The sequence below is a fragment of the Hyla sarda genome, chromosome 7 (assembly GCF_029499605.1).
Source record: "Hyla sarda isolate aHylSar1 chromosome 7, aHylSar1.hap1, whole genome shotgun sequence".
In the NCBI taxonomy this organism is placed as follows: Eukaryota; Metazoa; Chordata; class Amphibia; order Anura; family Hylidae; genus Hyla; species Hyla sarda.
This window is the reverse complement of record NC_079195.1, coordinates 106329220-106401308: the sequence shown is the minus strand read 5'-3', so window position 1 is coordinate 106401308 and position 72089 is coordinate 106329220. Positions and strand designations below refer to the sequence as shown.

The 72089-nt window shown below is 45.9% G+C and overlaps 1 protein-coding gene and 1 pseudogene across 3 annotated transcripts; both read right to left on the bottom strand.

Moving 5' to 3' along the window:
• Nucleotides 1–14891: 14891 nt before the first annotated feature.
• Nucleotides 14892–71064, bottom strand: HELLS (helicase, lymphoid specific). Of its 3 annotated transcripts, XM_056530325.1 has the most exons (23): nt 70550–70593; nt 70258–70304; nt 66526–66644; nt 61088–61210; nt 59978–60034; nt 50510–50546; nt 50067–50122; nt 49914–49955; nt 49608–49832; nt 48272–48454; nt 46706–46849; nt 46441–46637; nt 43862–43958; nt 42994–43155; nt 37645–37787; nt 37418–37556; nt 36363–36446; nt 36060–36179; nt 29787–29903; nt 29191–29350; nt 25343–25439; nt 23393–23469; nt 14892–15317 (listed from the first exon to the last, which is right to left on the bottom strand). In XM_056530325.1, exons 1-23 carry the CDS (start codon nt 70558–70560, stop codon nt 15235–15237), a joined length of 2520 nt encoding a protein of 839 aa, XP_056386300.1. In that variant the 5' UTR covers nt 70561–70593; the 3' UTR covers nt 14892–15234. The 3 variants fall into 3 exon arrangements, with proteins under 3 accessions (XP_056386300.1, XP_056386301.1, XP_056386302.1); XM_056530326.1 differs by lacking the exons at nt 70258–70304; nt 70550–70593 and adding an exon at nt 70607–71064; XM_056530327.1 differs by lacking the exon at nt 70258–70304 and having other exon boundaries at nt 70462–70597.
• On the bottom strand, nt 45410–45587 carry LOC130283720 (U2 spliceosomal RNA; annotated as a pseudogene).
• Nucleotides 71065–72089: the final 1025 nt, after the last annotated feature.

Below are 72089 nucleotides of genomic sequence, written 5' to 3'. Positions count from 1 at the left end.
CCCTAAAAGTATTCAAAATGACATTCAGTAAGTGTGTTAACCCTTTAGGTGTTTCAAAGGAATAGCAGCAAAGTGAAGGAGAAAATTCAAAATCTTCATTTTTTACACTCGCATGTTCTTGTAGACCCAATTTTAGAATTTTTGCAAGGGGTAAAAATGTATATGTATTTGTAACCCAATTTCTCTCGAGTAAGCACATACCTCATATGTCTATGTAAAGTGTTCGGCGGGCGCAGTAGAGGGCTCAGAAGGGAAGGAGCAACAATGGGATTTTGGAGAGTGAGTTTTTCTGAAATGGTTTTTGGGGGGCATGTCGCATTTAGGAAGCCCCTATGGTGCCAGAACAGCAGAAAACCCCCACATGACATACTATTTTGGAAGCTACGCCCCTCAAGGAACGTATCAAGGGGTCACCACTGAGGAACGCATCAGGGGGTCACAAGTGACCCACTGAGACTAAGTTTCGCCAAATATAGACAACAAAATAACTCTAGATATAATGATAAATGTCCCCAATGGTGAGCATATATGGTGAATTATACTCACCTGTAATTGTACTTCTGGAAGTCTCCATGACAGCATCTGAGATTGCCCCGCCTAGTTGGGACAGGAAAAACTGTTTAAAAATCCGCCCCTTCCTCTCCATTCACAGTGTATTTATAAACACAGAGTTAAAAAATAAATAAAAGGAATTAAAAAAGTGACCACCAAAACGTCTAATACCAAAGAAAAAGAAACAAAAAAAAGGTGGGTAGTATGGGTGCGGTCACAGAGACTTCCCAGAAATACAATTATCAGCGAGTATAATTCACAATTTCCCCTGTCGTCTCCAGGACATCACCCTGAGAAAAATACCAAAGAATATGCCCTATCCTCATTGGCAAGAACATCTAGCCTGTAAAGTTTGGAGAATGTATGGAAATTCGTCCAGGCGGCCGCACAGCAGATCTGTTCCAGTGAAGCGGATGTTCCTCTGCCCAGGAGGAGGACACTGCTCAGGTAGAATGAGCTTTTAACTCAATTAAGGGATTGGCAACCATAGGCACAGAGGAGCTCACTCCGCTAATGGGCATCCAGGACATTTGTCCCGGGATCCCCAGGTGAGCGAGCGCCGCTTTCAGCCATGTGCACACATGGACACACAGCTTAAGCCTCCTCTCAGTGCGAGCCTCAGTACCTGCGGCTTTACTGAGAGGAGACCTGTGAACTTTTCCCCCATGCAGTGCAGGTGCCGATGACGTCACTAATCGGTGCCTGCACTGTAATGGGAAAAGAATGCAGCCAGCCTGTGCTGCCCAGGAGATCCCTGCCTGGTATAGGTGAGTAAAAGTTTTAGACTTCTTTTTTATGTATCCTGGCATCACCAGAGCAGGGGCGGCAAGGTGATGGGAGGGGGGATGGGGGGTTTGCAAAGTGATGATGATGATGATGATGATGGGGGGGGGGGGGTGCAAAGTGATGATAATGAAGTGGGGTGCAAAGTGATGATGATGATGAGGGGGGATGCAAAGTGATTGATGATGATGATGATGATGATGAGGGGGGATGTAAAGTAATGATGATGATGAGGGGGGATGCAAAGTGATGATGATGATGAGGGGGGATGCAAAGTGATGATGATGATGATGATGATGATGATGATGATGAGGGGGGATGCAAAGTGGTGATGATGATGAGGGGGGATGCAAAGTGATGATGAGGGGGGATGCAAAGTGATGATGATGATGATTGGGGGTGCAAAGTGATGAAGATGAGGAGGGGTGCAAGGTGATGAAGAGGGGAGGGGTGCAAGGTGATGAAGATGAGGGGGGGTGCAAAGTGATGAAGATTGGGGGGGTGCGTGCAAAGTGATGAAGATGAGGGGGGGGGTGCAAAGTGATGAAGATGAGGGGGGGGGTGCAAAGTGATGAAGATGAGGGGGGGGGGGTGCAAAGTGATGAAGATGAGGGGGGGGGTGCAAAGTGATGAAGATGAGGGGGGGTGCAAAGAGATCAGTGGCATCTCCAGCATCCATATTTAGGGAGGGGGGGGCAGTGACAAAAGTGTGTGTGTGTGTGTGTGGGGGGGGGGGGGGCAATTTTAAAATGTGTGTGTGTATAATATATGTATAATATATATATATATATATATATATATATATATATATATATATATATACACACACACACACCGTGCAGAACATGTTTAATATAAAAAAAAAAAAAAAAAAAAAAAGATTTCCAGCAACATTGTGAAATATGCTACAGTCTACCTGCTAGAATGCCAGAATGATTCTTTTCTGAGATAAGCAGTTGTCAGGGCTTTTTCGTCTGGTCTGTGCTGTGGCTTCAAAACCAGGACCTATTTTAATGATAAATTTGCACTGCACATTAAATCATCATTATGCAAGGCCGCCCATAGCACTGCACCAAATATTATATCTGAATAGGAAAATTGCTTTCTAAACAATTAAAAAAATTCACTGTTCATATACTGGACACAAATAAAAAGGACAGCAGGCAAAGTGGGGGTGCAAAGTGATGATGATGAGGGGGGGGTGCAAAGTGATGAAGATGAGGGGGTGGTGCAAAGTGATGATGATGAGGGGGTGCAAAGTGATGATGATGAGGGGGGGGGTGCAAAGTGATGAAGATGAGGGGGGTGGTGCAAAGTGATGAAGATGAGGGGGGGGGGTGCAAAGTGATGAAGATGAGGGGGGGGGTGGTGCAAAGTGATAAAGATGAGGGGGGGTGGTGCAAAGTGATGAAGATGAGGGCGGGGGTGCAAAGTGATGAAGATGAGGGCGGGGGTGCAAAGTGATGAAGATGAGGGCGGGGGTGCAAAGTGATGAAGATGAGGGGGGGGGGGTGCAAAGTGATGAAGATGAGGGGGGGGGGTGCAAAGTGATGAAGATGAGGGGGGGTGCAAAGTGATGAAGATGAGGGGGGGTGCAAAGTGATGAAGATGAGGGGGGGTGCAAAGTGATGAAGATGAGGGGGGGTGCAAAGTGATGAAGATGAGGGGGGTGGTGCAAAGTGATGAAGATGAGGGGGTGGTGCAAAGTGATGATGATGAGAGGGTGCAAAGTGATGAAGATGAGGGGGGGGGTGCAAAGTGATGAAGATGAGGGGGGGTGGTGCAAAGTGATGAAGATGAGGGGGGGGGGTGGTGCAAAGTGATGAAGATGAGGGGGGGTGGTGCAAAGTGATGAAGATGAGGGCAGGGGTGCAAAGTGATGAAGATGAGGGCGGGGGTGCAAAGTGATGAAGATGAGGGCGGGGGTGCAAAGTGATGAAGATGAGGGCGGGGGTGCAAAGTGATGAAGATGGGGGTGCAAAGTGATGAAGATGAGGGGGGTGGTGCAAAGTGATGAAGATGAGGGGGGTGGTGCAAAGTGATGAAGATGAGGGCGGGGGTGCAAAGTGATGAAGATGGGGGGTGCAAAGTGATGAAGATGAGGGCGGGGGTGCAAAGTGATGAAGATGAGGGCGGGGGTGCAAAGTGATGAAGATGAGGGCGGGGGTGCAAAGTGATGAAGATGAGGGCAGGGGTGCAAAGTGATGAAGATGAGGGGGGGTGCAAAGTGATGAAGATGAGGGGGGGTGCAAAGTGATGAAGATGAGGGGGAGGGGTGCAAAGTGATGAAGATGAGGGGGGTGCGCAAAGTGATGATGGGGGGTGTAAATGATGATGGGGGTGCAAGTGAAGGGGCTGGTGATGCAAGTGATGGAGGGTGCAAGTGATGGTGCAAGTGACGTCAAGAAAAGGGGTGTAGGTGACAGGGAGGGGGATCATGATTAGGATGTGAAGGAGCACTGGCTACCTACACAATTACCTGCCTGGCTACCTACCTTATTAATTTCCTGGTTACATACCTACCTACATAGCAACCAAAAGTACCTACTTACCTACATACATAGCTACCCATTTACCTACCTTGCTACCTACCTGAACTTACCTCCATATTTACTTACCTACCTACCTACTTATATCCAAGGAAAATCTCTCTCCAAAGTATAAAGCACAGAATTCAGTGCAGTTTATTCCATTTCAAACAGTCTTACAGAGCACACTACGTTTCCTCGCCTCTCATACTTGACAAAGGTGACATGTGTTCTGTAACACTGTTTGAAATGGAATAAACTGCACTGAATTCTGCACTACTGGGGACTGCACTGGAAAAATGCAGAGACTAACATGTTGGTCCTGCAGATTCTGCAGTGACTGGTTTTGGCTGGAAGAAGTCGTCATGGTGGTCTGAGCCAGAAGGAGAACCGAAGGAAAGAGGACGCCGCCAACCATAAAAGATGTGAATTGTTAGTCAGTTAATGTAACTGTATGTATATTATTGTGCAACTCAACTGGGGTCTGATCCTGGGGTGTGTATTATGGTGGGTGGTGATTCTGGGGTCTGCATTATGGTGGGTGGTGATTCAGGGGTGTGTATTATGGTGGGTGGTGATTCAGGGGGGTCTGTATTATGGTGGGTAGAGATGAGCTAGGACTGTATCCACCTTTTCCAGCCCACCAGAGCACCGGAAAGCTGAACTAATTTATGCAGGAAAAGTCAGCAACCGCCGAGCCGAGAAGTTCGTGACGAATCGAATTTACTGTAAGTTCGCTCATCTCTAATGGTGGGTGGTGATCCTGGGGGGTCTGTATTATGGTGGGTGGTGATTCTGGGGTGTGTATTATGGTGGGTGGTGATTCTGGGGGGGGGGTCTGTATTTTGGTGGGTGGTGATTCTGGGGGGTCTGTATTATGGTGGGTGGCGATTCTGGGGTCTGTATTATGGTGGGTGGTGATTCTGGGGTGTGTATTATGGTGGGTGGTGATTCTGGGGGGGGGTCTGTATTATGGTGGGTGGCGATTCTGGGGTCTGTATTATGGTGGGTGGTGATTCTGGGGTGTGTATTATGGTGGGTGGTGATCCTGGAGGGGTCTGTATTATGGTGGGTGGCGATTCTGGGGGGTCTGTATTATGGTGGGTGGTGATCCTGGGGGGGGGGGGGGGTCTGTATTATGGTGGGTGGCGATTCTGTTGTCTGTATTATGGTGAGTGGTGATTCTGGGGTCTGTATTATGGTGAGTGGCGATTCTGGGGTCTGTATTATGGTATGGATTGATTCTGGGGTCTGTATTATACAGGTCCGAGTTAAAATGGTTGTTCTAACTGTAAAGTCCTTGCAGAGAATATATAGGGACAATTCTGAAAAACCCACCCTGTGACAAGCCTCACCTCCACAGACCCCACCCACAGCAAGACACACCCATATTGCCGTCACACCAAGTGAGTTCGAAAAAAATTTGGGCACGGCCCTACCAAAAGGCTGCCTACCCCTGCTCTAGCTGAATAAGCATCTGATATCGCCATATGAATCCATCTAGCAATGGAACTTTTAGAAGCCTTTTTCCTCTTTATTTGTACATGCAAACTGAAGAAAAATGTTCTTATCCTTCCTCCAAGGAAGAGTAGATTCAGTGCATTGTAAAACAGCTCTCCTTACATCTAAAAAACTAATCAAAAACGAAAAAAATCATCATCAAAAACTAACATTTTTAGAATTGGAACATGAAAAAGGTATTACAATATTCTGAGAGCTGTGAAAAGATGAATCTTTAACCCCTTAAGGACCAGGCCATTTTACACCTTCGGACCCGGCCATTTTTTGCACATCTGACCACTGTCATTTTAAACATTAATAACTCTGGAATGCTTTTAGTTATCATTCTGATTCAGAGATTGTTTTTTCGTGACATATTCTACTTTAACATAATGGTAACATTGTGTGGTAACTTGCATCCTTTCTTGGTGAAAAATCCCAAAATTTGATGAAAAATTTGAAAATTTAGCATTTTTCTAACTTTAAAGCTGTCTGCTTGTAAGGAAAATGGATATTCCAAATATTTTTTTTTATTCTATTCACATATACAATATGTCTACTTTATGTTTGCATCATAAAATTGACGTGTTTTTACTTTTGGAAGACACCAGAAGCAATTTTCCAATTTTTCACAAAATTTTCAAACTCACTATTTTTCAGAAACCAGTTCAGGTTTGAAGTGGATTTGAAGGGTCTTCATATTAGAAATACCCCACAAAAAAAAAACATTATAAAAACTGCACCCCCCCCCCCCCCCCCCCCCCCCAAGTATTCAAAATGACATTCAGTAAGCGTTTTAACCCTTTAGGTGTTTCACAGGAATAGCAGCAAAGTGAAGGAGAAAATTCACAATCTTCATTTTTTACACTTGCATTTTCTTGTAGACCCAATTTTTTAATTTTTACAAGGAGGAAATTTATACTTGTATTTGTAGCCCAATTTCTCTTGAGTAAGCACATACCTCATATGTCCATGTAAAGTGTTCGGCGGGCGCAGTAGAGGGCTCAGAAGGGAAGGAGCGACAAGGGGATTTTGGAGAGTATGTTTTTCAGAAATGGTTTTTGGGGGGCATGTTGCATTTAGGAAGCCCCTATGGTGCCAGAACAGCAAAAAATAAAAATAAAATAAAAACCATGCCATACCATTTTGTAAACTAGACCCCTTGAGGAACGTAACAAGGAATTAAGTGAGCCTTAATACCCCACAGGTGTTTCACAACTTTTGCATATGTAAAAAAAAAAAAAAAATTTTTCACTAAAATGTGTGTTTCCCCCCAAATTTCACATTTTTGCAAGGGTTAATAGCAGGAAAAAAAAATTGTAACCCCATCTCTTCTGAGTATGGAGGTACCCCATAAGTTGACCAGAAGTGCACTACAGGCGAACTACAATGCTCAGAAGAAAAGGAGTCATATTTGGCTTTTTGAGAGCAAATTTTGGTGCCAGGACAGCAAAAAAAAAAAAAAACACATGGCATACCATTTTGGAAACTAGACCCCTTGAGGAACGTAACAAGGGGTACAGTGAGCATTTACTCCCACTGGTGTCTGTCAGATCTTTGGAACAGTGGGCTGTACAAAATTTTTTATTTGCACAGCCCATTGTTCCAAAGATCTGTCAGACACCAGTGGTGTGTAAATTCTCACTGCACCCCTCATTACATTCCGTGAGGGGTGTAGTTTCCAAAATGGGGTCACATGTGTTTTTTTTTTTTTTTTTTTTTGCGTTTGTCAAAACCGCTGTAACAATCAGCCACCCCGTGCAAATCACCTCAAATGTACATGGTGCACTCTCCCTTCTGGGCCTTGTGCGCCCCCAGAGCACTTTACGCCCACATATGGGGTATCTCCGTAGTCCGGAGAAACTGCATTACAAATTTTGGGGGGGCTTTTTTCCCCCTTTTACCTCTTGTCAAAATGAAAAGTATAGGGCAACACCAGCATGTGTAGACCCCAACTTCCCCTTTTCATAAGGGGTGAAAGGAGAAAAAGCCCCCCAAAATTTGTTAGGCTATTTCTCCCGAGTACGGCAATACCCCATATGTGGCCCTAAACTGTTGCCTTGAAATACGACAGGGCTCCGAAGTGAGTGTGCCATGCGCATTTGAGGCCTAAATTAGGGACTTGCATAGGGGTGGACATAGGGGTATTCTACGCCAGCGATTCCCAAACAGGGTGCCTCCAACTGTTGCAAAACTCCCAGCATGCTTGGACAGTCAACGGTTGTCCGGCAATACTGGGAGTTGTTGTTTTGCAACAGCTGGAGGCTCCATTTTGGAAACAGTGGCGTACCAGACGTTTTTCATTTTTATTGGGGAGGGGGGCTGTGTAGGGGTATGTGTATATGTAGTGTTTTTTTTACTTTTTATTTTGTGGTAGTGTAGTGTTTCTAGGGTACAGTCACATGGGCGGGGGATTGCTGCGAGTTTGAGCTGACGCGCAAAATTTGCTGCATCGCAAACTTGCAGCCTGATACTCACTGTAAGCCCCCTGCCCATGTGAAGGTACCCTGTACATTCACGGACGGGGGGGGGGGGGGGTAACCTCCAGCTGTTGCAAAACTACAACTCCCAGCATGCACAGTCTATCAGTGTATGCTGGTAGTTATAGTTTTGCAACAGCTGGAGGCACACTGGTTGGGAAATACTGAGTTAGGAAACAGACAATGTTTCCCAACCAGTGTGCCTCCAGTTGTTGCAAAACCACAACCCCCAGCATGCCCAGGCAGCCGAATGACATATTGGGAGTAGTGGTTACGCAACAGCTGGAGGAGAACAGTTTGGGGACCACTGTGTAGTGGTGTCCAAGATGTAGCCCTCCAGATGTTGCAAAGCTACAACTCCCAGTATGCCAAAACTGTCCAGGCATGCTGGGAGTTGTAGTTCTGCAACATCTGAAGGGCCAGATGTTACAGAACTTCAACTCCCAGCATGCCTGGACAGTAAGGGCATGCTGAGGATGTGTAGTTTTGCAACATCTGGAAGGGCACAGTGGTCTCCAAACTGTGGACCTCCAGATGTTGCAAAACTGCAACTGCCACGCCAAGGGCTGTCTGGGCATGCTGGGAGTTGTAGTTTACAGGCTCCCATTACAGCAATGCATGTCGCTTTGCTGTAAAGGGCCCGACCGCGGCTGAAGATCCACTCACCTGTCGCAGCCATCTTCATCACCGGGATCCGGGTCTTCAGGCACGAGGCAAGTATCGGGGCCAATCCCCAGCACTCCCCCGTTGCGTCCTTCGGTCTTCCTCCCGTCCTCTCCGGACTTCAAGTGGCCGGAAGTAACCGCCTCCCCCCCCCCCCCCCGGCGATTGGTCGGTTAACTAACCGACGGATGGCAGGGAATAGGAGGAGGTGGCCAGCTTGCCACCTCGCTCCTATACTTTAGCATGGTCCTGGCCGGGATCATGCAAAATTACCGGGCGGTCAGGTCCCAAAGACCCGATCAGCCCGGTATCGCCGCAGATCGCAAGGGCGATTTCCCTTGCGATTTGCCTTCATGGCCCCACTCGGCGTTTGCCCTGGATGCCTGCTGAAGCATTTCAGCAAGCATCCGCTTCCGATCTCTGCCCAGGGCGCGGCAGAGACCGGAGAAACACCAGGACGTACTAGTACGTCCTGGGTCCTTAAAGCCCAGGGTGCCAGGACGTTCTAGTACATCCTGGGTCCTTAAGGGGTTAAAGGGGTACTTTGGTGGAACACTTTTTAAATGAACTGGTGCCAGAAAGTTAAACAGATTTGTAAATTACTTCTATTAAATAATCTTATCTTTAGTAATTTTAGCTGCTGTATGCTACAGAGGAAATCATTTACTTTTTGAATTTCTTTTTGTCTTGTCCACAGTGCTCTCTGCTGACACCTCTGTGTCAGGAACTGTCCAGAGCAGCATAGGTTTGCTATGGGGATTTTCTCCTACTCTGCTGACACCTGATGCCCGTATCAGGAACTGTGCAGAGCACTGTGGACAAGACAAAAAAAAAAAAAAAAAAGATTTTCCTCTGTAGCAAACCGCTGCTAAAAAAGTACTGAAAGGATTGTTTTTTTTTTAATAGAAGTAATTTACAAATCTAACTTTCTGGCACCAGTTCATTTAAAAAAATAAATAAAAAAGTTTTCCACCGGAGTACCCCTTTACACTAAAAATTTGGGTCTAGCTTGAATATGATTTTAATCAAGGGTTGTAAAAAATGGTTGCATAGTAGACAGGGCTTGGATTTCACAAACCCTATGTGCAGATATTATCCCACCCAAAAGAAAGTCATGAGGACCACACTAAGATTGTGGGGGGGGGGGGGGGGGGGGGGGGGGAGGCAAAGTTTTGTAACCCTGGGTTTTTCAATGGTCTTAAACCTAGAGACCCAACAGTCATCTCCTAGTTTAGTGCACTAAGTGCTGAAACCTGCACTTTAAGAGTACTAGGGTGGAGGCCTAGAACAAAGCCATCCTGTAAAAAAAAAAAAAAAAAAATTAAGGATATTAGGAATGTTATGTTAAAGTGAAAAAAAATACCCGCACCAAGAAATATTCTTTACAAATCTTGGAATATATCTTACAGGTGAAAGGTTTGCGACTGGCTAGCAGAGGGTTACTTTATCTGAAGAACCTCTCTCTAATAAGCACTTTTCAGTTTCCAGGCCACCAGGCTGAGGGTATAAACCTGGCTGTGTTGTATGAGCCCCTGAGAGAAGGTTGGGATGAGGAAGAAACATTTTTGGATTGTCCACTCATTAATTTTAGAAGAGGAAACCATCCTTTTTGTTCAAAAGGGGGCAATTAATATAAGAGTGCAAGGCTAATCCAAAGTACTCTGGGAATCAGAGGTATTTGGGGGGCGTATCCCAGGCTGAAAGTCCAATCTTGAGCTAAGGCTTCCACTATTATCAGAAAATACCTAGGATTCAGATAAAAAAAAAAAGTTTCACGTTGTGATTTTTTTTTTCTGGATGCAAACAAGTCTATTTGGTGAAAGCCCCAGGTGTTGACCACTGTCAAGAATGCCCAGTCTGCAAGAGTCCTTTCCCCCGTATCTATAAAGTTCTCTGAAAGTCAGCCCAGACACTCCATATCCCTCAGATGTATGGCAGGGATTGACAGAATATTTTGTTCTGCCCAACAGAAAATTTGATTTGTAATTGATGGCAGAGCCATGTGACAAGGACCCCAACGGATAAATACGACTGGTCATTGTCTGAACAGATCAGAACTTCTGTTTCTGCAATAAGTCTCCAAGTCCTGAAGAGCCATCCAAATGGCTGACAGTTCCTTCAAATTTCCAACCCTTTTGCTAGAGGACTCCACCTCCCCTGAATGAAGAGAGCCCGAGTGAGCTCCCCAAGCACTGGCATCTGTGGTAATCATGGGATAGGTCTGATGCCAATGCACCCTTTAAAGAATTTTGTGGAGACACCATTTTAGATATATTTTTTTACTGTTTAAGAATAAGAAATTGGTTGTTCAGGGAGCTCTGACATTTGTCCCACACAATAGAATCCATTTTTGGAGTGGTCTGGAGTGAAATTGGGTCCATGCAACAGTGGGGGTAAAGGATCTCAAATGGCCTAGATCTGACATGTTAATTTGTTTCTGTAAAAAAATAGCTTACAACAGTTTGCCGTTATTAGACCCTGAAGCTTCTAGATCGTCACAGATCAAGAGATTTAAGCAGTTTTTCCATTACAAAAGTGGCACATGCACCTAAGCAAATTTTTTGTGCAACTTGTGGGTAAAAAATAGGAGTCAGCCCTACCTAAGCAATTTTCTGTTTTTACTTTGCATTGGTCCATGATTTCTCATTGTTTAAGTCGTAAGGAAGCAAATAAGGGGTTAACTTGCGGGTTTGCGACATTTAAGGACGCAGGACGTAAATGTACATCCTGGTGCGGTGGTACTTAACGCACCAGGACCTACATTTACGTCCTGTGCATAACCGCAGGCATCGGAGCGATGCCCGAGTCATGCGCAGCTGATTCCCGCAGGCAATGGCCGACGCCCACGATCTCGCAGGCATCCGCCATTAACCCCTCAGGTGTCTGGATCAATACAGATCCCGGCATCTGCGGCAGTGCACGATTTTAATGAATGATCGGATCACCCGCAGTGCTGCTGCGGAAATCCGATCATTCAGAACGCCGCACGGAGGTCCCCTCACCTTCCTCCTTCGGCTCCCGGCGTCTCCTGCTCTGGTCTGAGATCGAGCAGACAAAAGCAGAAGATCGCCGATAGAACAGATCAGTATTAGCAATCATGGTATTGCTATGAATAGTCCCCTATGGGGACTATTCAAGTGTAAAAAAAAAAGTGAAAAATCCCCTCCCCCAATAAAAAAGTAAAACGTCCGTTTTTTCCTATTTTACCCCCAAAAAGCGTAAAAATTAATTTTATACACATTTGGTATTGCCGCATGCGTAAATGTCCGCACTATTAAAATAAAATGTTAATGATCCCGTACGGTGAACGGAGTGAACGAAAAAAAAAATCCCAAATTGCTACTTTAATACATTTTATTAAAAAAAAAAATTTGAAAACATTAAGAGTTTTATATGCAAATGTGGTTTAAAAAAAGTACAGATCATAGCGCAAAAAATTAGCCCTCATATCGCCGCTTATACGGAAAAATTAAAATAAAGGGATTATAAACATACTAATTTGGTTAAAAAGTTTGTGATTTCTTTTAAGCACAACAATAGAAAAGTATGTAATAATGGGTATCATTTTAATCGTATTGACCCTCAGAATAAAGAACACACGTCATTTTTACCATAAATTGTACGGCGTGAAAACGAAACCTTCCAATATTAGCAAAATTGCGTTTTTTTAATTTCCCCACAAAAATAGTGTTTTTTGGTTGCACCATATATTTTATGATCTAATGAGTGATGTCATTACAAAGGACAACTGGTCGCGCAAAAAACAAGCCCTCATATTAGTCTGTGGATGAAAATTTAAAAGTTATGATTTGTAGAAGGCGAGGAGGAAACAATGAAAACGTAAAAATTAAATTGTCTGAGTCCTTAAAGGAAATCTGTCATCAGAATCACCCGCACTAAACCTGCTACACAGGCTTGTAGTGCAGGTGATCCTGATTAAAACGCTCCTAACCTGGTTAAAAATGGCTCAGTGCTTCTTAAGATATCTATATTTTTAGTTTTCTATCTTAAGAAGCGCTGAGCCATTTTTAACCAGGTAAGGAGCGTTTTAATCAGGATCACCCGCACTACAAGCCTGTGTAGCAGGTTTAGTGCGGGTGATTCTGACGACAGATTTCCTTTAAGGCCAAAATGGGCTGAGTCCTTAATGGGTTAAAGCAAGGTCAGACCTGGCTTACAAACTTGCCTATGACTGCATTTTCAAAGTCGCACGAGACTGACTTTTCGCATGGCTCCGCTCCCCGGCATCCACTCACAGCTACCACCCGCCCGCAAGCTGTTGGGCCTACAACTCACAGCATGTAGTCACTGTAAAGGTATGCTGGGAGTTGCAGTCCTGCAATAGCTAGCAGGTGGGTGGGTAGTCAGAGCGCAGCTGAACAAAAAGTCACAGGAGACTTTGCACAACTTTTTTACTTTCATTTTCACAGGCATGGTGGGACGAGCAGGTAGGAGATTTACAGGAGGGTGACAAGCTTGTCACCCGCCCACGCAACGCTACTACAACTCCAAGCATGTCCTTACTGTAAGGACATGCTGGGAATTGTAGTTATGTGGCACAGGGGGTGTGTTAGATGGGCAGGGTGATGACAATTTTGTCACCCGCCTGCACCACATGACTACAACTCCCAGCATGTCCTTACTGTAAGGGCATGCTGGTAGTTGTATAATACAACAAAGATAATCCTGCACTCACCGCCCAGGTACTGTGTTCAGCTCGTCTCAGGAGTGTAACATCCGACTGGCAAGTGTGCTTGGCGTGGGGCACTCCAAGCCAAGCACACCTGCCAGTCGGATGTTACACTCCTGAGACAAGCTGAACACACAGTACCTGGGCGGTGAGTGCAGGATTATCTTGGTTGTATTATCCAGTTTACTTTGACAGATTTCATTGATCCTAGCACAACCGCAGGACAAGGTTCCCAGGTCTGAATACCCACTTATTGTATCCTTTTCAGTTCCAAGTATTAGTGACTTATGTCCAGGTAATATAGTGGTGCCACTCTTCACACATGCTGGTAGTTGTAGTCATGCAGTGAGCAGGTGACAAGCTTGTCACCTGCTTGCACATCTCCCCCCAGTTCTGTTGCATGACTACAACTCCCATTATGTCCTTACAGTAAGGACATAATGGGAGTTGTCACGCAGTGCAGGCGGGAAAGGTGCGGGTGGGTTACAATAAATTTACTAACCTATTTTTCTTGTTTTTCCCCCTCAATTCAGATCCGTGTATCCTGTGGACTACGACGATTACTTTTTTTTCTTTTTAATGTTAATAAAATTGTTAACGAGGGCTTGTGAGGGAGTGTTATTTTGGAACAAGTTTTTTTTAAACTTTTTTCTTCACTTTACAGACTTCGTAATGGATTCTGTCTATAAGACGGCTTCCACTACTAAGCCAGGGCTTAACGCTAGCGCTAATCCCAGATTACCACCCCTGTACCCACCACCACAGGGGTGTTGGGAAGAGCCGCTACCAACAGGCCTGGATCGTCAAATAGGGCACTCCTGGGCCTAGGCGGTTACAGGCTGGAATTCTTTAGGATGGGGCCAGTAACAATGGTCCTCGCTCACCCTGGTAATGTCAGGCTGTTGCTGCTTGGCTGGTATTTGGCTGAGAATGAAAATATGGGGAACCCTATGTGTTTATTTTGCTCATAAATAAAAATTTTCAGCCAGATACCAAGAAGCAAAAGCCTGATGTTGTCGCACAATGAATTTTTCTGTTTTGCCATGGATTTTTGGGTAAAATGACTAATGTCACTGCAAAGTAGAATTGGTGGCGCAAAAAATAAGCCATAATATGGAGTTTTATGTGCAAAATTGAAAGCGTTATTTTTAGAAGGTTAGAAAAAAAATGAAAATTCAAAAAATGGAAAAACGTTGAGTCCTTAAGGGTTTAAATGCAACCTGTCACTTTCATGCTGCCTGAGCTGAGTCATTAGGGTGGGCCATGGCAGCCATGATTGATAGACCTCTCTTTACCCAGGGAGATCACACATTATGCTCAAGGGAACCAGTCATGTTCATGCTTCCTGAACCATCAGTAGTTAATGGGAAAAACCGTAACCTCAGACAAAAATGAGTTGGATGCAGAGGTTGAATACAGGTTTTAAAGTGCTTTAATATATCAAGTAAAATAGAAAACCTTAAAAACCTACTAGTAGCAAAACATTCTCATTAGAGATGAGCGAAGTTACAATAATTCGATAAGTCACGAACCTCGCGGCTCGGCGTTTGCTGACTTTAGGCTGCATAAATTAGTTGAGCTTTCAGGTGCTCCAGTGGGCTGGAAAAGGTGGACACAGTCCTAGGAGACTCCTAGGACTGTATCCACCTTTTCCAGCCCACCGGAGCACCTGAAAGTTCAACTAATTTATGCAGCCTAAAGTCAGGAACCGCCGAGCCGCGAGGTTCGTGACAAGACGAATTACTGTAAGTTCGCTCATCTCTAGTTCATACCTGGGCAGCAAACAGAAGTATAAGGTTTATTACACAATTTTTTATTTATTAACAGTGTTCAAAGCAGACAGAAAAAAAAAAATTACTTCCATAGGAAGTTTCATCAGTGATAAGTGCATTTAAAACCGATCCAAAAGGCAGAATATGCAAATTTGTAGATTCTCACTTTACTAAAACTTTTACAGATAAACTAAATATTTTAAATGTCATTTTGGTAACATTTAAATCACATCAACTAAAAGAAAAAGAAAAAAAACCTAAAAGAATCAAACTTCAATTTCTTGTTTCGATTCTTCAACTGAAAATACCCCCTTCTCTTTAGAAGCTGCATTATTTCTCTTCATTTGTTCTGTGGAGAAGCAAATTATAGAAATAGAATTAGGTCCTTTACAAATGACACATTAGCCAAAGTAATGGGAAGCTTTCATTGCATGGCATTAATTGAGACATGGCAAGATGGCAACTACTACAGAAAAAAAAATAAGATTTTTTTTTAACACTTACCGTAAAATCACTTTCTCGAAGGATCCATTGGGGGACACAGACAGTGGGTATATCTTGCTGTCTCTAGGAAGTGTGACACTATGGAAATAAAAATTCAGCTCCTCCTAGCAGGATATACCGCCTTCAGGCTCAGAGCTAGTCAGTTTAAGTTCCAGAGCAATTGGAGGAGACCAATAGGGCAAAGAAAAAAAAACCAAAACTGTCCGAGAACCAGAACCACCAACAACTGAACACACCCTCTGACAGAGAACCAAAGGAAAAACCCAAAAAGGGTGGGAGCTGTGTCCCCTAATGGAGCCGACCGAGAAAGATTTTACGATAAGCATAAAAATCTCCTTTTCTCTATCGGCTCCATTGGGGGACAGACTATGGGACTTACCAAAGCCATCACTTGGGTGGGCAGATAAGTAATCAGGCAGACGGCCGATCCACTGCCACCTGCAACACTTTACGACCCAGACTAGCATCAGCCGATGCGAAAGTCTGCACACTCTCAAGGTTTTCCGAGTTCAAAGACGACCAGGTAGCCGCCTTGAAAATCTGCGAGGCAGAGGCTCTACTCTGGAAAGCCCAGGAAACCCAACAGAACGTGTGGAAGGAGCCACAACCCTGAAAGGAGGAATCTTCCCCTTACAGCCATAGGCTTCCACAATGGCGGACCGAATCCACCGAGAAATGGTGGCCTTGGAAGCAGGTTGTCGTCCTTCCGGAAGATCACCGCAAGGGACAAAGGAATCACACTGATGAAAAGATGATAAGACCGAACAGCCCAAAACTACATCCGGCTTGTGTAGCAAGCGCTCCTTAGGATAAGAGCCGGACAAAAAGGACGGGAAGACAATGTCCTCATTGAGATGAAAGGCTGAGACCACCTTAGGCAAAAAAAAAAAAGGAACTGGCCGGAAAACGACCTGTCCTTGTGGATCACCAGAAATGGAGAACGGCAGGAAGGAACTGCCAGTTCAGACACCCTCCGGATGGAGGTGATAGAAACAAGAAACGCCACTTTCCAAGAAAGGAGGCGGAGAGGCACCTCTAAGGGGCTCAAAGGGTTCACCCTGGAGGGCACTCAGAACCAAGTTCAAGTCCCAAGAGGGAGAAGGTGACTGATGAGCCAAGAGGATCCTGGGAGAGTAGGTCTGACGGAACGGAAGGCGCAGAGGAGAGTCATCCAGGAGCCTGACCACGTTAGCGTACCACGACCTTCGGGACCAAACTGGAGCTACCAGAAAGGCGAGGACGTCCTCTGCCTTGAGCTTCCTCAGCACCCTAGGAAGGAGCGGAAGAGGAGGGAACAGATAAGGTAGGGAGAACCCCGCCCAAGGAATCACTAGGGCGAGGGTCCCGGAACATGGACAAAGACAGGAGGAACTTCCGGACGTGGACCTCTTCGCGTTTCGGCACAATAGAAAGTCTCAGAGGTCGCAGAGTTGCGCGAAGACCTCCGGATGAGGAGACCACTTGCTGGGGGTCGGGTGAGGACCGACTGAGGAAGTCCACTTCCCAGTTGAACACTCCCGGAATGTGAAACGCTGAAATGGCTGGAACCTCACTCTTGGCCCAGGTGAGAATCTTGGTCACCTCGGCCATGGATGCCGAGATGAGAGAGTCGCCCTGTGGATTATGTACGCCACGGCCATGGCGTTGTCCGACTGAACACGGACAGGACGAGACTGAAGACGGGACTCCCAATGAAGAAGACAAAGAATCTCCCGTAATTCCATATGTTTATCGGAAAAATTATCTCCGGGGGGGGGGGGAGGACAAGAGTCCCTGGACCATCCAATCCCTGAACATGCTGCCCCAGCCCAACAGGCTGGCAACCGTTGTAACAACCTGCCAGAGAAGGGGAAGAAAAGACCGCCCTTGGAGAAGAAGGGGGGAGCGGAGGCACCAGAGCAGAGACTGACGGACCCTGCGAGGGAGAACAATCTGACTATCGAGGGACAGAGGAGACCTGTTCCATCGAGAGAGAATCGCCAGTTGAAGGGGGCGGTAACGAAACTGGGCAAAGGGTACGGCCTCCACAGTTGCCACCACCCGACCCAAGACGTCCATACTGTGCAGATGGAGACTGATACCTGGGTCTGAAAAGGAGCGGACCCTCGACCAGAGCGCCAGACATTTGTCCGGCGGAAGAAAAGTGCGGCAGAGACCGTTGAATCGAAGTCTCAGGAAGGTTAGAGACTGGGTAGGACAGAAGACTGACTTGTCCCGGTTGACCATCCACCCGAAACGAGTCAAAGAGTGGAGAGTGACGTCCAGATTCTCCAGAGTCTGGGCTCTGGTTGGAGCCTTGATGAGAGGGTCGTCCAGATAGAATATCACAGAGATTCCCCTCGACCAAACCGGCCCAACACTGGCGTAAGGATCTTAAGGACCTGAGGACCCGAGGAGTCGTGGCGAAACCAAAGGGGAGGGCTACGAATTGAAAGTGCCCCTCCGGAACCGCAAGGGGAGGTACCGATGATGGCCTGGAAATATTGGCACATGGGGTAGGCATCCTTGATGTCCACCGATGAAGGGAACTCCTTGTTCCAGGGACGCCACCACTGAGCGGAGAGATTCCATTCTGAAGTGGTGGATGAGGTGACTGATTGGTCGCACAGAACCGTCCATCTTGGGGACCACAGTAAAAATTTGAATAGAAACCCCGAAAACGTTCCCCTGGAGAAACGGGGACGATAACCCCCTGGAGAAGCAGAGACTGGAGAGTCACTCGAAATTGCTTCCCCAGAGGAGAAGACCGGGGGGCCCGGGATCGAAAAACACGATCCCTCGGAAGGGAGGCAAATTCGATCCAGTAACCGTTGGACACCACAACCCTTACCCCCAGAGTCCTGAATGTGTGAAGTCCAGATGTCTCGGAAAACCAGAGACAACCTCCCACCCGAAGAAACCGCGGGTGGGGGCCTCACTTCCAGTTGCCGGACCGGTTGGAGTCCTACTTCCAAGCCGGGCGTGCCTGGCACGAGGGAGCCTTCTAGTCCCGCGAGGGCACCTGCCTGGACCCTAAGCTGGAACAAGAGATCCGGGAAATAGGGCGAGCCTTATTTTGGAGGCAAGAAGGAACTCTTACCTCCCGTTGCCTCGGAGATAATCTCATCGAGGCGTTGGGCAAAAAGACGGCAACCCGCAAAGGGAAGCTCAGTGAGAAACCTTTTGGAAGCAGCATCTGCATTCCAAGCTTTAAGCCACGTAAAGCGGCGGAGAGAGCCGGTAGGTGTCCAGCAAAGGCAGAACGGGCTGACTACGTGGGAGCTGCGCACAGAAAGTCCCCAGCTTTAGAGCATTGGAGAGCCAGAGCAGATAGATCCTCTGGGGGGGGATCCCGCTAAGATATCCTGATTGAGCTTTCGGCACCACTCCGACAGGGCCTTGGACACCCATGGCGAGGAGAAGAGCCAGCTGCTTCAGAAGCAAACTTTGCTTAGGATTCTACCTTCTTGTCCGTGGGATCCTTGAAGGCAGCGGCATCAGCCAGAGGCAGTGTAGTTGCCCTAGAGATCCAGGAGATTGGTGGATCTACTGAGGGAGGGGAAAGCACCTTAGCGACAAAGTCCTTGAAAAATGGATAACGTTCTTGGATTGTCTTGATTCCCGGGAACCTCTTGTCTGGATGTTGCCATGCAGATTCCAGAATGTCGCCAATGTCAGTGTGAGAGCTGAACATTTGAGGTGCTGGCTTAGCACGATGAAAGGATACTTCTGGATAGACATCCGAAGATCCTGGGTCCTCTAGGTGAAAAGGTGTCTCTTATGGCTGTCACCAATGAGTTTACCGTTGCAATCGAGTCAGAGTAGTCCTCTGAGTCAGATGCCGGCTCAGAAGCCTCGTCCACCAGGGGAAGTGAATGAGTAGAGGTAGTCCTGGAGGGAGGTGACCCTGAGCGGGTACGCAGCTCTGGCGTGGCAAAGCGGCGATTCCGAGAACGTCCTCTGGAGGAGCGACGTTTGTGCAAAGATGACAGGGGGGCGGGACCCACGTGCATCTGAAGACTCAGTGGAAGAGTCAGACGAGGCACCCCTAGTACGCTTGTGAGAGTGTGAAGCATGAGGAGACGAGGAGCGGGCCCTCTCAGGTCCTGTACAGGGAAGACCCCTTCAGGGCGGACACCACTACCCGGGAGGCCTCAGCCACCGAACGGGAGACTTGGGTCAAGTCAGCCATATACTGGGTCAGGGAGAAACCCAGGATGGTGGAGTGGCTGAACCCACCGGGACCGAAAGGGTATCAGGGGGTCTGGGGGAGCAGTGGAGAAGGCAGGGCAAGTGGGCTCAGCAGAGCAAGACATTATTTTTGTAAGCACTGCGACACCAAGATAAGTTACTGATGTTCCAGGTTTCTGACTAGAGGGAGGAACAGCTCTGGGAGCAGACAATGGTGAAAAAATTATATAAAAAAAATAAAATAAAAAAAAAATAAAAAGAGACTAGCCTTCTCACCCTGGTCTGTGTCCGGTCAGCTGCAGTGAGCAGATAAAAGAGACCAGCCAATGGAAAAGGGAGGGGCATGCTCGAAGTAAGGCCCCCAGTTACAGGCCCCACATTGTGAAAATCGCGCCCACGGCGCTGACTGGAGGCTGCTTCGCAAGAGACAGCAAGATACACCCACTGTGTGTCCCCCAGGGATGTGCACACATAGGACTGAAAGGTGGCTGGAGCCCCTGCCCTTTTCCTCACCTGCCCCTCTAGTGCCCTCACAAAAGGAGCTGCAGACTCAGGGTGACAGGTGCAGTAAAAAGGATCCATTGCTGGGGAGCTGTATGTGGTTTAATGGAGGGTGCTGTGCCCTCACTGCAGCAAGGGGGCACCACTTACCCTGTCATTGTCTGCTTCTGTCTCCTCCGTGTGGAGAGAAGCAGAGAAATTGCAGAGTGAGTGATTGTCCGTCCGTGCGTGTGTATGTGAGTGATTGCATGTCAGTCCGTGTGTGTGTGTGTGTGTGTATGTGTATGTGAGTGATTGCATGTCCGTCCGTGTGTGTGTGAGTGATTGCATGTCCGTCTGTGCGTGTGTGAGTGAGTGATTGCATGTCCGTCCGTGTGTGTGATTGCATGTCCGTCCGTGTGCGTGTGTGAGTGTGTGAGAGTGAGTGAGTGAGTGAGTGAGTGAGTGAGTATCCGTCCGCGCGTGCGCCCGTCCGTGTGTGTATGTGTGCCTGTGCAGAGGGAGATTGCTGGGGCCTTAGTGCAAGAGTGTGAGTGAGTGAGTGAGTGAGTGTATATATATATATATATATACATACATATATATATATTTATATATATTATATATACACATACATATATACATACACATATACACATATACACACACACACACGTGTGTGTTCGCGTGCGTGCGCGTATATACACACACACACACAACCACACATATATACATACACACACATATATATATACACACACACACACATATATATACATATACACACACACATATATATATACATATACACACACACATATATATATACATATACACACACACACATATATATATACATATACACACACACACACACACATATATATATACACACACACACACACACAGAGTGACTTTATGTCAGTGTGAGGTGTATCTCTGTATGTGCGTATAATAAAAAAAATATATATATGCAAGTGAAGCTATGTGTATATATCTGTGAGTGATTGTGTGTGTGTGTGTGTGTGTGTGTGTGTGTGTGTGTGTGTGTTTATTGGCTATATATTCCATGTTATGTGTGTCTGTGTATTTATGTTTCTTAATGTATAATTGTACCTGTATGTATGTGTCAAAGTGTCTCTTTGTATGTGTGTATATTACCTATGTACCGTATGTGCTTGTATTTATTGTATGAAGCACATTATGGAATTAGTGGAGGAATGTAAGCACAGTATATATTTCATTATATTGGAACATTATATTTTTTATGTATGCTGGCATGTGTATAGATCCTTAGGGTGCGTTCACATGGGCGTATTTTTGCTGCAGAGCTGCTGCAGATTTTGCTTCCCATTGACAATGGGAAGAGAAATCTGCTAAAGCAAATCTGCAGCAGAAAATACGAACGTGTGAACGCACCCTTAGTGGTGGCACAGTATGGTTAAATAATGGTGGCACAGTATATATGGAATTAATAGATGAATGGTGGCACAGTATAAAAGGGAATTAAGGGGGTACGGTATATAATTAAAGGGAAACCGACAGGCTGTGTACTCGCACTAAACCCAATGCACTAGGTTACAGTGCATGTATACAAAAATTGGTCTTTCCATTTTCTAGGTATTGCCCCACATTGCTAGTATACGAAGTCAGTCTTGTGCGCAATGGAGGCGGAGCTTCCCTGCCTCCATCCTGTGCTATGCCTGGCCGTCTTTGTATATTTATAATTTTTTTGCCAACTCTAGTATATGGTAGAATGTAAGCATATATTTGTGTGGTGCCCATTTCTTCAGTGTAAGAACCAGAGATTCCTGCATAAGGTGGGTGATTGGTGCTGGGTGATTGGTTCTGTCTAGAGATGAGCGAACTTACAGTAAATTTGATTTGTCACGAACTTCTCCGCTCGGCAGTTGATGACTTTTCCTGCATAAATTAGTTCAGCTTTCAGGTGCTCCGATGGGCTGGAAAAGGTGGATACCGTCCTAGGAGACTCATTCCTAGGACTGTATCCACCTTTTCCAGCCCACCGGAGCACCTGAAGGCTGAACTAATTTATGCAGGATAAGTCATCAACTGCCGAGCGGAGAAATTCGTGACGAATCGAATTTACTGTAAGTTCGCTCATCTCTAGTTCTGTCATATAGAGGTCAGACTGGGGCATATAGGAAGAGATTTATTAAAACCTTTGCAGAGGAAAAGCCCTCTGCAAAACGATCTGATTGGTTGCTATGGGCGACTGAACCGCTCTCTGCACAGGTTTTAATGAATCTTCTCTATAATACAGTATATTATAGGGCAGCTGTCACGTTTTCTGTAAATAAGACTGGTAGCACAGTCAAAGTGTATATACACATGGCAGACCTTCATAGAAACTGTTCTTGGCTCGATTTTACAAAAACACCAACTTTTATGGGGGATAGGAATGTCGAGGAGGCCTGGCGGGAGTCCACTGTGTCCCTGGGCTGCTGCCCATTAAGTCTGGCAGATGTTTTTTAAATTATGAAAAGTGCCCTTTTTTTTACTTGATCCCCTGCCCTTCAAAATGTCTGTGCACGTCCCTGGTGTCCCCCAATGGAGCCGATAGAGAAAAAAATGTGTAATTCACTACAAAATGGCCTTTAATACCATAACGACATCAGACGTAAATGTACGTTGCGGCGGTACGTGACGCACAGGACTGGTGCTCTCATGCATCCAGGCACCCACTGGTTTAAGCAGACAACAGCAATCGTGCTTATGTCCCTCATTAACCCCCTCCGAGGCATCAGCGGCAGTTAAAATGGATGATCAGATCGCCCGCAGCAGGGATCCGATCATACAGCATGGCAGCCAGAGATCTCACTTGCCTTTGGCCGTCTCCAGGGGTCTTCTGTTCTGGTCTGAAATCGAGCAGAGTAGAAGATCGCCGATAACATTGATCAGTGCTATGCCCTATGCATAGCACTGAACAGTATTAGCAATCAAATGATTGCCTATAGGGAAATAAAAAACAAAAAAATGCATAGTAAAGTGTACAGTGAAAACAAAACCTTCCAACATTTGCTAAATTTCTTTTCAATTTCCCCACATAATTATATTTTTTGGTTGCGCCGTACATTTTATGGTAAAATGAGTAATGGCATTACAAATTAAGATAGGCGATTCAAAAACCAACCCTCATATGAGTTCTGATTTTTAGAAGGTGAGGAGGTTAAAATGAAAATATAAATTTGGCCTGCTCCTTAAGGGGTTGAGAGTCAATTACACACTTGGTGAATGATTTTTGCTTACCAATGAGATCACTTCGGTCTAACAATAGTTCTAAGTCTTTGTCACTAATGACTTTTCCACTTGACCCATTTACTTCCCTGGAAAAAAAAAAAAAAAAAGTTAATTAATTAAGATTATTTAAAATGGGCACCGTCAGATACACTGTTGTAAATATTGGCAAAACATTAAGAATTTTATTTTTAGAGAAATCATGGCTGTCCAAGCTGACGCACAGGAATGGACAAAGTTCATTAAGAGTGCCGCCAGCCAGGAGAGCGCCGCGTGATATCCCACCTTCACTTACTGGACTTGTCTATGTCCATGCTTAGAAGTATATTAGAAAAATGTTTTGCCAAGATGTACAACATATCAAGTTTTTGAATCAGAGTGCCCATTTAAGGTATGTGCAATAAGGAAATGTCAAAACTTTATATTACACCTTAACAGCTCAAGTTAAACATAAAAGGATAGATATACATATACACACTACCAATTGGGTATCCCAATAATTGTACCAACCCACAGAAGAAAATTACCGAACATTAACAAAAAAATTCATTTCAAAATAGTGAAAAATTTCTTGAGTTTCACAAAAAATTCTGCATTAAACAGCCACTTTCACACTTTTTTGTGACATATTGCACTTTGTTAGTGGTACAAAGTAAAATTTTGTCATTTAGGTAAAAACGGACGGTGTCTTTAAGTCTGGTAACTGATTAGTTTCTTTAACCCCTTAAGGACCAGGGGTTTTTCCGTTTTGCACTTTCGTTTTTTGCTCCTTGCCTTTAAAAAAAAAAAATCATAACTCAATTTTGCACCTAAAAATCCATATGATTGCATTTTTTGCGCCACCAATTCTACTTTGTAATGACGTCAGTCATTTTTACCAAAAATCTACGGTGAAACGGACAAAAAAAATCATTGAGACAAAATTGAAAAAACCCCACCGTTTTGTAACTTTTGGGGGCTTCCGTTTCTACGTAGTACATTTTTGGGTAAAAATGACACCTGATATTTATTCTGTAGGTCCATACGGTTAAAGTGATACCCTGCTCATATAGGTTTGATTTTGTCGTACTTCTGGAAAAAATCATAACTACATGCAGGAAAATACGTTTAAATTGTCATCTTCTCACCCCTATAACTTATTTTTCTGTGTATGGGCCGGTATGAGGTCTCATTTTTTGCACCGTGATCTGAAGTTTTTAATGGTACCATTTTTGCATTGACAGGACTTATTGATTGCTTTTTATTCATTTTTTCATGATATAAAAAGTGACAAAATGCACTATTTTGGACTTTGGAATTTTTTGCGCGCACGCCATTAACCGTGCGGCTTAATTAACAATATGTTTTTATAATTCGTACATTACCGCATGCAGCGATACCATATATGTATTTTTATTTGCACTTTTAAGGGAAAAGGGGGGTGATTCAAACTTTTAATAGGGAAGAGGTTAAATGATCTTTATTCACTTTTTTGCAGTGTTATAGCTCCCATAGGGACCTATAACACAGCACACACTGATCTTTCACATTGATCACTGGTTTCTCATAAGAAACCAGTGATCGATGATTCTGCCGCTTGACTGCTCATGCCTGGATCTCAGGCACTGAGCAGTCATTCGGCGATCGGACAGCGAGGAGGCAGGTAGGGACCCGTGGCTATCCCGAACAGCCCACTGAGCTAACTGGCACACTTTCAACACGGCGTTCAACTTTGAACACTGTCTAAAGGGTTAATAGCGCGTGGCACTGCGATCAATGCCGCGCGCTATTAGCCACGGGTCCCGGCCGTTGTTAAAGGCCGGGTCCGACCCGCTATGACGTGGGGCCACGCCGTGGCCCCGCGTTAAAGGGAGCGGACACATGACGTTCCAGTACGTCATGTGTCCTTAAGGGGTTAAACTTTAGCCAAAACAAATCCACAAGATCTATTTGAAAATGTCAGTCTAAAAAGCAGTATACTACCTTTCATGATCCCGGGACTGAAGCAATTCAAGTAACTCCTTGGGATCCAAACATTTTGTTGACTGATTTATCCCACTTTGGCCACCTTTGAATTTATCTAAAAAGCAGCAAAAGAAAATTACAGCACTTTTCTTTCAACATAAACAAGGATGTTAACTTCTGATTAGAAGACTGGGTCATAAAACCTACTAAATAAGACTTTTGTTAGGTACTAAGCAGTGCATACTAGGTACACCCCACAAGTGGTCCAATGTAGGGACAGTCCATTGGCACCCATGACTCACTCCCTGGCTAAAGGCTCATTGTGGTGAATACAAGGTTAGCATGCGTGTGACAGGAGCTCTTCTGTGAGATTGCAGAATGGAGATGCAGATGGAGAAAGCACGGACTCTAAAGACAGAGCCAAAAACTGCAGGAAAAGAAACCACAGCCACGCATAAGCCAAGATTGGCCCGCCTGACAAAAGGGGAGGAGGGGTAGAGCTAGGCCACAACTCCCCCCACTCAGATAATGGCTGCCAGCTTATAGTGTAAGCTGTGGCAGCTAGGGCAGTGGGGAAAGGGAGAAAATCTCCCACACTTGGCAGCCAGGGGACGAGAGAGGCCCAGACTCCAAGTTCACGGACAGTGGTCGCCGGCTTACAATGTAAACTGCAGCGGAGGTAACAGCAGACAGTGTAGAAGAAATGTCCCTGGCTGCCAAGCGAAGGCCCAACTCCCCAGCACAGAGATAAATCGCCACAGGCTAACAGTGTAAGCCGTGGCGTAAACAGCAGGGGAACAGGAAGGCATGTCCCCAGCTGCCGAAGTGGGGAGGAGGGCGGAGCAAGGCCCTGACTCACTAAGCTGGCCGCTGCAGTCTTTGAGCAGTGGAAGCCGTGGCGGAGACAGCAGGGGAAGAAGAAATGTCCCTGGCTGCTGAAGCAGGGCGGAGCCAAGCCCAACTCCCCCGGGTAAAAAAAAAAACAGTGGCTGCTGGCTTACAGTGTAAGCTGCGGCAGCGAAGACAGAGGGAAAATAAAACAATGTCCACAGCTGCTGAAGAGAGGGGAGTGAGGATGGTAGCTAAGACCCAACTCACCCTGCTCAGATATAATGGCTGCCGGTTTACTTAGTAAGCGTCTGGGGGAAGGAATAAAATCCTCAGCACTAGTTCCAGCACTGCAGGAGAGGGGACTGGGGGCAGAGCCATGCGCCGTTTCCCTGCCCGACCCTCATGGCCATTGGCAAAGTGTAAATACCAGGCGGTGGAGAGCAGCGTAGGGTTAAGTGAAACCCCCGATGCCAAAGCAGTTTATTTAAGCACCGTAGAAAAGTTCCTGGCTGCCTGGGAAGGGAGGGAGAGATGAGGGAAGGAATACTACCCTACCGAAAAGATGCCCCCTCACTCACCTGAGACTTTGGCCAGCTTAACGCCACACTATCATGCCAGGCTGCAAGCAGGGGCAAGAGGGGACCAGGAACAGTGGTACTACCCTAGTGCTGGCAAGAAGGGGTTAACTGTCACTCTGTCCCATGCCCCTTCATCGCAGAAGGGGGAACAGGTAGCGCCATGCTCCTGAGCCCCGACTAGAAAACGAAAAAACTAACATCCCTAACTATAAAACAAGAAAAAGACCAGGTCTGGAGACCTGTGTCTTGCCTTCCGACACTAGCTAAAACCGATTACCTCACTTCCAGTGGGCAGATATATCCTGCCAGAGAGGAGCAGACTTTTCCAGTGCCTCCTAGTGGCAAGAGCATATACCTCATCAGTATCTGGTGATCAGACTGATTTAGAAAAAATTTTTACGGTATAGAAAGTGACTAAAGATACACTATATTGGACTTTGGAATTTTCTTTGTGTACGCCATTGACTCTGCGGTTTAATTAAGGATATATTTTTATAGTTCAGACATTTAGGCACGCGGCGATATTTTTATTGTTTTTTTTTAATGGGAAAAGGGAAGGCGATTCAAAACTTAAGTGATTTAATCCCTTCCCTAATAACTTTTACACTTAGGAGACTATAACATGCATTACAGGCACTGATCAATGCTATGCCATAGCATTGCACTGATCAGTGTTATCAGCAGTCTATTGCTCAAGCCTGGAGCAATCAATCACCATTTGGATGCAGAGGAGGGAGGTAAGGGACCCTCATGCACCCTAGCCGATTGGGACACTGCGGTTTCTTGGTGGTCCCTATCAGCCAGGAATACTTATTTTTACTTTGGACGTGGCAATCAGTTGATCGCCATGTCTAAAGAGTTAATAACGGACATCAACGCAATCGGTGATGTCTGGTATTACCCTGGGCCCGGCTACCATTAGCTGCTGGGACCGACGAGGTGTCACCACTTGACCCAGTTATATTGTGGGAGTGGGATGTACAGGTAAGCCATGCGTTCTTAAAAAGTTAAGAGACTCCTATTCAGCACGTGTGTTGTCATGCCCGGGCTGCCAGCATCTAATAAAAACTGGACTCACCTGTCAGTGCTCAGTCGGTTCCCTGGTATCACCACTCCTGTCCTCCACTCTTCTTCCTGGTTGCATGTTAAGTCATAATAGCTGATCAGCTGAACACCAGCCACAGATGTTCTGCCTTGGCTGGTGATTGGCTCAATGCATCACACTGCCGTGCAGCCTATAGCCAGCTGAGGCGGGACATTGCTGCGGCAATTTGCTGATCAGCACAGTGACACTGACCATGGGCAACCAGGAAGACTACAACAGCAGAGGACTGGAGTCGCGATACCAAAACACTGAAGGAGTGGAGACAGGAGAGCTCAGTTTTTTGTGCCATTATGTCCAGGCTGCCAGCATCTAAAACAAAGTGCTGAATGGGATCTCTTTAAGATGGTAATTAGTGAGCCCTGGAATTCATATGGATGAAACTCTAGGTAGGTGGCAGGTGTCACATTAAAGATCAATTACACCCATTCATGTTATTTTATAACATAGTGACCGTCGCCTCAGTCATCTGTGTCCCTCAAACCTGTTAAAAAGAATCAAGACACTTGACCCAACTTTTAGGGAGAGGGAAGCACACCACAGCTATAGCCTTGCCTGGGTGGAAGACCAATAAGGATTTTTAGGAGTTCCTGAGAAGTGGAAACTGGGCCAGGAGATCCCTGTTAAGGAACTAGATAATTGTCCAAAAGGGCTCAATCTATGATGGGGGGTCTGAGGAAGTATAGCCAAGAATGAACCAGTGAAAGAAATTCCAGGAGACAGACTGCAGGAGAAACCTCATTACAAACCCCCGAGGCAGCTCATGTAATCAATGACCTAGTGACAAACCATAAAGCAGTGATCTGCTAACTACGGACCTCCAGCTGTTGAAAAACTACAAAAAACTTGCAGCATGTTTACACAGCTATGCACCTTAGTTACTAAGGCACATGGCTGCCAAGGTTTGCTTAGAATTGTAATTTTGCAACAGCTGGGGGTCCAGAGTTTGGAGAACACTGCCATAAAGAAAGGTCCATGAATGATCTGTTGGAAGGTGGACTAAGAGGCTAAGCTATAAATTAAAAATGAGGGAAGAGAAATTCAGTGAGCAGAGAGAACAAGTCAATCACTACAGTGTTTTAGGGCTCCAAGAGGATAGAGGATAAAAATAAAAGTACTGGAGTTTTCCTTAAAGCCTGATTGTGCTATCAATTAATCAGTGACTTCTGAGGCTGTGTTCACACAATGCAGCTAATTAAAGATACAACTATTCGAGTTTGATAGTTTTGACAGTACCAAAACTGCAGTTAATTTTGTTTCACAGCAAAACATGCAATTGTTACCACAATCTCAGTCATTTGCAGCATTAACACGTGCTAGTCAGTCATGATACAGCTAATTTAATGTGTACATACTTCTGTGAATCACCAGTTTTTCTAGTTTTCTTTTCGCAGCAGCCCTTTCCACAATTTTCTGGTCAATTGTGTTAGCTGTCACTAGACGGTAGACAACTACTGGCCTTGTTTGACCAATCCGGTGACATCTGTCCTGAGCCTGAAGATCTGCTTGTGGATTCTAGAGATAGAAAAGTTAAACCGAGTGAAGAGATTTAAGATTGGTACTCCCAACCCCATCTCTAACATTTGGCACAGTCACAGGATATGCCACAACTGCAAATCCCACCTCTGGGATCTGCACTCCTCTCTAGGAGGACCCTACCATGCTAGTTATAATTGCCTGGCTTCTGCAAGCCTCACAAATCACAGTAACGTCTGTGTAAAACAGTACTTGGCCAACAGCATAGCAACTGAACTACAACCAGCTGGATGCTGAAGACACTGGATGCATTGCCAAGGCATGAGTATCATTTATTTTTATTATTGATGCTTGAAAATTTTCTGCAGGAAAAAAAGGTGTAAGTCCACAGTTTGTAGTAAACCTAATTTTCATTTGCAGCTGTATTGTTGACTGTAGTATGCAATGTGGCATTTTAATGAAACTGAATATTTACCCAATCACTGTCATAAATGATAACTGTATCTGCTGCTGTTAAATTGATCCCCAGGCCTCCAGCACGTGTGCTAACCAGGAAAATAAAAGCATCAGGGTCCGTGTTAAATTCTCTCATCTGCAAAATAAAATATACAAATTAGCTGCTGTTCTCAATAATGACAAGGAAGGAGATTTATCAAGCTCTGTAGATTTTTTTGAGTAAAAATGTACTTGCGCACGTGCGACTTTTCTATACATGCTTTGACTTTGATTTTTGCTTATTCCAAAGCACATTTCTGAAATCTGCTCACGTAGTTTTATTTTATTTTTTTACATTTTTTTAACTTTGCAGTGGTCATGTATTTCTCAAATGCGATATTCACTATTTAACCCCTTAAAGGGGTACTCCGGGGAAAACCTTTTTTTCATTTAAATCAACTGGTGGCAGAAAGTTAAACATATTTGTAAATTACTTCTATTAAAATCTTAATCCTTCCAGTACTTAGCTGCTGAATGCTACAGAGGAAATTCCTTTTTTGGAACACTGATGACATCACGAGCACAGTGCTCTCTGCTGACCTCTGTCCATTTTAGCAACCATGCATAGCAGATGAATGCTAAGGGCAGCATGGTGGCTCAGTGGTTAGCACTGCTGCCTTACAGTGCTGGGGATTTGGGTTCAAATCCCACTAAGGACAACAATAAATAAAGTGTTATAATAACGTCAGCAGAGAGAACTGTGCTCGTTATGTCATCAGAGCATTCCAAAAAGAAAATAACTTCCTCTGTAGTATTCAGCAGCTAATAAGTACAGGATTAATATTTTTTAATAGAAGTAATTTACATATGTTTAACTTTCTGCCACCAGTTGATTTAAAAGAAAAAAGGTTTTCATTGGAGTACCCCTTTAAGGACCAGGGGTTTCTGTTTTTGCATTTTCTTTTTTCCTCCTTGCCTTTAAAAAAATCATAACTCAATTTTGCACCTAAAAATCCATATGATGGTATATTTTTTGCACCACCAATTCTACTTTGTAATGAAGTCCGTCATTTTGCCCAAAAATCTACGGCGAAACGGAAAAAAAAAATTCATTGAGACAAAATTGGAAAAAAAATTCCATTTTGTAACTTTTGGGGGCTTCCATTTCTACGTAGTACATTTTTCGGTTAAAAAACTATTCTGTATGTCCATACGATTAAAATGATACCCTACTTATATAGGTTTGATTTTGTCGTACTTTTGGAAAAAATCATAACTCCATGCAGTAAAATTAATACGTTTAAAATTGTCATATTCTGACCCCTATAACTCATTTTTCCACGTATGGGGCGGTATGAGGACTAATTTTTTGCACCGTGATCTGAAGTTTTTAGCGGTACCATTTTTGCATTGATAGGACTTAGCTTTTTATTCATTTTTCATGATATAAAAAGTGGCCCCGCGTTATAGATCGGGAGCGGACTCCTGACGTAACGTTACGTCATTGGTCCTGAACAGGTTAAGAAAAAAAAGTTGCATCTCCATTTAAAAGTCGCATGTGTATTCCAGGTCAAACCTGGCGTACACAGAGTGCATACGTCTGCAAAAAAGGACATTAACACCCACTTTAACCACTGTTCTTGTTCTGCACCATGAAAAAGCTACTACATTAAATGTTAATTATAGAAAAATATACCCGCCTCCAGGCCCTGATCTAATCAGTTTTAGTTTCAGAGCAATAGGAGAGGACCGACAGGTCAAAGACGACCCAAACTGTCCGAGAACCAGAAGAAAAAAAAAAAAAAAAACACAACTGAACACACCCTCGGACAGAGAACCAAAGAAAACCCCCAAAAAGGGTGGGAGCCGTGTCCCCCAATGGATCCTCCGAGAGATTTTACGGTAAGTAAATAAATACCTCCTTTTCTCTATCGGCTCCATTTGGGGGGGGGGGGGGGGGGGGGACGACAGACCGTGGGACGTACCAAAGCCGTCCCTTGGGTGGGCAGATAAGCAGTCAGGCAGACGGCTGTTCCACTGCCGCCTGCAACACTTTACGGCCCAGACTAGCATCAGCCGATGCGAAGATATGAACCCGGTAGAACCTAGAGAAAGCGTGCAAAGACGACCAGGTAGCCGCCTTGCAAATCTGCAAGGCCGAGGCTCTATTCTGGAGAGCCCAGGATGCCCCAACAGAACGGGTAGAATGAGCCACAACTCTGAAGGGGGGAATCTTCCTTTACAGCGATAGGCTTCCGAAAAGGCAGACCGAATCCACGGAGAAATGGTGGCCTTGGAAGCAGGTTGTCCCTTACGACGACATTCCGTGAGGACGCAAAAGGAATCACACTGACGAAACGAAGTAGTAATAGAGAGATAGGACCTAACAGCCCGAACCACATCTAGTTAGTGGAGTAAATGCTCCTTAGGATGAGAAGGAGCGGGACAAAAAGACGGGAGGACAATGTCCTCATTGAGATGAAAAGCCAAAAACCAACCAAAAAAGGAAGGATCTGGCCGGAAAACAACCTTGTCCTGGTGGACCACCAGAAACAGAATGGCAGGAGAGAGCCACCAATTCAGACACCCTCCGGATGGAGGTGATAGCAACAAAAAACGCCACCTTCCAAGAAAAGAGGCACAGAGACACCTCTAAGGGGCTTAAAGGGTGCACCCTGGAGGGCACTCAGAACCAGATTCAAGTCCCAAGGGGGAGAGGGTGACCAGTAAGGAGGGACAGCATGCGCCACTCCTTGAAGGAAGGTTCGGAAATGAGAATTCGAAGCCAGAGGACGCTGGAAAAGAAAAAAGGCCGAAACCTGACCCTCAAGGGAACAGAGACAACACCAGTTCCAAACCAGACTGCAAAAAGGAGAGAAGACGGGGAACCGAGAAAGTCACAGGAGACAGGACCTGAGCTTCACACCAGTGAAAATAAGACCGCCAAGTATGGTGGTAAATTTTCTTGTCCCGCGAAGGCGCCTGCTCAGACCCCCTTGCTGGGGCCAAGGGTCTGAAAGGACCAGGACTTCCTTTGGGATGTGGAGCACGCCTTCTTGAGGCAACAAGGAACTCTTACCCCCCTGTCGCCTCAGAGATAATCTCGTCAAGGCGCTTGCCAAAAAGACAGCCACCCGTAAAAGGAAGTTCAGTGAGAGGCCTTTTGGAAGCGGCTTCCGCATTCCAAGCTTTAAGCCACATAGAATGGCAGCTAAGTGACCCACAGCAAAAGCAGAACGGGCTGACTGCATGGAAGCTGTGCACAGAAATTCCCCAGCTTTAGAGCATTGGAGAGCCAGAGCAGACAGATCCTCTGGGGGGGATCCCGCTAGGATACCCTGACGGAGATTTAGGCACCACTTCGATAGGGCCTTGCAAGCCCATGTCGAGGCGAAGATGGGAAGAAGCCAAGAGCCAGCTGCTTCAGAGGCAAACTTCGCTAAGGACTCCACCTTCTTGTCCGTGGAATCCTTGAAGGCAGCTGCATCTGCCAGTGGCAGTGTTGTAGCCTTAGAGATTTGGGAGATAGGTGGTTTCCCCTCCTTCAGTGGATCCACCATAGTGACAAGATCCTTGTCAAATGGATAACGTTCTTGAAGTCTTTATTCCAGGGAACCTCTTGTCTGGATGTTTCCATGCAGATTCCAGAATGGCGTCAAAGTCCGTGTGAGAGCTGAAGCTTTGAGGTGCTGGCTTAGCACGATGAAAGGATACTTCAGGAGTTACATCCGAAGATCCTGGGTCCTCTTAAGTGAAAGGTGTCTTATGGCTGCGACCAATGAGTTCACCGTTTCAACTGAACCCGAGTGGTGCTCTGAATCAGATGCCGATTCGGAAACCTCGTCAGCCAGATCACCAGGAGAATGTGAACGAGTGGAGGCAGTCCTGGAGGGTGGTAACCCTGACCTGGTAAGCGGCTCTAGCGTGGCAGAGCGGCGACTCCGAGAATGTCCTCTGGAGGAGCGACGTTAGTGACCAGAAGACCGGGGGGGAAGAGTCGGACGTGAGCAGGCGGCCCAAAAACCGGCAGCGGCTGCCGGAGAAAACAAAAGTAGGCGGGCGCTCAGAGCGCCCGGCCAGAACGAGCGCCGCGGCTGTCAGCCGCATATAAGGTGCTGCATTCATAGCCACACAGTGAAGCAGTAAAAACACATTCACACAGAATGCATGCCCCCCAAGATGCCACTGCTCGCCCCAGAATAAAAAAAAAAGTCAAGCCCCAGTATATGCCAGCCCCATAAACCTGAAAAGGTGGCCCAAAAACTGAGGGTCTCCAGAGGTTGCAAGTCCAATCCTAAGGGAGAAAAGGGAAATTTACTTACCTCAGTCAGAATAACTTACCTAATGGAGTCTTCCATGAAGTCTTCAGTCAGCTTTTTGTCACCTGCATCACGCCTAGCTGCTATGCGCAAGCGAGGCGAGCAGGCGAATAGGGGGACCATTAGGTACCAACGCTGACGGGGGGGGGGGGTGAACAGCGCATATACGCACTGTCTGTGCCCACTTACTTGCAATGGGGAAACAGGGAACTGGAGTCCCCACCTGAAAGAAAAAGGAATAAAAACCTAACAAGTCCCTAACTAGGAAAACAATAGATCAGAAGACCTGGTCTGGAGAATTCCAGACCATGTCCACCTCCTGCAAGACATTAAGCTAAAACTGATTAGCTCAGGGCCTGGAGGCGGGTATATCCTGCTGGGAGGAGCCCACTTATTACCATAGTGTCACACCTCCTAGAGACAGCAGCATACACCCACGGTCTGTGTCCCCCAATAGAGCAGATAGAGAAACAACAAATGTGTGGCACTAAATTTTTTTATTTTTAAAGTAAAAACATCCATAGTGATACAGCTTCATTCACATTTTGGGGTGGGCAACGTACCATGCCATCACCATCTTTTCGTAGCTTCACTATTCACTATGCCTGTTGGTGCTGTGCCATCTTCCTTCCTGACAAACTCCGGCCTCAGCGCAACGACGCAAGACTCCGCGCCCCCCCCCCCCCCCCCCAATGTCAAAATGCGGACTCAAAAATAAAAAAAAGCCTCCAGAGTACAGATATTCATGCGCGACATAGTAGGTTTTTAATGTTTTTCATTTCTGAGGATGGTGGATGGATTGTTGCGGGATAGTTGGAGTGCAGCCATTTAGTGCCAGGCAGGCCAGTCAGGGTGTCACACGATGCAGTAGTGCCATTGTGCTTCTGGTGAGAATTTGGTTGGAATAGAAGTGGGAGGCCCTTTGAGTTTACAAAGCGCCCCCCCCCCCATGGTGCAAGAACAGTGGACCCCCACGTGACCCCCATTTTGGAAACTGCACCACTCAAAAAATAATTTTTTACACTAACATGCTGGTGTAGACCCCAACTTTTCTTTTTCATAAGGGGTAAAAGTAGAAAAAGACTCCAAAATATTTAACGCTATTTCTCCTGAGTACCCCCATATGTGGCCCTAAACTGTTTCCTTGACATACTAAAGGGCTCTGAAGTGAGTCAGCGCCATGCGCATTTGAGCCCTGAATTGGGGATTTGGATCTGCCACAAAAATACCCTACAGCAGTGTTTCCCAAAAGGGACTACAAGACTAAGGCAGATAGACAGGTGAACTGCGTGGGTAGAGTTGAGACTCCCAGACGATAGTGTAGGATGCGGTGGTGCAAAGTCCAGTAGCGTATATAATAGAAAGAAAGGGACTGCACTCCCCATCCATACAACATTTTATTGATAGATGTCTGGCATATTGAGCTGGTACAGAGGTGGAGACGGGGGGAGCTTTTTTTTTTTTACACTTTGAGGGTGAAATCGGGAAAAATGGGACAATTTACGTTATTGGGGAGGGGTTTTTTAAAATTTTTCACTTTACTTTTATTTTTACACTTTAGTAGTCCCCATAGGGGACTATTTATAGCAATCATTTGATTGCTAATACTGTTCAGTGCTACGCATAGGACATAGCACTGATCAGTATTATCGGTCATCTTCTGCTCTGCTCGATCGCAGACCAGAGCAGAAGACCTGTGGAAGGAAGCGGAGGCAGGTGAGGGGACCTCCAGCTGCCATGCTGGATGATCGGATTGCTATGGCAGTGCTGTGGGCGATCCGATCATGCAATGTACCGCGATGCTGCAGATGCCCTGGTCTGTATTGATCACAGCATCTGAGGGGGTTAATGGCGGACATCCGATGCTCGCGGTTATGCATAGGACGTAAATGTTCATCTTTGTGCGTTAAGTACCAGCTCCCCAGGACGTACATTTATGTCCTGCGTCGTTAAGGGGTTAAATATTGGAAATAGAACTAGATTTTAAATCTTACATTTTCCTCTCGTTCTGAATAGGACATTGATCCATCCAACCTGCAAAACTTAAACTTTTTGTAGTAGCAGTAGTCCATTAATATATCCAACATCATGGTTAGCTGTGAAAACATCAAGACCTAAGAAGAGAAAAAATAAAAATAAAGGTAGTAGAATTAGCTGGCTAGAAAATTGATTCAGTATTCCTGACCAGACTGCATTAGTATTTCTTATCAGTAGCAATTCAAATTTTGAAGCTATGTTACAGATATTTACCAATACTTGTGTTAAACCGCCTAAAAGGGTACTAAGTTTTTTTTTACCTTGTGTCCCCTTTTCTTCATCTCTGGCAGCATACGATCCAAGATCAAAAATTTTCCTGAACTGTTTATCAATTCTTGATCTATCTAGAGTAAAGTGAAGGAAAATAAAAAAAAAGTCAAACCCACATTGTTAAATAGCAATACACCACTGTTAGAGTATCCTTTATTATACCCTATTCAGATGTATAAATAGATGTAATAGAAGAAAAATGTCTTCAGCAGCAACTGGCTGCCCAGTGAAAGTGATGGGGAGTGGGACAATCCAAAGAGAAATCTCTACCCACACTGTTTAGATGACAGATTTAGGCTGTGTTCACACTTACCAGTAGTTTTCTATAATTGTGGCAAAAATTGTGCCATTTTACTTGAATTGTATACAAAAAAATTGCAGTGTATGGACACAACTAGAGGAGCGAACTTGCAGTTAGATTAGATTCATCACAAACTTCTTGGCTCGGCAGCTGCTGACTTTAGCCTGCATAAATTAGTTAAGCTTTCAGGTGAGACTTTAGAGAGTCTTCTAGAACTGTATCCCCCTTTTCCAGCCCACCGGAGCACCTGAAAGCAGAACTAATTTATGCAGGCTAAAGACAGCAACTGCCGAGCCGAGAAGTTCGTGACGAATCGAATCAGTAAGTTCGCTCATCTCTAGACACAACCTTAACGTGCATAAAACTCATGAGGTTTAATTTTACTTAGCATTGAGTAAGTGAGCAACTGAATGAATGGAGAAATTGGTGAATGTAACCGACATGGAATCTGTTAACGATCACTGAATTCTAAAAGGCATTACAAGTGTTAACGCACATGACAATCTACAGTTTGGCTGACTGTTCCCTGACAACCTTTCCTCTATGGAGGAAAGGTGTATGTTGTAGCCAGACAGCTCTGGTGCTGGCTAACCCCTACCAAAGTAGGGTTGGGTTTTAAAAATGTAAACACCTCTACACTGGCATCTGTTGGGGAAGAGTTAGAAGTCCACCATACACCTCAGACAGTACAGATGGTATGGGCAACAAAAGCAACACTTCTCTTCAAGTAAACAAAAAGCCTACCTTAAACTCTTGAGTCAGTGGATCAAGAGGATATTCAATCAAATAAGGATGGTTACAGCACTTTCGCAGCAGCATCATGATGTTTCTCATTTTGAGGTTAACCTCTGCATCCAGTGGCACAGCCAAATCTAGTGCAGTTCTGGGGGTAAAGGAGAACATTAGTCGTTAATCTAAGAGGCAATAAGGACCCCCAAGTACAGGGAGAGCGAGTTTCAACAGAAGCATACCTTTCTTTTTCTACTTTTTCTGGCTCCTTTAGCATGGCATCTATGAGCTGTTCAATCTCATCTCGAGTTTTTCGTTCATCGTAATTTATTACTTTACGGCTTTTCCTTCTTCCTCTTCCTTCAGAAATTATGATTTCAGAAGACTAAATACAATAAATTATGCCAGAAAAGCAGTGTTATCTTGAGAGAAAACTTATTCAACACTTGTAACTTTTTAACCATAAAAAAGGAGACGTGACATGTATACGTGGCTGTGCCTTATGCAGAGGTACAATGAATAAAGATGGTCGCTGGAGAACTGCTTACTGGGTACTGAATTAAAAACATTAGGTATCGCCACCTGTGGAACGGTCAGATCTATAAAAGGAGATTTTTATGCTTACCGTAAAATCTCTCGAAGGATCCATTGGGGGACACAGACCGTGGGTATATGGTGCTGTCTCTAGGAGGTTCGACACTATGGCAACAAGAAAAGTTGGCTCCTCCCAGCAGGGTATACCCGCCCACATGCACCTGAGGTAATCAGTTTTAGTCCCAGAGCAATAGGAGAAGACCGACAGGTCAAGAGAAAAAAACAAACTGTCCGAGCAACCAGAAGGAGATAACTGAACACACCCTCGGACAGATAATTGAAATAGGACCACCAGAAAAAGGGGTGGGAGCTGTGTCCTACAATGGATTTTTCGAGAAAGATTTTACGGTAAGCATAAAAATCTCCTCTATCGGCGCCATTGGGGACAGACCGCGGGACGTACCAAAGCCGTCCCTTGGGTGGGTAAGGAAATCAGTCAGGTGGACAGCTGGACCACCGCCACCTGCAACGCCTTACGGCCCAGAGGAGCATCAGCTGATGCAAAAGGTATGAATCTGGTAAGACATTGTGAAAGTGCAAAGACGACCACGTGGACGCTTTACAGAACCGCAAGGCTGAAGCCACGTAGCAGAGTGCCCAGGATGCCCCGAAAAACGGGTGGAATGAGCTGAAGGGTGGGATCTTCCCCTTGCAGCAGTAAGCTTCCGAAATAAACCGGATCCACTGAAAAATGGTGGCCGTAGAAGCAGGTTGTCCTGAACGACGACTTTCCAGGAAAAAAAAAAAGTCACTGCCAAAAGAAAAAAGGTGACAGATCAGTCCGAACAGCCCTCACCACAAAAAGTTTCTGGGGCAAACGCTCCCTGGTATGAGAAAGGGCCGGACAAAAAATAAAAAATAAAAAGGAAAAAAGGACGGCAGGACGATGTCCTCATTGAGATGAAAAAGTCGAAACCATCTCAAGCAAGAAGGACGAACCTGGACGGAAAACAACCAGGAAAGGAGAATGGCAGGAGAGAGCTGCCAGCTCTGACCCCCTCCAAACAGAGGAAGAGCAATAAGGAAACGCCACTTTCCAGGGAAGGAGGCGAAGAGGAATGTCCCTGAGAGATTCAAAAGGAAAGCCTAAGACCAAGAGCAAGTCCCAAAGGGGACCTATAAGGAGGGGCAGCGTGTGCCACTCCCAAAAGCCGGTCTGGACATGAGAATTGAACGCCAGAGGGCGTTTAAAAAGAATGGAAAAGGCCGAACTTTGACCCTTAAGGGAGCAGAGAGCCAACCCTTGGGCCAGCCCGACTGCAAAAGGGAGAAGGGTCAGGAAGGAAAACCATGACCTGAGAAATAAAAGGGGCTAAGGCCCATACCAACAAAAATAAGACCACCAGGTATGGTGGCAAATCTTTGCAGAGGAAGGCTTGAGAGCCCTCAGCATGGTGCGAACCACTTGGGAAGAGAAGCCGCGGGTCCTTAGAACCGCAGTCTCAACCGCAACGCTGTCAAAAGCGGAGACTGTAAATTGGGGTAGCACAGGGAACCTGATAGGGGTCTGGACGAGAGGGAAAGCGCAGCGGTAAGCCGTTCAGGGGCCTGACCGCGACGACGTACCACACCCGCCGGGGCCAGTCTGGACCAAAAGAATGGCAGGAACGCCCTCTGCTGTGAGTTTCCTCAGGACCCTTGGAATGAGAGGACGGGGAGGAAACAGAAGGTAGGGCAAAGCCCGACCAAGAGAGGAAGGCATCAGTAGTGGCGGTACGCGCAGAGGTCCATGCCTGGAATGTCCCAGAGGTTGCAAGTCACTGCAGACTCCTCCAAATGTAGGGACCACTTGCCTTGGTCGGCTGAGGACCGGCGGAGAAAGACCACTTCCCAGTTGAGTATGCCCGGAAAGAAAGTTGCTGAGATGGCCGGAAACCTGAGTTACGCCCAAAAGGGAATTTCCCAAAGCATCAAGTAAAGATAGATATGCCTTAGTCCCAACATGTTGATGGGGAGAAGGGCTTCTCGGGGGACCAAGGCCCTAGACTGGCCGGTCCTTGAAAACACCTCCCCAGCCCGACAGACTGGCAGGAAGGAGCACCCCTGAAAAAAACAGGGGAAAACGAAACCACCATAGCAGGAACCGACAAGACTGTCGAGATAGAACGATCTGGCAGTCGTGAGACAATGGAGACCTGTCCCATCGGAAGAGAATCGCCAATAGAAGAGGTAGGTGATGAAACTGGGCGAATGGCATGGCCTCCACGGCTGCCACCAACTGACCCAGGACATCCATGCAAAAGCTAATGGAAACTGGAGCAGGGTGCCGAAGTCGGACTCCTGGAAGTTGAGAGCCACAATAGAAAAGACAGTCCGGAACTACAAGGCAGCGGTACCGCTGACTGGGAAATATTGGGATGTGGAGGCAGGCATCCTTGATTCCCACCAAGGAAGAAAAAACTCCCCTTGACCCATGGACGCCAGCGCCGAACAGAGAGACTCCATTCAGAATGAGAAAGCAGAAGATGCTGGGTGAGATGATTGAGAACCAAGATTGGGCGAACAAAAACGACTTACTTGGGGACCACAAAGGTTGGAATAAATGCCTCGAAAAACATTCCCCTGAAGGAACAAGGACAATAACTCCCTGGATGAAAGGGAACTGGAGTGTGTCCCGAACTGCCTTAGCTAGAGAGGGGGATGGGGGACCGGGAAGGAAAAAGCAATCCCATGGAAGGGAGGCAAATTCAACCCTGTATTCATTGACTACCACATCCCTGACCCAGGATTCCTGAACGGGCATCCCAGAAGGGCAAGAGGCGACCCACCATCCGAGAAAAGTCAGCGGGTGGGGGAGACCCTTCAGGCCGAGGTGCCTTATGGGGCAGCAAAACGTCCGGAATGGTTAGCAGACCTCCGGGAGAGACTGGTCAGGAAAGAAGGAGCCCTCTTCCCGTAAAGGCGCCTGGCTGGACCCTTGTTGGTACCAAGGGTACACAAGACCGGAACGAGGAGGACTTCCGATAGAAAGTGGTTCTCCGAGCCTTATCCAGAGGCAATAAGGAGCTCTTTCCGCCCGTTGCCTCACTTCTTGAAGGCGGAGACCGCTTTCCAGGCTTTAAGCACATGGATCGACGGAGGGCTACCAGGTAATCTGTGACAAAGGCAGTACAGCGGCCATGCATGGAAGCAGAACACAAAAAACTCCAGCTAAGGAGAATTTGAGAGCTAACTAGGAACCTGCAGTCCCAAAAACAAATTTAGCAAAGTCTCCACTATCTTGTCCGCTGGATCCTTGAAGGCAGCCGCATCAGCCAACGGCAGGGTAGTCACCTTGGAAAGGCGGGAGACCAGTGGATCCACAGTTGGAGAGGAGGACCACAGAGCAATGAGGTCTTTAGTGAAGGGATACCACACTTTAACCTTCTTGTCAGGGTGCCACCAGGTGGATTCCAGCAGGGTGTCAAATTCTGCATGAGAGCTGAAAGTCTTGGGTGCCGGACAGCACCAAAAAAAAGAGACTTTAGATGGGTCCTTTAGATGGGATGTGCCTCTTATGGCCGAAACCAATGAGTATACCACATCAGGCATATCCCTGCGGTCCTCAAAGTCTGAGGCCGAATCAGAAACCTCATCCACAAGTTCTCCAGGAGAATGGGATAGAGGTGAAGCAGCCCCGGACCTTAATGGCGCCCGCAAAGGCATATGCACCGCGGGAAAAGGGAGAGTGGGCAGGACTTCCTGTCGGCAGCTGCGCTGCCAAAAAGTAAAGAACAGCCAGGTCCTTAAAAAGGCACCCGATCCTGGCCCCGAGCACATATGCGAAGCATATGTGCCTGCGGGGAAAGGGAGGGAGCTGGTGGGACTTCCTGCCGGCAGCCACGCTGCCGAGATGAAGTGAAGCCCCAACCTTAATGGCGCCCGCTCCCAGCCCCGAGCACATATGCGCTGCCGAAGTGAAAGAACGGGCGCAATGAAGAGCCGCGGCTGTCTTCAGCAGTCACGTTACAGTCAAACACCATACACACATGTCCAGTGAAATACCAGACACTGCTCAGATATAATAAAAATTCCCCCGTAAAGTCTCCTGGCCAGCCCCAACAGTCCACATATAGAAGTGGGCCAGAAACTAGGGGTCTCCAGAGGTTGAAAGTCCGCTCCTGTGAAAAATACAAGGGGGAAAAATGCTCCTTAGTCAGAACTTACCTCTTGAAGTCTTCCTATGAAGTCTTCAGCCAGCATTATCACCTGCAGCAAGCCAAGCTCATAGCGAGGCAAACAGGGAGGTAGGGGGACCCGGACCCATGAGGTACAACCCCAAGTGCTGACCGTTAGCGAGAGGGGGTTAACAGTACATCCAAGATGCCTGCCACCTCTTGCAATGGGGGAAACAGTGAACGCCAAGTTCCTTAGTCCCCACCTGAAAACCGGAAAGAAAAAGGAATAAAATAAAGCCAACATTCCCTAACTAGGGGAAAGAAAAAAAAAAAAAAAAAAATAGGAGACCTGGTCTGTAGAGAACTCCAGACTGTCTACCTCCTTAGACAAAAAAAAAAAAATGGATTACCTCAGGTGCATGTGGGCGGGTATACCCTGCTGGGAGGAGACTACTTTTCTTGTTGCCAGTGTTGAACCTCCTAGAGACAGCAGCATATACCCACGGTATGTCCCCAATGGAGCAGATATAAAATATATTTTTCTCTGTGTGCGACGAACGGCATAAACATAGAATATACGTCCAAAATGGCAGATAAAAAGTGACTCACAAGTCATATGCAAAAGTGGTATGTTATACAGATCAAAATTTTTTTTTAGCCCTTTAAGCACCATACATTTTATGGTAAAAAAAAAAAGCTGTAATTACTAAAAATATTAGCCCTTATACAGGTCTGTGGATTAAACAGTTATGGTTCTGGGCCCTGATGTCAATATTAGGAATGAAGAGTATTGCAGCCAGGGACCACACAGTTTGTCAACCAAGGCACCAGTGGAGCGCAGAATGCAAGTACATCGGGTTTTTGAAATCTATATAAACAAAAAAAAAAACACTTCAATACCTTATCCTTTCCAAGCATTTTCTCAATTGTCCGGTTTACTATGGCTGTGTAAAAAGTCTCTTGTTTTTTTGTTAGCGGTGCATAGACTACAACCTCTCTCTTTGGAGGAACTTCTAATGCTACATCGGATTTCAGTCTTCTCAACAGAAAAGGTGTAAGAATCTATTTAAAAAGAAAAAAAGTTTGAAACACGTTGGATAGTTTGCAGTTTGAAAAAAATACATTTTCTTGCCAAAGTGTTATCCAAGAATAGAAGAGCAGAACTAAGTTTTTCAGTAGGTGGTATGGGGTACTAAGCTCAATTAACCTCAATATAACAGAGCTGCAATACCACACACCCCCTGAGGACTGGTGTGATGTGGTTTCTGGAAGAAAAACGCTTTTTCTAACCCTAGACAATGGCCAGCATTTATCATTGTAGGTGTAAGTGAAGCATTTTTCTACACTTGTAATGTGTAGGAGCACCATATTTATTAAATGGTCACGGCATTTGATAAATTTTGTGCAGGTCACATTTTCAAAAATTTCTCTCTTCACATACATCAATAACCTAAGCCAAGTCTGGACTGGTTTAGTTTTAGAGACTTTTGGTGGCTTTGTGCCTTTTTGTGACAAGGTGCAAAAAAAAAAAAAATTAAAAACAAAAAAAAAAACTGTTCATAAAACCCTTCTATGTCATGTGTATTGCCAAAGTCTGGATTGCAACTCAAAACCAACAGAAATGTATAAACCAAAAGGCACAAACCCTGCTTTTGCTTTTTGCGCCTTTTGTAGACAAAATTGTCTGAAGACAATGATAAATGTTGGCCAATGCATTTAAGTGTTACTGACTTAATGCTTTATATAATTTACTTTATTATAAATTTACCTGGTGCAACATATGTAAAATGTTCTGTTCTCTTTCCTTGGCCACAAGGTCTTCAGCATTCTGTGTAATACCAGTAATATCAAACCAGGACTCAAAACTAAAAAAAAATTAAAAAAATATTAAAAAAAGTTACTTGAGTACTTTTAGTAGCTAACTAGGAATAAAACTTTATAGGTTATCCCATATGCAGTGAATTACAGATTTCCCCAATTGGCATCACTGTAAAAACTATGGACATTAGTTTAAAAATCCCATGTACAGATTTTGCTGCATTTGAAATTTCAATTTGGGGTGAGTAGGTCCCGCACTACTGTCTACATTCCTACCCACACGATTGCCCTTCTCAATTCTGACCTGAAATTGTTCTCCAAGGTCCTAGCTGTTCAACTTTGTTCTTTCCTTCCCACCCTTATCCATAAGAATCAGGTCTGATTTATACCTTGCTGTCAGGGTGGTGTTAATGTCTGAACAGGCCTTAGTCCTTAGTTTGGACTCGGAAAAGGCCTTTGTTGGGTTGGCCATTTTTTGCCACCCTTCGGAAGTTCGGTATCCCCCCGACAGTGTTCCTATAGCACTGCGGGGTCTTTACTCCTCTCACACCATTTCCCTTAAGCTCCCTCATGCTTCTCCCCCTTTTCAATGGTACTCGGCAGGGCAGTCTGTTATCCCACTTAATCTTTGCACTTTATTGAACCCCCTGCTGCCATGATCGGGGGGGGGGGGGGGGGATTGCCCTCTGTAATAGGGAATTCAAGATTTGCTTTTTTGCAGATGATCTTACCCTTTCTAATCATTTGCATTCTCTCCCTAATCTCTATAGGGTGCTTCACACTTATGGGGTAGTCTCTGGCTATCAGCTCAATTTATCTAAAACTGAGGCTTTACCCCTGAACCTACCTATATCTACTCTTTTGCACGCTAATTACTCTTTCCAAAAGGATAGGGGATAAGATGTCTGATTGCGGGGGACCCCAGGGATCTCTGCAGCACCCCTGTTATTACTGCACAGAGCAAACTCTGCAATACAGGGGCCGGAGCATTGTGACATCACAGCCTGCCCCCTCAATACAAGACTATGGCAGGGGGAGTGGTGGCAGTCATGCCCCCTCCCATAGACTTGGATTAAGGGGCAGGCTGTGACTTCACAAGGGGCAGGGTCGTGACATCACAATGCTATGGCCCCTGTACCAGCAGTCATTACGCACAGAGTTTGCTCTGTTCAGTAATCAGAGGGGTGCTGCAGCAGAGATCCCGGGGGTCCCCCACGATCAGACCTCTTATCCACTATGCTTTGGATAGGAGATAAGATGTCTACGGGCAGAGTACCCCATTAAGTCTGGATCACTGCCAAAATACCATACCCCAGTAAAATGACCTATCAGGTCACTACAGAAAACTGCCAGGGACAGAAATCATTGCTCAGAAAAACAGGGGCTAGGAACACACATTGCTGCAGACCACACTTATGTAGGCAAAGTTACTGTGCGAAGGTCAAGTGCTGCAAACACACGGACCAAGAACCTAGTTTGACAAATTGTAAAGACTTGAGGGAGATGCACTGTACCCGAAGATACTGCCATATTGGGTCAATGCACAGGGTGACGGAAGAAAGCGTTGAATCGGCTCCATTCCTCAAAAATCAATATATGGTCGCCAGATGGGTGACGCATCAGATTAAAAACTGAACAGATACACCTGATCTTAGCCGAAAAGGCCGAGAAGCAATCAGAATGCCTGCAAGGCAGGGGGTAGGCTAGTCAGGCAACCCCAGGCCACAGAACTGAACAGGGGGTCTGAGGGAGCTACTCCAAAACACTAAAGCGAGAGGAGCAGGAGAAGGGCCATAGAAAAACTATGCAACTGTAATAACCATGTGTGGGCACTAGAGGGGTCCTAACGAGACAAAAAAAAAAGTGCTTAAATTGTTTAGCCACTGGAGAGTGCAGATGAGATTCTCTTTTTTTTTTAAATCTTAAGACCGTGCAGCCCTCAGAGAAAGTGTACTGTGAAGACACCCCCCAGGTGCCACCAAAGTCTACAGAAAGAAGCTGGGGCTAAATTTATGGAGCACCCGCAGGCTGCCAGGAATTGCAGCGAGCTGGACAGACTTCCTGGCAGCTGTCCCAGAAACCAGGCTGGGGACTGAACAGGGTCTCTGCTGCACGATCGAGGCGCTGGCAGCTGGGGAAAAAGGAGCGCTGCAAAAACGTGTCTCCCCAACAGCCAGAGACCATGCCTGGTGTGGCCAGCCCTTCCCCATTGCTGCACTGCCTGACCACAGACCTGCTCCTATAGAGGGTCCAGTATGGAAAGGCCATGAAGCGTGCTTGGGATTGGTATTTAGCCGTTTGTACTTATGATTCTATGATGCCTCGTTATTGTATTATTGGTTTGTTTTCTGGCCCTCGGGGGCTTTCCGGTCCCTGGCGACATTGTTCTGCTATTTTGTACTTTGACTTTGTATTACAAAAAATGTATGTATGACTTTGTATTCCAAGTAATGTGGAAAACACAGCTCAGACCCAAAAAATTTAAGGCTAATGTTACAAGAGAGAATTTTATGAAGTTTGAGGGATTACCTTCTAAGATCATCAAAAACATCTGGTAAGAGGAAATTCAGAAGAGACCACAGTTCTGCTAAATTGTTCTGCAAAGGTGTCCCGGTGAGAAGCAGCTTGTTGTCTGACCTAAACTGCTTCAATTCTCTGATGAGGCGACAGTTCATATTTTTAATCCTATGTCCTTCATCTAAAATCATGTACTTCCAGGATCTATGCTGTAAGCAAAAAACACACATGAGAACACAGCCAAAAATATCAGAGAAAGATTTCCACATTACGTTACCTGTAAAATTTCACGATCTCTCATTGAAATCTCAAAAGAAGTAATGACAACAGGATAAGTTTGTAGATTTCCTTCACGTTTGTTTATTTTCTTTGCCAGCTCACGGCGTTCCGGGGCACTCCCATGATACAGAAGTACTGGAATCTGAAAAAGATAACGAATTTCCACTTTTAGACGATTACACCCAAGAATAGATTTACATCCTTAAATATTCTGTTAAATGCCTCAGTTACAGATTTTAAAGATGGTCACCAAAAATATATAGGATAAGAATAAGATTGCTGGAAAACTGCAATACCAAAACACCAAATCACAAACTTCAGCAATACACAATGAATGTACAAAAATTAGAAAGCTATTGGAATAGTACATAAAAATTCAGATTAAAAAAGCACAGTACACAGAACTGATAAAATACAGGAGGCATAGGCAACAAACACTGGAGAAAATAGATACAAGTGCCAATACATGGTGGTGTAAGGAATAAGTATATCATAATAGGTACATATCAACCCTACAAGATAGCAACCAAAACAGGCACAAAAAACAGTGTCAGTGTAGAGCCATATGCCACCTGCACTTACCCCAACGTACGTTTCGCGCTATTGCGGACGCCCCCCGACGAAGCGCAATAGCGCGAGACGTGCGTTGGGGTAAGTGCAGGTGGCATATGGCTCTACATTGATACACTTGTCTTTTTGTGCCAATTTTTTGGTTGCTATCTTTACTTGTAGGGTTGATAAGTACCTATGATATACTTATTCCTTTGCAGTTAAAAAACTTTTTGGAATATGCTTAAAAATCCAAAATTGCTGCTTTTTTGTAAAGTTTACCCTGTTCACTATAAGGGATCATTAACATTTTGATAATTAATGCACGCACCAATACTAAACGTTTTTTGGTGGGAAAAAGGGACCATTTAAATTATTGGGGAGGGGCTTTTACTGCAATCTTAGCACTGACCAGGCATAGCACTGGTCAGCCTTATCAGCAATCCACTTCTCTGGTCTGCTGGAAGGCAGACCAGGGAAGACGCTGGGAGGACAGACAAAGGTAGGCGAGGGGACCTCAAGCCACCATCTTGGATTATAGTATCCCCTCATCTGTGCCACTGGCGATCCGATCAAAGCATCTGAGGGGTTAATGGCAGACTGATCGCTGATGTCCACCATTACCTGCAGGGTTCCTGGCTGCTGATAGCTGAGACCTGCCGTGCATGATGCGAGCACCATTCCGGTGTTAGCTTCATGTATAGGACGTAAGTATGTCCTGGTAGGTCAAGTCCCAAGGACGTACATTTATGCCTGTTAAGGGGGTAAACAGGCATCACAATCACTGCACATAATTACGGAGATTAGGCATTTCGGAGTACTCCGTTTCAAAATTTTGTTGAGACACAGGTAACAGTCCACAGGATTGTTCCTGACAGCTGCTCTACGCACTGTCAGCATTAAGTGACAAATTGCTCCCTAGCAGTGTATAGGAAGAGGTACTTACACAGTAAATAAGATTATATACACACATGCAACTTAAGATGCTATAAAAGTTATGGTAAAATTAGATTACCTCAGGACAAAACCGTTTAAACTCAGACATCCAATTAGGTAGGGTGGATAGAGGGCCGCAAACAAAGAATGGCCCAGGAACACCTCTTTCTATCATCATGGCTATGGTGGCAATACACTGGACAGTTTTTCCTAGACCCATTTCGTCAGCCAATATGCCATTGATACCATTCTCCCAAAGCATCTATGGAGAAAAATTATATAGCATTAGGTCACAATTCAAATAAAATAAGTTTTAATTTGATGTGCACAACAGTATTCAGTACCTTCATTAACTTTTGAAACATGGGAGTTGGGGGGTTGTCTACACTCACGATTTACCTCCACAAGTGAGTACATTAAGCTAAGAGTACATCTACACAGGTGGGCTATAGAAAATTCCCAGAAGGAAAGACTAAACATGCTTTTAACCCCTTAAGGAAAGCCATTTTTTTGATTTTTGAATTTTGAACTAATTTATGCAGGCTAAAGTCAGCAAGAGCCAAGAAGTTCATGACGAATCGAATTAATGTAACTTCGCTCACCTCTAATTGTAACATGTAAAATGTGCATCACATCTCACCTAATGTTATAGTCGCTTGTTAATATAGAATACATAAAGTAGTGCATCCATCTATGCAAACAAAATGTGTATGTATGTGTGTATATATACATACACATATATACACACAAAATTGTAACTAGGAGACAAGTACCCAGTTCATGACCCCTCTCCTTAGTTGTGCTTTGGCTCTTGTGGGCCAGTTTTAATTGTCAATATCCTATGTAAACAAATGTGAAAGTTTATTTGTAATTGATATATTTTTGGTGTGCTATTATATCCGTGTAGCTTTTTCTCTATGGGATTAGTTGATTTTCTTCATTGAATAGCACCTAGTTGCATTATTGGATTGAGGCCACCCCCCCCCCCCCCCCATTTCTTTAGTTGTTTACTAATGGCTGAGACTAGGATCCTCTCACCAATCACTAGATTCATGGCTCAGTCCCAATTCAGAGACCGTCAGTTAGTGACTATGTTTTGCCCATTTCCCAAGCATATTAGTTTTAGCTGGGACTTAAAAGTGGTTTGCTTTTCAGTCTAAGACTGAGGAACGCACAGAAAACAACCCAACTGTAGACAGCACTAGCCGAGTAAGTTTGGGTCATTTGATTGTGATGAGAACTTGGTCCCAACAAAAGTTAATAGGAGCTACTGAAACAGTAGCACCACATTTTATGCTGTTGAAGTAATCCAGACAATAAATTGTAGCTAGTGGTGCTGCACAGCATGTACATTGCAGGGAGAAAAAAATAAAAATGGATCCCTTCTAGATTTGTAAAAATCAAGGTTAACATACCCTGAGCCACTCCATGCCTTCTATTTGGTACCACCGCATCACACCACCTGTGAAGTACTTTGGTTGCTGATAAGGGATTGGTTGACCATCTACTTTCCTGACAGGATCAAGCAGATATTTAGCATTCTGCCTTACAGCTTGGGACAGTCTATCTTTAATGACTGTATTGGAGTCTCCATTTTGCTCTAGTTCTTCTGCAGTTAGTTTTCTGGGAGAGATTTTCTCCTGTACATGGTTGGATAGATCAGTCAATAAAAAATTCACAGAAAGGAATCCAACAAGGTACTGGACAGAATGAATACATACCACAGATTCTTGCTTGCATTTTTTGGATGCAGAGATTATGTCCTAACAAAAAAAAAATTGGGCAAACACATTAGTTATATAACTACTTCTGTAGTAAGTCATTCCATTTTTACACTAGTATGTATATATGTATTAAAAAAAAACAATGCTTACCTCTCTGGACATAACATCTGAAATGCTATATGTTTCATCCCGTTGTCTTTTCTTTGCTAAAAATAAAATCAAATAAAAATTCAAAGTATAGGTGAAGTGCATATTTTCCATACATTTCTATATATGCATGTTACAGCATAGAACCTTAAGGCTATGTTCACAAGTCAGAATGTCTGCACGGAATATCTCCGTAGGACTCTGCTGCAGAATCTCCGTGAGGAATACCAACACTGAATTGCGCACGGAAATACTGCTGCGTGAACCTTAATCATGTAAATGGACTAATACTGCAGATAAGAGTCAGGGGCCTATTTACATTGGGAAATCTGAAAATCCTCCCTGCTTGATAGGATAATGCAGCACAATATTTTCTATTTCTGGCCTACTATATTTTCTTTAAAGATTCTATACAGTAATCTTGAAAATATTTTAAAAACGCTCACCTGCTTTGCCAGCTTTAGACGAAGTCTTTTTATCTCCCTGTAAAATGACATGTCGCTCTGATTAGCAAGCATTCCCCATTTTCATTTTTTCCCTTAAAGAGGTACTCCACTGGTGCAAGAAACAGATTTGTAAACTACTTCTATTAAAATATTAATCCTTCCAGTAATTAGCTGCTGTATGCTCTAAATTTCCTCTGTCTGACCATGCTCTCTGGACAGTTCATGACACGGACAGAGGTGTCAGCAGAGCAGTGGTCAGACAAAGGAAATTCCAAAAGAAAAAACGAACTTCATTTGGAGTATACAGCAGCTGATAAGTACTAGAAGGATTAAGATTTTTTTTTAATTAAGTAACTTTCAAATCTGTTTAGCTTTGTCAGTTGATTTAAAGGTTAAAGTTTTCCAGTGGAGTACCTCATTATTCAGGATATTTTATTCTATTTTCCACATAATAGCTTAAATATACAGGTGTCCCTGGACACGGTCAAAATGCTTATTTTAAAAACCTTTTTTGAACAACATTACTACATTTTATAACTTGTCATTTCTACCATTTGTGGTCCAATGTTACATGTGCTTTGCAAGAGCTGTGTGAATGATGCAGTAAGTCAAAAATTCCATCAATGTATCCTTATCCATTGTTGGAACCACTCGGAGTCCTTCCTCTAGCCTCTCCATTTGGTTTATTTGGTCTCAAAATTGTGAGCTCTAACCAAATTACATGTTCAAAGTCAAAGTTGAAGAAATATCATTAACTATAAGGACACTAGTTATAAACTAGTGTAAAGAGCTGGGAAACCTTGTCACTTAATCACATCCACTATAAGGGGTACCCCAGTGAAAAACATTTTAAACCAACTGGTGCCAGAAAGTTAAACAGATTTGTAATTTACTTCTATTAACCCCTTAATGACCAAGGACGTATAATTTACGTCCTTGGTCGGCTCCCGCGATATAACGTGGGGTCACACTGTGACCCCGTGTATTATCGGGTCGGTCCCGGCATGTAACAAACTGGGACCCAGGGCTAATAGCGTGCGGCAGCGGTGCTGTGTGCTATTAATCCTTTAGACGCGGTGTTCAAAGTTGAATGCCGCGTCTAAAACGAAAGTGAAAGCTGCCTAGTGTGGCTGATCGGGACCACTAGTGAAAATAGGGTGTCCCGATCAGCTGGGACACGAGCTGAGGTACTCTTACCTTCCTCCGGCGTGTCCCTTCGGTGATTGATTGCTCCAAGCCTGAGATGCAGGCTTGAGCAATCGACCGCTGAGAACACTGATCAATGCAAAGCTATGGCTTTACAGTGAACAGTGCTGGCCATCAGTGTATGAAGTGTTATTGCCCCCTATGGGACCTATAACACTGCAAAAAAAAAAAAAAAAAAGTGTAACATGTGTAAGTGTGATTTAACCCTTTCCCTAATAAAAGTCCAAATCACCCCTTTTCCCATAAATTTTTTTTTAAATAAAAACATATGGTATCGCCGTGTGCGTAAATGTCAACTATAAAAATATATCCTTGATTAAACTGCATGGTCAATGGCGTACATGCAAAAAAATTCCAGAGTCCAAAATGACGTATTTTGGTCACTTTTTAGATCATGAAAAATTGAATAAAAAGCGATCAAGAAGTCTGATCAACACAAAAATGGTACCGCTGCAAACTTCAGATCATGGTGCAAAAAATGAGCCCTCATATCTCCCCATACGTGGTAATATAAAAAAGTTATAAGGGTAAGATGATTACAATTTCAAACGTATAAATATTTCTGCATGTAGTTATGATTTTATGAACAACTACAAAATCAAACCTATATAAGTAGGGTATCATTTTAATTGTATGGACCTACAGAAGATAAGGTGTCATTTTTACTAAAAAATGTACTGCGTAGAAACGGAAGCCCAAGAGTTACAAAATGGTGTTCTCTTCAATTTTGTCGCACACAGTTTTTCCGTTTTTGCCATAGATTTTTGGGTAAAATGACTGATGTCACTGCAAAGTAGAATTGGTGGCGCAAAAAATAAGCCATAATATGGATTTTTAGGTGCAAAATTGAAAGGGTTATGATTTTTAAAAGGTGGAGGAGGAGAAAAAAAAAACAGAAAAAAGTGCAAAAACAGAAAAACCGTGGTCCTTAAGGGGTTAAGGACCAGGCCAATATTTTTGCATTCTTTTTCCTCCTTGCCTTCTAAAAATCATAACTTATATTTCCATACACAGACCCATATGAGAGCTTGTTTTTTTGAGTCACCAATTTTACTTTGTAAAGACCATTATTTTTACCATAAAATGTATAGCGCAGCTAAAAAGTTATTTGTGGGGGAAATTAAGAAACCCACAATTTAGTTAATTTTGGAAGGTTTTGTTTTCATGCTGTACACTACAGTAAAAATGACATGTGTTCTTTATTCTGTGGGTCAATATGATACCCATGTTATGCCTTTATAATTTTACCACTTAAAAAGTCAAACTATTTTAAACAAAATTAGTATGTTTGAAATTGCCTTATTTTGACCACCTAACTCATTTCTGTATACGGGGTCATATGAGGGCTCTTTTTTGCGCTATGATCTGTAGTTTTTTTAGCTGTACCACTTTTACTTATATTTTACATAACTTTTTGGGGAATAAAGTGTGACAAAAAGGAGATTTTTATGCTAAATGTAAAATCTCTCGAATGATCCATTGGGGGAAACAAGCCATGGGTATATGCTGCTGTCTCTAGGAGGCTTGACACTATGGCAACAGAAAAGTCAGCTCCTCCCAGCAGGGTATACCCGCCCACAGGCATCTGAGCTAATCAGTTTTAGTCCCAGAGCAATAGGAGAACACAGACAGGTCAAGAGGAAAAACCACGAACTGTCCAAGAAACCAGAAGAAAAAAGTAACTGAACACACCCTCGGACAGATAACTGAAATAGGAACACCAGAAAAAGGATGGGAGCTGTGTCCCCCAATGGATCCTTCAAGAAAGATTTTACAGTAAGCATAAAAATCTCCTTTTCTCCATCGGCTCCATTTGGGGACAGACCATGGGACGTACCAATGCCGTCCCTTGGGTGGGCAAGGAAATCAGTCAGGTGGACGGCTGGATCATTGCTACCTGCAACACCTTGCGGCCCAGACTAGCATCAGTTGATGCAAAGGCATGAATCTGGTAGAACCTAGTTAAAGTGTGCAAAGACGACCATGTGACCGCTTTACAGATCTGCGAGGCCGAAGCCTTGTTGCGGAAGGCCCAGGATGCCACGACAGAACAGGTGGGATCCTCCCCTTGCAGCGGTAAGCTTCCGAAATAACAGATTGGATCCACCGAGACATGGTGGCCTTAGAAGCAGGTTCCATAAGAACAAAAAACCATCAAGTTTGTGGAGCAAATGTTTCCTGGAATGAGAAGGGGCCGGACAAGAGTACGATGTCCTTATTGAGGTGAAAGGCTGAAACCACCTTAGGTAAGAAGGACAGACCTGGATGGGAAACAACTGTCCTGGTGTACAACCAGGAAGGGAGAACAGCAGGAGAGTGCTGCCAGCTCTGATACTCTCCTAATAGAGGTAATAGCAATAAGGAATGCCACCTTCCAGGAAAGGAGGCGAAGAGCAATGTCCCTTAGAGGTTCAAAAAGGAGCACCTTGCAGGGCACCTAAGACCAAATATAAGTCCCAAGGAGGAGAAGGACCGATAGAGAGTCAGCATGTGCCACTCCCTGAAGAAAGGTCCGGATATGAGAATTGGATGCCAGAGGACATTGAAGAAGAATGGAAGGGGCCGAAACTTGACCCTTAAGGGAGCTGAGAGCCAACCCTTGTTCCAGCCCCGACTACCAAAAGGAAATGAAAACATGACTGTAGAAGACAGCTTCACAGCAGCAAAAATGAGACCGCCAGGTACGGTGGTAAATCTTCAGAGGGCTTGCGAGCCCCGAGCATGGTGCGAATTACTTGGGAAGAGAAACCGCGGGCCCTTAGAACCTCAACAGCCACGCCGTCAAATGCAGAGACAGTAAACTGGGGTGGCACAGGGGACCTTGAGATGGGTCTGGATGAGGTGGGAGGCTCAGCAGTACGTTGTCCAGGAGCCTGACCATCTCTGCGTACCACGCCCTCTGAAGCCAGTCTGGAGCCACGAGAATGGTGGGAATGCCCTATGCTTTGAGTTTCCTCAGGACCCTGGGAAGGAGAGGAAGAGGAGGGAACAGATAGGGTAGGGCAAAGCCCGACCAAGGGATCACCAGGGCATCCCACAGCAAGAGCCAAGGGGTCCTGTGACTTTGAAATAAAGAGGAACCTTTTGGTTGTAGCGGGACGCGAAGAGGTCCACGTCTGGAGTGCCCCAGAAGTCGCAGATCTCTGCAACCACCTCCGGATGCAGAGGTCACTTGCCGGGGTCAGCTGAGGACCAGCTGAGAAAATCCGCTTCCCAGTTGTGCACTCCCGGAATGTAAATTGCCGAGATTGCTGGAACCCTGGAGTTCCACCCAGAGAATAATTTTGGTTACCTCAGCCATCGCTGCGAGTGCCGCCCTGGTGATGTTCGCCAAAGCAGTTGAGGTGTCCGACTGGACACGAACAGGACAGTCCTGAAGCAATCGGACTCCTGACAAGAGTTAGCCGCTTGTCCGGCAGGAGTAGAATGCGGGCCGCAGTAGTGTCAAACTGGAGCCCTAGGAACACCAGTGACTGGGAAGGAGAGAGGTTGGACTTGTCTTTATTGACTATCCAACTGAAGCGAGACAAGGCCTGGAGGGTGAGGCCAAGACTCAATTCTGAGCCATGGTTGGAGCCTTGATCAGGAGGTCGTCCAAGTAAGGGATCACTGAGACACCCTTTGCCCGTAAAAGGGCCATTACAGGTGCCAGGACCTTGGTAAAGACCCGCAGAGCAGTAGCCAGACCGAAAGGGAGAGCTACAAACTGAAAATGTCCCTTCCAGGACGGCAAAGTGGAGGTACCGCTGATGACCTGGGAATATTGGAATGTGGAGGTAGGCATCCTTGATGTCCGAGGAAAAACTCCCCTTGATACATGGATGCCACTGCCAAATGGAGAGACTCCATTCGGAAATGGCAGAGTAGAAGATGCTGAATGAGATGCTTGAGATCCAAGATTGGGCATACAGAACCGCCTTTCTTGGGAGTGCGGCCCCAAAAGGCTTTCGCTAGTGAGGGGGACCCGGGAAAGGAAAAAAGCGATCGCTTGGAAGGAGGGCAAATTCGATCTTGTACCCGTTGGCTACCATGTCCCTGACCCAGGAGTCCTGAACGTGCATGTTCCAGGCATCTCGGAAGAGTAAGACGATCTCTCACCTGAGAAATCCGCGGGTGGGGCGTCCCTTCAGGCCGAGGTAGGTTTGCGGGTGCCCGATCTGGCCGCAAAATAGCTGGAACGGTTACCCAATTGTCCAGGAGGGACGGTTCCTTGAAGGAGCGAGCCTTCTTGTACCGCAAAAGGTGCCTGCCTGGACCCTTTATTGGGACCAAAAGTGGACTGGAAAGTGGAGGACTTCAAATGGGAAGTAGAGAGCCGAGTTCTGAGGAAATAAGGAACTCTGTCAGTGGTGCTAGGTGCTTGCCAAAAAGCCAAGAACCAGCAAAGAAGTTCAGTTAGAGTCTTCTTTAGAGGTAGCGTCTGCATCCCAGGCTTTAAGCCACATGGAGCGATGGAGGGCCACCACCGACTGCATGGAAGCAAGACAGAAAATCTCCAGCCTTTGAGCATTGGAGAGCTAGGTCAGATAATTCCTCCGGGGAGGGGGGGGCAAATTTTGCCAATGTCTCCACCTTCTTGTCTGCTGGATCCTTGAAGGCAGCCACATCAGTCAATTGCAGGGTAGTCACCTTAGAGAGGCGGGAGACCAGTGGATCCATAGTTGGGGAGGAAGTCCACCGATCAATGAGGTCCTTGGCGAAGGGATATTGCGCTTGAAACTTTGTTTCCTGAAACTTCTCGTCAGGGTGCCTCCAGGCAAACTCCAGCAAAGCATCAAATTCAACACGAGCTGAAAATCTTGGGTGCTGGTGGGGCAGGATGAAAGGAAACTTCTGGAGCTACGTCCTAAGTTCCTGGGTGCTCTAGGTGGAAGGTGTCTCTTATGGCCGAAACCAATGAGTCCACTGTTTCAGACAAATCTGAGCTGTCCTCTGAGTCAGAGGCCGAATCAGAAGCCTCATCTACAAGCTCTACAGGTGAGTGGGAACGGGTGGAGGCAGCCCTGGAAGAGGGAGATACTTACCTGGTACACGGTTCTGGGGAGCCAGAGGGGTGACCAGGGGAGCGTCCTCTAGCGGAGTGACGCTTGTGGCAGACTGGAGCAGAGGGGTGATGCCTGTGAGGGGAGCGCTTGTGTCTGTTAGAACACTCAGGAGGAGAGTCAGATATACCCCTATTAGGCTGGGTTCACACCACGTTTTTTTTTTTAAATACGGCTCCCGTATACGGCTGGGAGGGGGCGGGGCTTAATCGCGGTGCCTGCACTCAGCCGTATTCGGGAACCGTATTTAACGTATGTCTATGAGCCGACCGGAGTGAACCGCAGCCTCCGGTCGGCTTCGTTTTCGGCCATATGCGGTTTCCTGACCGTAGGCAAAAACGCGGTCGACCACGTTTTTGCCTGCGGTTGGGAAACCGCATACGGCCGAAAACGAAGCCGACTGGAGGCTGCGGTTCACTCCGGTCGGCTCATAGACATACATTAAGACATAAAGACATACATCATAGACATACATTAAGCCCCGCCCCCTCCCAGCCGTATACGGGAACCGTATTTAACAAAACGTGGTGTGAACCCAGCCTTCCACTTGCGAGAGCGGTTAGTATAGGGAGTGGGTCTCTGAAGGGTTGGCTTAGGGAGGACCTCTAAGGCAGTCACCACAGAAAGGGAGACCAGAGCCAAGTCGGAAATACACTGGGAGAGAGGGAGGATACCCAGACTGGAGGGATAACCGAGCCCAGAGAGTCTGGAGGAGCATTCTGAGCAGAAATAAAAGGGGGTCAGGGGGAGCAGTGGTGCAGGCGGAACCAGACATTATTACAGCCCTTGAAGGTATAATAGGTGACCAGCGTCCCAGTTAACTACTTAGAGGGAGGAACAGGTCTGGGCTCGGATATAGTGAAATGAAAGTCTCACCCAGTGTGTCCCCCGAGGGCAGCTGCTGTGAGGAGAAACTCAGTAGCCAAGAGAGGGGAGGGGCTGAGAATGCAGGACCAATGAAAGAGGGGGCCATGATAAAACAAGGGCGACTGATTGGACCTGAAAAACTCCTGAGCGCGTACAGCGCTAATTGGTGTAAAGCTCCGCTGGCCGCAGGGCTAAAGTCCGTGCAGAGCCCGCGGCTGATAACATGTGGCTGGGATTTAATGGCGCCCGCTCCCAGCCCTGAGTGCATATGTGAGCGCAATGGGAAGGGAGCGGGTGAAAACACTGCAGCAGCTTCTAAACTCTGCCGACAGAAACTGAGACACGGGCGCGAGATGCGGCTGAGGCTGAAGCCAGCACTCGCATAAAGAGAAAGTTGGCAGCCACGGCTGCTGAGGGAGGGGAGCTGGGGAGAAAACGCCAGCGCCTTAATACAGTCCACACCACTGCAATATGTGCCACACCAGTGCATATGTCCCCCAAACACCTGAAAGTAAGGGAGGGCTCCCTAGTCCCTCCTGAACATGCTCATAACCTCTGAAAAGAGTTGCCCAGGTGAAAATAAAGAGTGGGCCAAAACTGGGGGTCTCCAGAGGCTGAAAGTCCCCTAACTCAAAGAAAAAAGGAGGGGAAAATACTCACCTCAGTCAGAAGAACTTTCCTCATGAAGCCTTCAGTTTTTGGCACATGCATCATGCCGGGCTGTAACAGTGAGACAAGAAGGGAGGTAGGGGGACTCTGACCCATGAGGTATAACCCCAGGCACTAACCGTTGGCGAGAGGGGGTTGACAGTACATCCACGATGCCTGTGCCCCCTCAATAGCAAATGGGGAAACAGTGAACACTATGTTCCCGAGTCCCCACCTGAAAACAGAACAAGGAGAGAATTCTAAACGTCCCTAAACTTGGGAAAAAAAAAAAAACAGACCTGAATGAGGGGATTTCTCACTTATCCACACACTTTTTAAAAGTCTGGGGGCCACTGGAGGTAGCAGCTGGGTGAGGCTGGGCCGCATGAGCCCCTTACATATAATGCCCCCTTCATGCGCCAGAGACCCAGACACCCTTACCTGTCCTTTTCTTCTCTCCGGCGGCGGCCTGACGAGTGACATCACTGACGTCCTCCTGTGCGGGTCCACGGAGGACGTCACATGCGTGACGTCCCTCAGACACAGGCGGGCTGGCCGGCCAACCGGAGACCAGGAGGACAAGGGCGGGGTAAGTGAAGCTTTCCGTCATTTAGCACTCCTTGCCTGAAGTAGGGCTAACTGTCTGAAGAAGTTACCTGCCCGTCACCACATGTCCTGGGTGTCAGGCAATACAAATTAAACATACCTGGTGCGGGCCACAAACTTTGGGAGTTTGAGACCCCTGATCTATAGCAATCCTTTGATTGTTAATACAATTCAGTGCTATGCATAGGACTGATCAGTGTTATCAGTGATTTTCTGCTCTGCTCAATCTCAGACCAGAAGACGGTCGGAGGCAGGCGAGAACATCCGGCCACCATGCTGGATGATCGGATCTCTGCGGGCGATCCGATGCTCCATATAAACTACTGCACTGCCGCGATCTTTATTGATCTTAGTGGGTTAATTGCAGACATCAACGCAATTGTGGATGTCGGCCATTACCGGCAGGTCTCTGGCTGCCGATAGCAGCTGGGACCTACCGCGCATGACGTGAGCAACGGTCCGATGCTTGCAGTCGTGGCGGTGTGTTAAGTACTACCGCACCATGACTTACATTCATTGTCGTTTGATTTCTTTTCTGTCTGTCCACAATGCTCTCTGCTAACACCTGTCCCTGTTAGGAACTGTCCAGAGCTCTCCTGCTCTAGACAGACATATCAGCAGAGAGCACTGTGGACAGAAGAAATCCAATAAGAAAAAAAAAATTCTTCTGTAGTATACAGCTGCTATTTTTAGTAGAAGCTTGCTGACACTGAAGGCAGTCTAGCTTGATAAGTTATCTACCCTTCTCCAATGTGTAGTTTAGCAATAAGTTATGGGAGGAGTACAGAATTCAGGAAAAGTAGATCAGCATAATAGAACCAGTGATTTATCTCAACCCTCGCAACATTTACTGTAGCAGGTGTACCTTTCTGAAAGGACTGGTTAAGCTGCAATAAATAGAGTAGAAATTTTACACCAAAGTGCATTAAACTGAAATGGGACACAGATGGATGAGCCACTGGAATTAAAAATCAAGAACCAGTGAACAAGAATCATAAGTTTAGCAGTACTACAGGATGACAGTAGGGAAACCAATTTAACAATGAACACTTCCTACATGTAACCCTTATGAGGAAAAGTAAACTACAGAAAGCCATACCTTTGCTGTTTCACGTATTGTCTGCTTCTTTTCAAACTTTTCCTTTCTTCTAATCTCCTAAGAAAATATACGAATACATATTAAGTTCTATTAACCAGAAAACTGTGTAGTACAGTTTTTAAGCCGGAGACAAAACTGTGGTCAACCACGGTTTTGACTCCAGCTTAAAAACCGTACTCCAACCGCACACTTTTTTAACATGGACGTCAATGGGAAACGCACATGTATACGGTTCCATACGGGAAACCGTATACGTTTTTTTACTTTGCACATACGCATTTTCATCCTTAAGTCTCCACACAACACCCCTCCCATTAAAAATGGACAAAGCTTGACATTTTTTTAAATTTTTTATTTTTATAAAAACGGATGGAACTGAATGCACTTTTTAAAATACCCGGTTTACTTTTTCCCCATACAGTTCAATCCTTTTTTTGCCATACGGTTTTCTTTAGAAAAACTGATTGAAAACAGTATGGCAAAAACGTGATGTAAACCCAGCCTAAGCCACATTTTAAAGCACTTAAAGATCCATTATTTTAAAGGACTTCTGTAGTGAAACAACTTATCCCCTTCCCAAAGAATAGAGGATAAGTTCTAGATTGCGGGGGTCCGACAACTGGGCACCCCCGCGATCTCGTGAACAGTGGCCCTGCAGTTTGCTACAAGATGGCATCCTGACCCCTGCATAGAGCCGTGGTTGACATGCCCCCTCCATGTATCCCATAGATACATTGAGGCGTGTCAGCCATGGCTTCCTACAGGGGTCAGAATGCCCCCTTCAAGCAGACTGCAATGATCTATGTCATGAGTGCTTCACTGCGAAGGGTTGCCTATGGCAGCCTTAAGCAATTGCCGACCCACTATTGATCAAGGCATTTAACCATTTAAACAACTGACAGAGCGATCTTCGATGTCCATTAACAGCAGATGTCCGCTGCTCATAGCAGCGGGCATCTGGTGATTATGAAGCGGACCAGGGCCATATTCCCCTCATCCAACCAATGACGTACATATAAGTCATGGGAAGGGGTTAAAAATCTTACACAATGACAGACGATACCCTTTGTTTTGAAACCCACATACACCCATCACACAATGGTGGCATACCTCTTGCTGCTGCTGTTCCATCTTTGTTAAGAGGAATTTAGAATAAATGTTGCTTTTCTCAAGTAAATGTTGAAGCCGCTTAAACCGCATCTCATTGGAATCTCTTTCCCAAGACATACGAGCCTGTGTGAAGACAGTGATCAGAAACATTTTTTGGGAGATACATATTAAAAATGAAAACCACTCAGGAACAAGAATAGGGAAAAAAAGGGAGATTTTTTAACACTTACCATAAAATCTCTCGAAGGATCCATTGGGTACACAGACTGTGGGAGTATGCGCTTGTCTCTAGAAGGTATGACACTATGGCAACAAAGAAGTCAGCTCCTCCCAGCAGGATATACCCGCCTCCAGGCCCTGAGCTAATCAGTTATAGTACCAGAGCAATAGGAGAGGAGGGGACCGACAGGTCAAGAAAAAAAAAAAAAAAAAAAAAAAAAAAAACGAACTGTCCGAGAACCAGAAGAAAAGATTAACTGAACACACCTTCGGACAGAGAACCAAAGAGAAACCCAAAAGGGCGGGAGCTGTGTCCCCCAATGGATCCTCCGAGAAAGATTTTATGGTAAGTAAATAAAAATACCTCCTTTTCTCCATCGGCTCCATTGGGGGACAGACCGTGGGACGTACCTAAGCCGTCCCTTGGGTGGGCAGATAAGCAGTCAGGCAGACAGCTGTTCCACTGCAGCAGTTTACAGCCCAGACTAGCATCAGCCGATGCGAAGGTATGAACCTGGTAGAACCTCGAGAAAGCGTGCAAAGACGACCAAGTAGCTGCCTTGTAAATCTGCGAGGCCGAGGCTTTGTTCTGAGAGCCCAGGATGCCCCAACAGAAACGGGTAGAATGAGCCACAACCCTGAAGGGAGGAATCTTCCCCCTACAGCGATAGGCTTGAGAAATGGTGGCCTTGGAAGCAGGTTGTCCCTTACGACTACCTTCCGTAAGGACGAAAAAGGAATCGCACTGACGAAACAAAGAAGAGATAGAGAGGTAAGAACTAACAGCACAAACAACATCCAGTTTGTGGAATAAACGCTCCTTAGGATGAGAAGGAGCGGGACAAAAGGACAGAAGAACAATGTCCTCATTGAGATGAATGGCCGAAACAACCTTAGACAAAAAAAGGAAGGAACTGGTCGGAAGACAACCTTGTCCTGGTGAAACCAGAAACAGAATGGCAGAAGAGAGCTGAAAATTCAGACACCCTTTTATTTCCAAGAAAAGAGGCGCAGGGACACCTTCCCTAAGGGGTTCAAAAGGTTCACCTTGGAGGACACCCAGAACCAGATTCAAGTCCCAAGAGGGAGAAGGTGACCGATAAGGAGGGGCAGCATGCGCCACTCCTTGAAGGAAGGTCCAGACATGAGAATTAGAAGCCAGAGGACGCTGGAAAAGAATAGAAAAGGGCCAAAATCTGAATCTTAAGGGAACAGAGACAACCCCAGTTCCAATCCCGACTGCAAGAAGGAGAGAAGACGGGGGACAGAAAAAGTAACCGGAGACCAGACCTGAGCTTCACACCAACGAAAATAAGACCCCCAGGTATGGTGGTAAATTTTCGCAGAGGAGGGCTTGCAAGCCCTGAGCATGGTGCGAATGACTTGGGAAGAGAAACCGCGGGCTCTCAAAACCGTGGTCTCAACCGTCAAATGCAGCGACTAAGTTGGGGTGGCAAAGAGGACGCTGAGACAGCAGGTCCGAACGAAGTGGAAGGCGCAGTGGAGTGTCGTCCAGGAGCCTGACCACGTCGGCGTACCACGACCTTTGAGTCAATCTGGAGCTACCAGTATGGCGAGAACGTCCTCCGCCTTGAGCTTCCTCAGAACCCTGGGAAGGAGCGGAAGGGGGAGGGAACAGATTGGGCAGAGCAAACCCTGCCCAAGGAATCACTAGGGCATCCACGGCTAGAGCCAGGGGGTCCCGGGACTTTGACACAAATGGAAGGATCTTCCGATTGTGCCGAGACGCGAAGAGGTCCACGTCTGGAATGCCCCAGAGGTTGCAGATCTGCGCAAAGACCTCTGGATGTAGGGACCACTCGCTGGGGTCAGCTGAGGAAGTCCGCTTCCCAGTTGAGCACACCCGGACTGAATTGCCGAAACCTTGTTTTTCGCCCAGATGAGAATCTTTAGTCACCTTCGGCCATGGCTGCGAGTGCCGCCTTGCCGACCTATGTACGCTACGGCCATGGCGTTGTCCGACTGGACGCGGACAGGGCGGGACTGAAGCGGGGACTCCTAATGAAGACAAAGAAGAATCACCCTCAGCTCCAAGATGTTTATCGGAAGAAGGGCTTCCCAGGGAGACCAGAGGCCTTGAACTGTCCGGTCCCTGAACACCGCGCCAGCCTGACAGACTGGCATCTGTGGTAACTACCTGCCAGTGGAGGGAAAGAAATGATCGCCCCTGAAGGGGGAAGTGGAGTCACCAGAGACTAACGGATCCGACGAGGGTGAGCAATCTTGCGATCAAGAGACATCAAGAGACAGAGGAGAGCGAGAGAATCGCCAGTTGAAGGGGACGGTAATGAAACTGGGCAAAGGGTATGGCTCCCATGGCCGCTACCATCCAATCCAAGATTTCCATGCAAACGCGGATGGAAACTGGGGCCTGGGCCCGAAGAGAGCGGACTCCTGACAGGAGCGCCAGACGTTTGTCCGGCGGAAGGCAAATCTGGGCAGAGGCAGAGTTGAATTGAAGTCCCAAGAAGATCAGAGACTGGGTGGGAGAGAGGACAGACCTGTCCCTGTTGACCATCCACCTGAAGCGATTCAGGGTCTGGAGAGAGATCCACATTCTTTAGAGTCTGGACTAGTGGGAGCCTTGATGAGAAGGTCGTCCAGGAAAGGGAGCACTGAGACTCCTCTCGACCGCAAAAGGGCCATCACTGGCGCAAGGATCTTGGTAAAGACCCGGAGGAGAAGTGGCAAGACCAAAGGGTAGGGCTAAGAATTAAAAATGCCCCTCCGGAACCGCAAAGCGGAGGTACCGCTGATGGCCGGGAAATATTGGAACATGGAGGTAGGCATCCTTGATGTCCACCGAAGAAAAACTCCTTGTTCTAGGGATGCCACTACCGAATGGAGAGATTCCATTCGGAAGTGGCGGATGAGAAGATGACGGTTGAGATGCTTGAGGTCCAGAATTGGTCGCTCAGAATCGCCTTTCTTGGGGACCACAAAGATTGGAATAGAAACCCCGAAAACGTTCCCCTGGAGGAACAGGGACTGGAGGGCCTCCCGAAACTGCTTCCCAGAGAAGGAGACCGGGGGGCTCGGGACTGGGGGGAAAAAAAAAAAAAAAAAAAAAAAGGACAATCCCTCGGAAGGGAGGCAAATTCGATTCGGTATCCGTTGGACACCACGTCTCTGACCCAAGAGTCCTGAGTGTCGATAAAGTAAGACTACCTCCCACCTGAGAAAAATCTGCGGGTGGGGGCTTCCCTTCATGCGTAAGTGGGATTGCGGTTTCCCAATTTGGCCGCAAAATGGCCAGAACGGTTGGTGTCCGACTTCAAAGACGGACGTGTCCAGAACGAGGGAGCCTTCTTGTCCCGCGAAGGCGCCTGCCCAGACCCCTTATTTGGGCCAAAAGGAACCGAAGGAAGAAGACTTCCTCTGGGAAGTAGAGCGAGCCTTATTTTGAGGCAACAAGTAACTCTTACCCGCCATTGCCTCAGAGATAAGTCTCATCAAGGCGCTTGCCAAAAAGACAGGTACCAGTAAAAGGAAGCTCCGTGAGAGACCTTTTGGAGGCGGCATCCGCATCCCACGCCTTAAGCCACATGGAGCGGCGGAGGGCCGCTAGGAGACCCACAGCACGTCACGGGAGGCCTCAGCCACCGAACGGGAGACTTGAGTCAAGTCAGCCATATACTGGGATAGGAAGAAACCCAGGAATGGTAAGAGCATCCGGGGGAGCTAGGGGGAGCAGTGGAGCAGGCAGAGCCAGTGGGTTCAGCAGAACCAGGCATTTTGGAATTACATGTCATACAGACAAAATAGGAGACCAACAGTCCAGTTGTCTGTTTAGAGGGAGGAACAGTACTGTGTCCCCTGTGGCAGCTGCTGTGAGGAAACTCCGATCTATGTAGACAGGAGAACAGACTAGCCAATAACCGGAGAGGGGTGTGCCTGGAGCAGGGGGACTGTCTGATTGGCCCCTGCCCTGCCACGCGCACAGCACTGATGGGCGGACAATTCGCGCCTCCAGTAAGCTCTGGCGAACCTGTGGGCAGAGCTATAGCGCCCCTGCCGCCGAAATGCAGATGAAGAATAATAGTGGCGCCCGCTCCTTGCCCCGAGCACACGTCGTCCCGCATATGCGCTCGCAGGGAAGTGAGCGGGCAAGACCGATATGTGCCGGCAGCTGTCTGCTGCTTAAGTGAAAGTCAGTCGGCGCTTCATGCGCCCGTACAGTACAAGTGCCGCAGCTGTCAGCCGCATAGTAACACGTGCATAGAAAAAAAACTAACCCATTCATCCAAATATGCCGCTGCTCTCCCCAGAATAATATAGATTAAGCCTCTAGCACAGGCCAGCCCCATTAGACCCTGAAAGGTGGGCCAAAAACTGAGGGTCTCCAGAGGTTGCGAGTCAGCACCTAATGGAAGGAATATTACACACACACACACACACACACACACACACACACACACACAGTGTCAGAAGAACTTACCTAATGGAGTCTTCTGTGGAGTCTTCAGTCAGCTTTTTGTCACTTGCATCACGCCGAGCTACCATGTGCGAGCGAGGCGAGCAGGGAATAGGGGGACCCGGACCCATGAGGTACAACCCCAGGCGCTGACCGTTGGCGAGAGGGGGTGAACAGCGCATATACGCAATGTCCGTGCCCCCTCAATCACAATGGGGAAACAGTGAGCCGCAGTTCCTGAGTCCCCACCTGAAAACATGAAAGAAAAAATAAAAAACGAACACATTCCCTAACTAGGAAAATAATAAAACGGAAGACCTGGTCTGGAGAATTCTAGACCATGTCCACCTCCTTCAGACACTAAGCTAAAACTGATTAGCTCAGGGCCTGGAGGCGGGTATATCCTGCTGGGAGGAGCCGACTTTTGCCATAGTGTCATACCTCCTAGAGACAGTAGCATACACCCACGGTCTGTGTCCCCCAATGGAGCCATTACTGTATGACGTTTTGGCAACAAGGGAGCTGTAGCTTTGCCAGTCCAAGTGAGCTAGGTCTGACCTGGCTTTGACTTGCAACATTTGAGGGTTTTGCGACTGCCTACATGCGACATTTGCACTTCATAAATTCATGACCACTGCAAAGGGATAACAAAGTTGCTTAGGCAAGGCTGCGTACTCCCGAAAGTCACAAAAAAGTGCTTAGGCGCACATGCAACATTTTGTGTGCCTGAAATAGCCAAAAAATAAATAAGTGCAATTATAAGTCTCCCCCTATACTGACATACCTTTTCCATCATCTTTTGCTCCGCTGCTTCAGATGCCTTCTCAAGTTTTTCTTCTTCTTTAATCATACCTGCAGTTATTACTCCATCAGGAGATGGATCCATCTCGGCCTCTGGAGAAACTGAGTGCATAGAAAATTGTTATTTCAGATTTTTGGAAGGAGCAGTCCATGTATTTTGTGGGCTAAACTGATGAAGTTTTCAAAAACAATGAGAATACAGGAATATCTTCTGAATGCTGTTTGCTCAGTGTATGCTGGAACCTATCCTGCATGTATAGACATTACAAGATTGACAGTAAAAATGACTCAAAGTAAGTGACTCACTTGACCCACATTTTTTCCTGTGCTTTTAGGCCATGTGCACAGGCAAATATCCCCCAAAAGCAGCCAGAAAGGAATACCATCAGTGAGGCAGCCGCTCCTAGTCATGCACATGTTCACACGGCAGAATTTCCAGAAATTCAGCAGCTGCTGCATTGTGCAAAAGGCAGAATTTCCTTGCCAGATGTTTCTGTTGTGGAAATCCTGATTTAACATGTTTAATGTCTTTGCAATTGTCAATGTTTTTGCTTATTCCGCAAGGAAATGCATTGCTGTATGAGAATGCGCACTTCCACCAACCCAGTTAGTGAAGTGTGCAGAATGTCCACAAATGTTTTGCCTATGTGAACTGGGCCTATTTCAACTAATTTGTGGATATCATCACCTATTCTGTCCAATTCCTTTAAACACTGGTTTGATAAACTTTTGACTTGTGGTTCTGCATACTTTGATACCAATTGCCAAAATGGGGTCCCTATTCCCCTGTCGAAAAAGAGCAGTGGTTGAGTAATATACTGCTGCTCCATTAAACACTGCAGCATTTCCGCTATTTCCGTAAGTGCCGCACCCCGCTTCTCGTTGGCAGTCCATAGATTTTACATGGAGCAACTTTGTGGAAGAAAGGCCAATGCTCCATTCAAATATGGCTCTTCACCATACATTTACCACCTTTGCGGCTGACTGGTAATATATTTATGGTTCAACTTCTTTATATCTTGTTTCAATAGAGATACAGAATCATGTACCTGCACTAGCCTGCCCAAACAATCATTTTTAGGGTTAGTTCACAAGCAAACAATGCAGAAATTTCTAAAATGGAAAAACCTTCTTTGCAGATATTACTAACAAATCTGTTGTATGTGAACATAGCCTTACATTTTGACAGATCTAATCGCCCCATGTACCCAAGATGACTCCCCTGTTTAGCAGCATGACATGTGGGGTTGTCACATGACTGACCTTTAGTCCTATTCAGTTAACCCTTGGATTACACAGGTTAGGGTGCATTCACACCACGTTTCTCTCAATACAGTTCCCGTATACATTTTCAATGTAAAAACCATATTGAAAACTGTATGCCAAACGATGCATCCAGTTGCATCTGTTTTGCGTCTTGTACGGTTTTGTCCCTGTACCCAAAACCGTAGCCTACCACGGTTTTTGGTCTGGGTGAAAAACCATATTACACCGTATACGTTTTATTTTTTAACATGGGAGTCAATGGGAATCATACAGAACCGTATGAGCGTACAGTTCCATTGAGCTTGCACCGTACGGTTTTTGACTTTGCACAGTTTTTTCTTGGAATATCAAACAAGTTATTTTTCATAATGGAGTAAAGTTAAAAATGTACACTAAAAAAAAAATTTGATGCAACCGGACATTTTTTCAAACCGTACACGGGTTAAAATTTGCACATGTTTTGATACAGTTTAGTCAGGTTTTGAGGAATCAGTTTATCAAAAACCTGAGACGGGAACTGTATTGTAAAAAACGTGGTGTGAACCCAGCCTTAACCAAGGGCCCATTCTACTGCACTGGTTATGTCAGCAGCATTGTAGACACGTGTATATTAGAAATTGCATAAGAAACAGCAGATCACAATTATGCTCGGATATAGATTACAGCCAGCTATGCTTTCATAACTTAGGAATACATGCCCTAAAGCAATCCTATTGTAAGCAGTTACATAAAGAACCACGTGTCAGTGAACTGCAGCTTATGTAAAGCAATGAGATGTTTATCACACGAGATTCAGGACCCCTTTATAGATCTAGTGGGACACAACACTGGACTATAAATTGTCCCGCAGGTGCAGAAGAGTATGCTTCAAAGAGGTCATCATCTAGGGGATATATATATTAGGGATCGACAGATTATCGGTTTGGACGATATCAGCAGATACTCATGATTTTCTAAGTTATCGGTATCGGCAATTACCTTGCTGATAATGCGGGCGCTTTAAATCAATGAACTGCAGCGACTTTTGCAGGGCCAGAGACCACCGCCTGTCCTGGGTTCCTGAGTCCAACCACCGCCACTGCCCGATTACCTCCCCTCTGGCCATACCACCACTGCCCCATTGCCTCCCCCATCCCCGGTTTTATAATTACCTGTTCCCGGTGTCCGCGCTACTTCTGGCTCCGTAGCATCCTGAGCTGTCACTGTGCGCCGGGCCACTGACGGTGACGTCACATTGAGGACGTCACTCGTCATTGCACAGCGCGCAGCAACAGTGCAGGACGCTGCAGGAGCCAGAAGTAGCGCGGACCGCGTGAACAGGTCATTATAAAACCAGGGATGGGGGAGGCAATGGGGCAGCAGCAGTGACAGTCTTTGGCCAGAGGATAGGCAGGGGGAGGCAATCTGGCAGCGGCAGTGGTTGGACTCAAGACCCAGGACAGGAAGGGGGACAGAAGTGGGTGGCGACAGCGGTCTCTGGGCCCACAAAAGCTACTGCAGTTCATTGATTTAAAGCACCCGCTTTAAATCATTGATCTGCAGCAGCTTCTGCGGGGCAAGAAACAGATCAAGGTATACCCACACATGCACCCTCATTTTACCAAGGATATTTTTTTTGGGGGGGGGGAATTAAAATGCACGGAACAACGATATAAGTTATCGGCTATTGGCCTGAAAGTTCACAGGTTATCGGCTCTAAAAAAAAAAAAAAAAAATCAATATTGGTCGATCCCCAATTTTTTTTTTTTTTTTTATTATATATATATATATATATATATATATATATATATATACATATATATATATATATATATATATATATATATATATATATATACACACACACACACACACATATACACACACACACACATATACATATACACACACATACACATATACACACATATATATTTTTTTATCTATATCTCAATCACAGCAAAGTCCGAAGACCCAAAAGGTGCAGACTGAAGTTTCCTTATATTGGCGATTTTGCTCCAGAGTAGCATTTGGCTACCTCACATGCAGAGACAAATGGCATCAGGTGCCAACTCCCTTTCTACACCCCAATTTAAGTAGGTCACTACTGGGAGCTTTCTACACCACAAGGAAATCCTAAAGCAGTGTTTGTCAACCTGGGTGCCTTCAGCTGTTGCAAAACTACAACTCCCAGCATGTCCAGACAGCCTTTGGCTGTCCAGGCATGCTGGGAGTTGTAGTTTTGCAACAGCTGGAGGCACCCTGGTTAGCAATGCTGCCCTACAGTCACAGTATCAAGGAACACCACCAGGTCACTGTAGAGCCCCCAAAAAACATTTATAAACAGTGGTCTCCAAACTGTAGACCTCCAGCTTTTGCAACACTTCAGGTCCCAGTCCAGGAATGCTGGGAGATTTGCATCATCTGGAGGTGCACACTTTGGAGACCACAAGTATAAGTCTGTGCTCACATCTGCATTGTGGAGGAATCCTCAACATGTGACAGATACAGGTGGACCTGAAAGACAACAGTATATACTGGGATATATGAGGATTCCTATATACATAAACAGAACATTGCAATCACTGTCTAACAAAGGGACTAAAAATAATTGGTGCAGCCTAGTAACCCCAAAACGGCAGGACACCCCCATACGGAGGGCTGTCAGGCTTACCCCAGACACACAGCTATGATCCCGCTCCCGCCATGCCACCCATACACAGCGCTAACCAGCCCCCCCACAAATACAACCGTGCACGGACCACGGCTGCATATAGACAACGCTAACCGCCTAACGGGAGAGAAGTGTGAACAGTTACCGGGCCGCTCGAGGGAGGACAGCTCTTCCACAGGCATGGTGCTCAGAAGGCGGGAAACTTTGTCAGCCACAACAAGAAACTCGCGCCAAAAATTTCCCGGCAGCCACTCTAATACATTCTGCAAGCTCCGCCCACACCTACTGACAGCGTGCGACGGAAGAGAGGGGTCTGATTGGTCCTAAGCAGCTGAGGGCGGGATCTGAGCGCGATAAAAAGCCATGGGGGTCTAGCTGCAGACTGGAGCTCCATTCTCAACAGAAAACACGTGACCTGCACGGATCGTATTATTATTTTATTTTATTTTTTTCTCGTTATACACGTAACTCACTGCTGTCACGATATGATTATGGCTGATGATGATCAATATCATGATAATCACGAGGCTGAAGTTGGTTTCCTATTCGGCAGCTTCCTATTCACTGAAGTTGGTTTCTTATTCGGCAGCTTCCTATTCACTGAAGTTGGTTTCTTATTCGGCAGCTTCCTATTCACTGAAGTTGGTTTCTTATTCGGCAGCTTCCTATTCACTGAAGTTGGTTTCTTATTCGGCAGCTTCCTATTCACTGAAGTTGGTTTCTTATTCGGCAGCTTCCTATTCACTGAAGTTGGTTTCTTATTCGGCAGCTTCCTATTCACTGAAGTTGGTTTCTTATTCGAGCATTGTCTTATATATGACTGTGACAAATAAACCTTTCTCCTCTTATTCCTCTGTAGTAAACCTGTTTTTTATGCTTAAATGTTTAATGTTATTTGAGAACAATCAGATTCAGAAAAAAAATCAAGATTGTGTTTGTGCGGAAAAAAAACGATAGTAAACAATGGATGAAAAAAATATGCGTTTTGAATAAGTAACAGGGATTTAAGGGGTTAAATGACGCTGGTCCACTGACCTAAGGGTGGAAATATAAAGAGTGAGGGCCCCTCCATAATACCCAACTGTATCCAGCCTTGCCCAAACAGTGGATTGGTGAGAGAATAGATGCCAACCGTGCCAGCTACCAGGGGCGGACTGACAGGCCGGTCCATTCTGCCCTCATCCGAAGGCCCGGACGGGGGAAAGGGCCCGCTGTCCGCCGCCTGCCACATTAAATAAAATAAAAATTTTATCTAATTGCCCGGCAAACACCCGGACCCGGAGAACGATGCTGCTGGCTGCTGTTTGGCATCTCCCAAACAGCCAAGGCAGCCCTGTAAGAGAACCTCAGTGGCTGCCTGGGAGATGCGCTTTGAACTCCGGCGTGGCACCGCGGCGCGTGAGGTCACGTCACCGTGGCCACGTCGGAGGTCACGTCACCGCGCCCACGTTGGAGCTCACTGTGCGCCCGCCGCCCTGCTCGCTCGTACAGGGCCCACTTGTCCTCAGGTACGGTACCCCGCTTTTCCTCAGGTACGGAGCCCTGCTTGTCCTCAGTGTACGGAGCTCCGCTTGTCCTCAGTGTACAGGGCCTCACTTGTCCTCAGTGTACAGGGCCCCACTTGTCCT

Bases quoted from the DNA above. Each gene is read 5' to 3' on its own strand.
- HELLS (XM_056530325.1), bottom strand. The intron at 46,850-48,271 runs GTAATCTAATTT...TATCTTTTTCAG, and splicing joins TTAAACGGTTTTGTCCTGAG to ATTCCAGTACTTCTGTATCA. The intron at 23,470-25,342 runs GTAGTATACTGC...TTTTTTTTCCAG, and splicing joins CAGTCCCGGGATCATGAAAG to GGAAGTAAATGGGTCAAGTG.